Raw genomic sequence first — 72,089 nt, 5'->3', positions numbered from 1 at the left:
ATTCTCATGTGTTGCATGTTGGGAGTGTTTTGCCTTGCTTGAAAACTCTTGGTGGAATTTAATGAAGATTTTAGATGAATGTGATGCTATGTTTGGTTTATTATGATTGTTTGGATTTGAGGTTTGTGTGTTCAAACAAAGGATGGTTTGTGATCATAAAGTTTCTGTGTTACTTGAATGTGACGTTGAGTATTATTGGACACATTTTATTTATGAATTTCTCTTATGAATATCACTGTTTATGGTTAGCTTACCCTTATTTGTTTGTTTGTGTGTTTGTTGTATGTGCAATGATCGTATAACGCGTGTGTTATACGGGAGCATATGATATTGCATATAATCTTGGCATGAAGTAGATTGACAAGAGGTTCGGGTGGACTCGAGAGTTTTTATAATATATTTAGTTGTGTTTTAAATTAGATACTAGAAATTATGTAATTTTCTTTTGGTCGCAAATGTTATTCGAAGTTTTTGAGAAAGTGACGGTCTGAACTATGTAATTTAAATTAAATTAAAAATTTTTATTAGTACATTTTCTATGTTAATTCTTTTTCCGCTTAACGCAAAAATTTTCTAATATTCCGTGACGTCCCAAAAATTGGGGTGTTACAGTGGTGGTTGTCATGGTGGTGATGGCCGTGGCAGTGGTGGTGCTAGTGGCCGTGGTGGTGGTGATGGCCATGGTGGTGATGGTAGTGGTGAAGGGGGTCGTGTTGGCTAAGGTGGTGGTGGTGGTGACCTTGGTTCTGATGGTCATGGTGGCAGTGGTGGTGAAGGCTGTAATGGTTATTGTGGCCGTGGTGATGGTGGTCGTCGTAGTGGTGGTGTTGGTGTTGGTGGCGGTGGCAGTGGTGGTGGTCGTGGTGGTGGTTGCGTGGTTGTGGTGTTGGGGGTTGTGGTGGTGGTAGTGGTGGTGGTGGTGGGGGTGGTGGTGGTGGTGGTGGTTGTTATGGATGTGGGCATGGTGGTGGTAGTGGTGGCAGTGGTGGTGGTGGTGGTGGCAGTGGTGGTGGCAGTGGTGGTGGTGGTGGTGGTGCTGGTCGTGGTGGTGGTTCAGGTGATGATTAGTGTGGTATGGTATGGGTGTTGATGTTGGTTCAGGTGGGTTCAGGTTTCGGGTTCACAGTTCATGGTTTAGGGTTTAGGGTTTAGGGTTTAGGGTCTAACATTTATGGATTCTTGTTTAGGGTTTATGGTTTATGGTTAAGGTTTAATGTTTATGGTTTATGGGTTAGGGTTTAGGGTTTAGGGTTTAGGGGTTAAGATTTAGTGTTTAGGTTTTATGGTTTATGGTTTAGGCTTAGGGTTTAGGTTCTATTGTTCACTATTTAGGGTACAAGTTTAGGATTTAGGGTTTATGGTTTAGGGTTTGAGGTGTATGGTGTATGATTTATGGTTTAAGGTGGTAGTGGTGGTGGAAACGGTGCTGGTGGTAGTGATCGTGGTGGTGGTGGTGGTTGTGGTGGCGGTGGTGGTGGTGGGGGTAGTGGTGTAGGTGGTGGTGGTGATAGTGGTTATGGTGATGGGAGTGGTAGTGGTGGTGGTGGTGGTGGTGGCTATCGTGGTGGTGGTCGTGGTGGTGGTGGTGGTGGTGATAGTCGTGGCAGTGGTGGTGATAGTGGTCGTGGTGGTAGTGATGGCCACGGTGATGGTGGTAATCGTAGTGGTGGTGGTGATGGTGGTGGTGGTGTTGGTTGTGGTGGTAGTGGTGGTGGCCCTTGTTGTGATGGTCGTGGTGGTGGTGGTGGGGGTTGTAATGTTTGTGGTGGTCGTGGCGGTGGTCATGATGGTGTTGGTGGCGGTGGCCATGGTGGTGGTCTGGGTGGTGGTTGTGTGGTGGTGGTGGTGGGGGTTGTGGTGGTGGTGGTGGTGGTTGTGATAGCCATGGTGGTGCTGGTGGTGGCCGGGGTGGTGGTTGTGGTAGTGGCTGTGATGGTCGTGGTTGTGGTTGGGACGATGGTGGTGACTGTGCTGGTGGTGATGGTGATGGTGGTGATGGTGATGGTGGTGGTAGTAGTGATGGTGGTGATGGTGGTGGTGGTGGTGGTTGCAGTGGTGGTGGTTGTGGTTGCAGTGGTGGTGGTGGTGGTGCTGGCCATGGTGGTGGTTCTGGTGGTGGTGGATGGTGGTGGATGTGGTTGTGGTAGAGGTGGTGTTGGTGATGGTAGTCGTGGTGGTGGTGGGGGTAATGGTGGTGGTGGTTTTTGTGGCCATGGTGGTGGTGGAGGTGGTGGTGGTGGTGGTGGTGGTGGTCGTGGTGGTGGCGGCCGTGGTGGTGGTGCTGGTGATCGTGGTCGTGGTGGTGGTTGTGGTTGTGGCCATGGCAGTTGTGGTGGTGGTGGTGGTTATGGTGATGGTGGTGGATATTGTGATTGTGGTGGTGGTTGTGATGATAGTGGTCGTGGTGTGGTAAGGGGGTTCATGTTGGGTCAGATGGGTTCAAGGTTCAAGTTCACCGTTCATGGTTTAGGGTCTAGGGTCTAAGATTTATGGTTTCTCGTATAGGGTTTATGGTTTAGGGTTTAATGTTTATGGTTTACGGTTAGGGTTCAATTTTTATGTTTTATGGTTTAGGGTTTAGGGTTTAGGGTTTAGGGTTAAGATTTAGTGTTTAAAGTTTATGGTTTATGTTTTAGTTTTAGGGTTTAGGTTTTATGGTTATGATTTAGGGTTAGGATATAGGTTTTATGGTTTAGGGTTTAGGGTTTATGGTGTATGATTTATGGTTTACGGTAATGGTGGTGGTCGTGGTCGTGGTTGCGGTGGTTGTGGTGGTGGTGGCCGTGATGGTCGTGGCAGTGGTCGTGGTGGTCGTGGTGGTGGTTGTGGTAGTGGCCGTGGTGGTGGTGATGGCCATGGTGGTAATGGTGGTGGCCGTAGTGGTGGTGGTCGTGGTGGTCGTGGTTGTGGTGATGGTGGTTGTGGTGGTAGTGGTGGTGGTGGTGGTGGTGTTATTAGTGGTGGGGGTGGTGGTGTTTATGGTGGTGGTGGTGGTGGTGGTGGTTGTGGTGATGGTGGCGGCGTTGGTGGTGGTGATTGTGATCGTGGTGAAGGTTGTGATGATAGTGGTTGTGGTGTGGTAGGGGTTTCTTGTTGGTTCAGGTGGGTTCAGGGTTCAGATTCACGGTTCATGGTTTGAGGTTTATGGTTTACTGTTACGGTTTAGGGTTTATGGTTAAGGGTTTAAGGGTTAAGATATAGTGTTTAAGGTTTATGGTTTATTGTTTAGGTTTAGGGTTTAGGTTTTATGGTTTACTGTTTCGGGTTTAGGGTTTAGGGTTTAGGATATATGGTTTATGGTTTAGTGTTTAGGGTTTAAGGTGTGTGATTTATGGTTTATGGCGGTGGTGGTGGTGGTGGTGGTTGTGGTGGTGGTGGTGGTGGTGGTCGTGGTGGTGGTGGTGGTCGTGGTGATGTTGTTGTTGGTGGTGGTGGTGGTGGTGGTGGTGGTTGCGTGGTTGTGGTGGTGGGGGCTGTGGTGGTGGTTGTGGCAGTGGCGGTGGTGGTGATAGCTATGGTGATGCTGGTGGTGGTGGTTGTGATGGTTGTGGTTGTGGTTGTCACAATGGTGGTGACCGTGGTGATGGTGATGGTGGTGGTTGCAATGGTGGTGGTGGTGGTGGTGGTGGTGCTAGTGGTGATGGTGGTGGTTGTGATGCCGTGGTGTCGGTTTCCATGGTGGTGGTTGTGGTGGTGGTGGTAGTGGTGGTGGTGGCAGTGGTGGTGGTGGTGGTGGTCGTGGTCGTGGTAGTGGTGGCTGTAGTGGTGGTCGTTGTGGTGGTGGTGGCCATGATGTTGGTGGTGGTGGCTGTGGCGGTGGTAGTGCTAGTGGCCGTGGTGGTGGTGATAGCCATGGTGGTGATGGTTGTAGTTGTAGTGCTGGTGGTAGTGGTGATGGTGATGGTGATGGTGGAGGTGGTGGTGTTGGCTGTGGTGGTATTGGTGGTGGCCCTGGTTGTGACTGTCGTGGTGGTGGGGCTGTAATGGTTGAGGTGGTCGTGGTGAGCGTGGTAGTGGTCGTGGTGATGTTCGTGGTGGTGGTCGTTGTGGTGGTTGCGTGGTTGTGGTGGTAGGGGCTGTGGTGGTGGTCGTGGTGGTGGTTGTGGCAGTGGCAGTGGCGGTGGTGGTGGTGATAGCTGTGGTGATGTTGGTTGTGGTGGTTGTGATGGTCGTGGTTATGGTTGTCACGGTGGTGGTGACCGTGGTGATTGTGATGGTGGTGGTGGCAATGGTGGTGGTGATGGTGGTGGTGGTGGTGGTGGTGGTGCTGGTGGTAATGGTGGTGGTCCAGGTGGTGGTTGTGATGGTCGTGGTGTTGGATGCCATGGTGGTGGTGACCGTGGTGGCGGTGATGGTGATGGTGGTGGTTGTCATGGTGACCGTGGTGGTGGTGGTGGTGGTGGCAATGGTGGTGGTGGTGGCCGTGGTAGTGGTGGTATGGTGGTCGTGGTGGTGGTTGTGGAGATGCCTTGAGCCAAGGGACCTACAACAAGAGTCATCGCTAGGAGAATACAAGAGAAATGGGCCTTAAATGCGCATTCAAGGACCAAGATGAACTAGCCTAGGACTTTTTGCTTTTAAATACTAGATTAGGATTTTATTTTGGGTTTTGTATTTTGGGCCCAGTAGAATATGGTGTTCTTTGGGCCATGTATTAGGCCTTAGAGGAAATTGGGCTTTAGAAGTAATTTTGGACCAAAAAGTGGAATTGGTCCAAATGGGCCAAGAGTAGTGTGTCTACTCTAGAAGAGCCTAGAAGCTTCTCAAACTTGGTTTCCAAGGATGAGAGTTAGCTTCCCATGGCAAGACAAGAGTGATTTGCTTAGGTGGCAAGTCACATACCTCCCACATGCTTCTTTTTGGCTTCAAAATTCAACTTTCTAGACTCCTTTTTCCCTCTACTTTTTGGAGACTCCTTGGTCTCATTTTACGCTATAAATTGAAGGCTTAAGAGATGTATTTTTCAGCTTGAAATTGAGTAATGAATTGCTGCCCAAATTTGTGCACAAATCTCTTTTGAGCTCACCTTAGAGTAAACTCTTCTCTAGTTTATTCTAGTCTTCTTCCTTAGGAGTTGGCCTCACCTCTCTTAAGAATCCTTTCACCTATACCAAACCAAACACCTTAAGCTTTTTTCCTTCATGCTTTTGCATCCAACACCATCCATGGAGCCTCCATTCTTCATGCAAGCTTCAATGGAGACAAGAAGAAGCCATCATGTGGTATCATGAGCCTTGGTTGCTCTCGGTTTTAGTGAGTTAAGTGCTTCTTCTCCATTTTTCTTTCAATTTTGTGTTGTTCATCACTTCTTCTACTTGTCTTGTTGTTTTTGTTCCTTTTATTTTGAGTATTCATGTCTTTTACTTTGGTTCATCTTCATTTGCTTCATCTTGAACCATCCTTGTGTGCTTTAGGTGTTCTATTTGGTTTCTACCGTTTACTTTTCATTTTAATTGAGTATTTGTTGTTTTTTTTCAGTTCATTCTCTTGTTCTTGAGTTTATTTTGATTTTATGATCCATATGTTTTGTCTAGAGTCATGTTTAGTCCATATATGTCATTAATTCCTTGTTTAGCTTTTAATTTGGTTTGAATTTGTTGGTGATGTGCTACTGAATTCTGTTTCAGATTTGAGTGCAGTTTTTAATCCTTAAAAATTTAACATTCTCTTCTCTCTTTGAGCCTTGCAAATGAACCTTCACATCTAGATAACCTTAGTTATCTTAATGTCCAGTGGGAATTTTCCTTGTGCTTGCTTAAAATCACCATAAACCACACTAAATTTCCTTTCAATTAATTGTGCTTTGGTGCTTTTTCATTTATGTTTTTGAGTTCAGATTGCTATTTAGATCTTAGCAATGTCTTAGAGTCAATTTCCATTGTGTTTCATTGAGTTTCATGATCTTCTTTCAATTCCTTTAAGTTTCCTTCTCCTTTGTGTTTCTTGTTTCCATTAAAATGCAAATGATCAAGCATAATGTGGTGGTGATTCTGATTTGTGGTCGAAACTAGCTGTTGTAAAAGCTACAAAAAGAAAGAAAAAGAGCACAAAAAGAATACAAGCAAGTGCCAAAAAATAATCAAAAGAAAAGATCAAAAGAAAGTGGCAAAAGAAGTACACTAGAATCACTACCATCACTTGATTTTGAGAGCATTATTTTGTTGCATTTTACTGTTGTTCCAGTTTCTGTCTGACTGCATACTATTTGTATTTGATTTATCATAAAACATTGGTCAGTGCAAATCTAAATCTAATTTTTTCCTCTTTATGCAAGGAGCTGTAGGATGTTGTATCTCTACTTCCCTAAGCATTATTTCTTTTCTCTCAATCTCTCCCTCTTTTCTTTTAAACTCTATGTCTTGTCTTACTCTCTAACTCCCTCATCTCTCTTAAGATTATTGTGAGTTTTTCCTCCTTCCTTCTTTGATGAGGCTCCTCCGTGGCGGTAGTCGCCGGAAAACCTCTTCCAATCGGTGTTCTACCGATTGATCCTCGCGGAAGGCAGGGGAAACGCAGCGGAAGGCTTGAGACTAGCGATAATCACTCGGATTACGCTCGTACCTCACTGGTTTCGCAAACCCTAGGAGGTAAAACCTCTACTAGGAAGGTGAGCTCTGAAAAGGGGTAAAAACCACATTGTATTATCAAAGCTCCTTACAATGACTTGGCCTGCACCTTTTGTAGATTAAGGGGAGCCGGGAAGATTAAGCAAAAGAAAATAAGTAAACCCTAACCTAAGGTGGGATACACATGAAAACCCTGAACACGTGAATAGTTGTGGCACACAAAGATGATGTTGATCTGCCAAAGGAAACCCTAACCCCAATGGAGTCACTCCTTCGTGAGACAAGCTGGAACGAACCATAAGGAAAGGGGAACACCCGGCTGGGAAATGTAAAGGTTTGAGTTTGTATGGTGCACGCTGTTTGGCTGGTAGGTTGAAATGAGAAGGGAGGTTGCGCGACGAACCCTAGCGGCGCTCCACGCATGTGTTGGGTTCATGCTGCAGAAATGGAACCCTAACAGAAATGCTTGAAGAAAGATTGGCTGCCTCGCGTAACGAAGAGAGCGTGCTGCAGTTTGGGCTGACGCGGGCCCAACCACCTGAACTAAGGATGCTTCCAGCGTTGTGGGGGTGTGCAGAAAAATCAAGCAAGCAACACGCAACTGAAATTGGGCCCGCATATGATGAAGCATATTGATGGGAAGCGTGGGTGTGGTGAAGAATTGGGCCACAAGCCCAATATCAATTTGGACTGCTTGGAGAATAGCTACAAGTAGCAAAACAAGCGTAATTAAAACCCATTTATTTAATTAAAAATTAAAGAGAATTAAAGAAAATTAAAAGAAATTAAAAAGATTGGGCCTAGACATTGGGCCAGTGCTATAAGCCTTATTGGGGTCACATCATTCTTGCTATCTCAATTTTCTTTTTCTCTATCTCACGATCAAAATCAAAGGAAGGTGGTATGAATGTTCTTCTCATGCATGCTCTCAACTCACTCCAATTTTGAATGGGAGATTTTCTTCCTTTTTCCACTCTAGACTGCCTATAATCCCACCACTCTCTTGCATGTCCTACAAAACTAGAAATGCCCAAAGTAAGAAAGTAGTATTTACTATGTCTAAGATGGAATGAATGTACAAAGCATTCATTTCCCTCTCCCAAGATATGTATGATAATGCACTTATGTCCTCACCAAAGAAAGGGAATGTACTCTCATGTGTATGATGCATTTTATCCTCACTATGACTACCTAAATGCAAAGTACTAGAAGCATATGAATGGAAACTCATTTTGGAAAACACTTTTGAAACACTATCGCAGTACTCGCTGGAAAGCCTCCTCAATCGGCGTTGTACCGATTGAAACTCACAGAGTGCGAGGGAAACGCAGCAGAAGACTTGGATTTGGAGTTTAATACTCAAATTGCTCTCGTATCTCACTCGTTTGGTAACCCTAGGAGGAGAAATGAGACAAAAGCATCAATAACAAATAAAGGAAAGTCGAAAGATGGGATTACTCCCTTGAATTCAATGCAAAGAGTAGAATGTTCTGTCTCTTCTTCTCTAAGCATTATTTCTTTTCTCTCAATCTCTCCCTCTTTTCTTTTAAACTCTGCCTCTTGTTTTACTCTCCTTTTCTCTTCATATTCTATTCTCTTTTCTTCCTCCTTCTATTTTCTCAACTTTTCCTCTTCTTCTCTCAATTCTTGCTCAAATTTTTCTCTTTCTTTTTGCTTTCTTCTCTGAATTCTTAATCTTTCCTTTTCTTCTAACTCCCTCGTATCTCTTAAGAATATTGTGAGTTTTTCCTCCTTCCTTCTTGGTATCTCAATTTTCTTTTTCTCTATCTCACGATCAAAATCAAAGGAAGGTGGTACGAATGTTCTTCTCATACATAGTCTTTTTCTTTTCAGCTCTCAGATTTTAAACACAACTTACAACAATGTCAATGTGCTACTGCTAAATCAGTGATCAAATGCATATAACAGAGTTCAAAGTTGATTCAACTTAAAAAAAACAATGGAAACAAACATACAAGAAAGGAATCCATCGGCCAATGTATATAACTCAACAGTATGCAGCAAAATTGAGTCAACCAGAATGCAGTTAATATGAAACAAATTGCAACAAGAATCAACAAAGAAATGCACAGCTAATGCAGTGAACTAGAAGAATTATGCATCAGAGTTCACAAAAATTGTGCCAAAGACAAACTGCCATAGATGATTCAGCAGGAATAAAGTACTTTTAGCAAGCGTAGATGCCCATGGACAACATAATAGCTCTGCCTAACATATACAACCAAAGGAAACAAGATATACTTTATCTGTGCACATAGATTTCAACTAGATTAATAAAGTTGCTGCACAATCTATGCAAGTATATCAAACTACAACGTAACTGACCAGGCAGAAAAGCAACACATATACCATGGCCATCAACATATTCAGATATTAAAGAATAGGAAACAATCAATGAAGACTCCAGAGCAGAAAAATTGACTCTGACACAGAGCTAATGGTTCAAACAACAACTGGAATCAAGTATAAAGGCACCACATCATAGAATAATCACTGAAAGCAAGAAATGGTGTTGTAGCTTTCAAAGAAAATATACTCATGCAGTTTTCAATTCAACTTCAAGTATCAACATGACTTTTACTATAAACATAAGGATATGGTTCGAATTCAAAGCACAATGACACAACAATGGAATGGAATTGCAACATGTGAATTCAGCACATGGATATAAATTAATATACTCCACAACCAAAATTTAATACAGGCAACAAAAGCAATGAAACAATTATTGAAATTCAAATTCGTAGAACAACTTTGAAAGCAACTAACACTGAAAGAAGGAATGACTATCACTACCATATGCACTAATTTTAGCAATATTGAATGTCCATGTGAACAATCTAAACAAAGTTAGATGTATGATTAGTTCTGGGGAATTGCATTGCAAAAACAAAACAATAGTAGAGTCAAACAGAACACAAAAGTTTCAAGTTCCCTTGGCTAGGAAAGACTTGGTATGTAAGCAATCTAAGTGATTCACCTCCCTTTTTTGGAGGAGAACTAAAAGCTTTTGCTATCTACTTCTTCTTTGAAATTTTCTTTTAAAGACCAAAGTTTTCTAAAATCTAAAAAAAAATGTCTTAACCTCCTTCTCAATATATGGATGCTTAAAATGAAGAAGAAATAAGTTTGAAACAAATTGCCTTTGATTTGAGAGCACTACTACGTTGGAAGGAAAATGAAACAATTGCAAGGGAAAGGGAAAAACAAGAAAGAGATAGGTTCATCAACTTTTAGATGAAGAGAGGAGGGGAACAAGAAATATGGAAAGGTTGCATGAGAGGATGAGTAATAAGAGTCAACACTTGTACTCCCACACTCTAACACTAGTCACACACTATGAAGAAGAAGATAGTAGACTAGTTGACAACTTCTATAAACCTCCTTCTCCTCTAAGAAGAGAAAGAAGAGAGCCTAGGGAACCAACAAGAGCCATTAGAATAGACCTCCCTCACTTTTATGGGAAAGATGATGTTGAAGCTTATCTTGATTGGGAAATGAAGGTTGAGTAACTCTTTGTTTGCCATCAAATAAGTGAGTAGAGGAAAGTACCCTTAGCTACCCTTAGCTTCCAAGCAATGCTATGTATTGGTGGACTGCCTTCGCAAGAGATAGGAGAATCAATCAAAGTCTTGAGGTCAAATATTGGAATGACCTCAAAGGAGCCCTTAGGGGAAGACATATTCCCTCCTATAAGCTCCAAAGACTCTATCAAAATAAAATGAAAGTTGAAGAATATAGACAAAGGATGGAGTTATATATGATGAGGGCTAGGATTAGTGATGAGTTCAAATTTTTGCCCTCATTTAATATTTAAATTTGGGGATTTAATTGAATTTTCTGTGCTTAAAGATTGATTTAATTAGGATTTGTGATTATTGGATTTATTGAGTAAGTTTGGTAAAAGTGGCGTAAAAATTGATTTTAGTTGCATAAAATATTATTGGATATTCTACCGTTTGTTAATGCAGCTGGAATTTATTTTTGGTCAATTAATAGTGTGATTTTAAAATATTCAAAGTTACAAATAAGTCCAAAATCAAGAAATTCTGAAAAAGAATAAATCAGGAGCTAAATGCACCCCCAGTTTTTACTTGCACACTCCTTTTAAAGTGGACCACAAAAACCTGTTCTGCACCCCCAGTTTTCACTAAGTTGCACCCCTCCTACCACTTAAACTCCACTCAACCAGATCATGCCATGTGGCAATCCCCACCTTTTAAAATTAGACAACCATAAGCCGCCACGTGTCATAATCCTCCACTCACCAAATTGACCACTCAGATCTTGCCACGTCATCATCTCCTCCATCTCACACATGAAACCCTAACCCTAATTTCCCTTCCACCCACCATGGCAGCCGCCGCCGCCATCTCCTCGCCGGCCACCTTCACGCACCATCGCAGCACCTCTTCCGGCCACCACGAATAGCAACAACTTCCGCGAAGCTTCTCCACAGCGCGTCAGCCATGGCAGCTACCATCCGTCGTGATCACCTTCACGTCGCGCCGCGCAGATCTGCAACCATCGTTTTCTATCTTCACAGCAAATCCGCAAGACCACCACGCCTCCGCGAAGCTTGTTCCGCGCACCACCACGTCGGAATCAGCAACCACCACGAGCTTTGCCGCAACCGCTGCAGCAGCGAACACCACCACCGCGAGCCACCCTCAATCACGAACCATTCTGCGCAAGCAACTCGCCGGAAACGCGCCGCACCGTCGGACCACCATGAACCACCGCGCCGTCACGAGGGAGGGAGAAGAGTGTGAGAGTGAAACCCTAATTCTGGAGAGAGAGTACTCTACGCCACGTGTCAGCATCTGATAAGACAGTCAAACTGGTCAACTGGTCAACTGGTCAAAGTCAGCAGTCAACTCTGGTCAAAACTGCAAATATGGTTAAATGCGAGGGGCAGAATTGGAAATTGGACAGGAATTAAGTTGCTAATTAATTAAATAAAAATAAAATATTTTAGCAACTGACAGATAAAGCCCAAAGTCCAGTGGAAGCCTATATAAAGAGACTTAAGGGAGCAGAAACGGGGGACTAACAATTTACAACTTACGGCTTAGACACTTAGAACTCTCTGGTTTTGGCAGATACCGTCTCCACCACATCTCTCATTCTTTCTTTTATTTTCTTTCCTTCATATCATCATGTATTCCATCAAAGCCATGGAGGGCTAAGCTTTTAGGGTTGATTCCACTGTAATTTCTTAAATGGATTCTGAGGTTAGATGAATTTATGTGTTTGTTATTTTGATTATTGTTGTGGTTTTTGTTTATCTATGTCCTTTACTTCTTAATTGAATAGAAAATAATGATTTTAAATCTACATGCATGCTAATCATATGAGTTAAGAGGTTTTTAAATAAAATTGAGACTTTACTTTGATTTCGTTTAGAAACTTTCATTTGATTAAATAAGTTTTCGCCAATAATTGAGACTTTAATTTGATTAGAGGTAATTACTTTAACTAAAATTAGTCAAGACTTTACTTTGATTAATTAAGTTTTCTATTTGGTAAAGAAACAAAGGAATAGACATGATTAGGCATAGTAAAATTAATTGAGACTGTACTTTGATTAAATTTACTATGGACAATCTAACAATTCTCACTTTTAATTGAGACTGTACTTTGATTAAAAGTGAGGATGCCAACAAATGAATTGAGTCTTTACATTGATTTATTTGTAAATCAACAACAATAATTATTTTAACAATAATCTCTAGATAACCAATGAAGAATCTTATTTAGAAAAAGCAGTGGAATTGACCTATTTACTATTACTGTGTTTACAATCTTCCGTGTCATTTTCTTTGCATAACAAAACCCCCTATTTTTATAATTGCTAGTTTTAATTGCATTTTTAAGAATCAAATATTTGAGATCAATTCCGTATTCGTTGTGAGACGACTCAGGGTTATCTTAACCCTAACTATTTTGTTCACTACTAACTGGCAATACTGAAGTTGCTAAAGTAGTGGTAATTTGATCGCCTAACGACAGCGATATCAAATTTGGCGCCGTTGCCGGGAAGTACGGTTAGTATTTCTTTTATTTTGATTCTGTTTTTATATATTTATTTTATTTTATTTTATTTTATTTTATTTTTATTTTTTATTTTTATTTTATTTTATTTTACGCATATACGTTTGATATAGTTTGTTATTTTGTAGTATCTAGTTTTCTGTTAATATATTCCAAGCAAAGTTCTATTTTTGTTTTGATTAAGAATTTCTTTTAAGAAATTTTTGAGACTAGTTTGGAAAACTCTGTCTAGGAAAGACTTGGTATTTAAGTTGTCCATTGTGACGCACCTCTCTTTCCTGCGAGTAGACCCAATGACATCTTAACTCATTTCTTTCTTGAAATCTTTCTCCAAAACAAGAATAGGAAGAAAAAAAAACACACAGGGAAACACTATCAGGTGGACTGCATAGTGCATGACTCGGGCCAATCCGGGTCAATTTTATCAACTTGATTCAGAACTTGAAAGGAACTTGCGTAAATCACGTAGGAGACTTGAACTCAGGTGTTCTACTGAAGGAGCACCATCATCATCTGAACCTACCACTGAAAGTGTATCACTAGAATCACCTCCGGTGATTAACATATCTTCTGATCCATCACCTGAACCAGAAATTCAAGAAGATAGAATGGAAGAAAGAACAATAAGAGAGTTGGCTTCACCGGATGCAGCAATTACACAAAACATGTGCATCCAATATCCAGATGGAGAATGCGAGCTTAAGTCTGGGTTAATCCATCTTCTACCCAAATTTCATGGATTAGCAGGAGAAGACTCGTACCATCATTTGAAGGAATTTCATGTTGTTTGCTCATCCATGAGACCTACAACAGTGACAGAGGAACATATCAAGCTTAAGGCTTTTCCATTCTCATTGCAAGATGCCGCTAAGAATTGGTTATACTGCCTTCTGCCAGGATCCATCAATACTTGGGAGACTCTGAAAAGATTATTTCTGGAAAAGTTTTTTCCAGCATCTAGAGTTGCTGCTATTCGCAAAGATATTTATGGGATAAGGCAACAAGAAAGAGAAAGCCTTCACGAGTATTGGGAAAGATTCAAAAAGTTATGTGCTTCCTGTCCTCATCACCAAATAAACGAGTATCTCCTCATTCAGTACTTTTATGAGGGATTGAGTATCACGGACAGACAAATGATAGATGCTGCAAGTGGAGGGTCATTGGTGGACAAAACGCCAACAAATGCAAGACAATTGATTGAAACTATGGCGTCAAACCATCAACAATTTTCCACAAGGAGTAATTCTATAACTCTATTGAAGGGAACCCATGGAGTAGAAGCTTCATATGTTGTAGATCACAAGAAATTAGAAGGGAAGTTGGATGACTTAGCAGCCATGGTAAGGACCTTGACAGACTTATAGAAAAAGCCTATCCCTTCTACTTTATGTGGAATTTGTGCTTCTACTAATCATCTTATAGAGGCTTATTCTATGTTAAAAGAGACAGGGACGTTAGACATTGAACAACCTCAGGCATATGCTGCAAACATCTATGGCAATAATAGACCACCTCGGCAGCAATACAACCATGATCTGTCCTCCAACAAGTTCAACCAAGATTGGAAGGAATATCCCAGCTAGAAATGGGGAAATCAACAGCCTCAACACCAACAAGTCTATGTTCCACCTCAACAGAGGCAACAACCACAACCAACTGCGACCTCTGGTGATTCAAACATGGAAGCAATGATGAAAATGATGGCTGACATGATGAAGGGACAAATCAATGAGTTGAAACAGACAATGGAAGCAACCAATCAAAATTTGCAAAACCAGATTGGACAAATGGCAAATGAGTTAAATCAGATGAAGTCTCAACAAGGCTCAAGCAATTTGCCTGCACAAACTGTAATCAACCCACGAAATGTAAGTGCTATTACTTTAAGATCGGGTAAGCAAATACAAGGCCTTGGGGATGCCCAAGAAGATGAAGATAAGGACAATGAAGTTGTACCTAATGATGAAAGAGGAAGATCAGATGAAGCAACACAAGCAACATCTGAAATACCTGCACCCAGTAATAACTCCAGGTTGGTATCCCCTAATACTTCCTCTGAAAATTCTTCTCCTTATTCTCCTCCTCCTCCCTATCCAAACCGTTTGAAACCAAAAACTAAAAAGATGGAGGAGTTAGACAAAGAAATCCTGAATACTTTCAAGAAAGTGGAGATAAACATTCCTTTGTTGGATGCTGTGAGACAAATCCCTAAATACGCCAAGTTTCTTAAAGAATTATGTACACATAAAAGGCGTATTATGGACAAAGAGGTAGTGAACATGGGAAGAAACGTCTCTAGCTTAATTAAGAAGCCTGCAGTCAGAATGCCGCAAAAGTGTAAGGATCCAGGTATGTTTTCTGTTCCCTGCATTATAGGAAGTACTAAGTTTGATAATGCTATGTTAGATTTAGGAGCTTCCATTAATGTAATGCCTTTATCTGTTTTTACTTCACTTCATCTTGGACCTCTTAAGTCTACTGGTGTGGTCATTCAATTGGCCAACCGTAGCACAGTTATCCCTGCAGGTGTGCTAGAAGATGTGCTTGTCCGTGTGGACAAGTTAATTTTTCCTGCAGATTTCTACATCTTGGACATGAAGGATGATGAAGGAATGAGTTCAACCACAATCATCTTGGGAAGACCATTCATGATGACAGCACGTACCAAGATAGACGTGCATGCAGGATCCTTGACTATGGAGATAGGAGATGAGAAGGTGCAGTTCAACGTGCTAGAAGCCATGAAGCACCCAATTGAAGACCATTCTTTGTTTTGTATTGATTTATTGAGTAATGTAGTAAATAATTATGCTTTTGGACTTTTGGACGCTTTATCTGGTTTTTCTTCTTCTTTGGATTTTTCTTTTTCGAATGTTTCGGGCTCAATTTTAGACGAAAGAGAAAATTGTAAAACAGGTGATGTTGAGGACGTGGTGTCACTATTTGATACCTCTGTGGCGTCCAAGTGTGATGCTGAGGTGGCTGAAATTACATTAGGCAGTAAAATGTTGCCATCTGTGGAACAGCCACCCACTTTGGAAACCTTTACCATCTCATTTGAAATATGTTTATCTTGAGAGGGATGGGAAACTCCCTGTTATTATATCTGCCTTGCTTACTGACGAGCAGGAACAAAAGCTATTGCAGGTTATCAAAGATCACAAGCGAGCAATAGGCTGGACTTTGGCAGATATTCCTGGTATTAGTCCTTCTTTCTACATGCACAGAATACTCTTGGAGGAGGATGCTAAGCCAGTAAGGCAACCTCAGAGGAGACTGAATCCTCAACTGATGGAGGTTGTGGAGAAAGAAGTCACCAAGTTGCTACAAGCAGGTATTATATATCCCATTTCTGACAGCACTTGGGTGAGTCCTGTACATGTGGTCCCCAAGAAATCTGGGATCACCGTGGTCAAGAATGAGAAGAATGAGTTGATTCCTACTCGTATTCAGAATAGCTGGAGGGTCTGTATTGATTATAGAAGACTAAACCAGGCAACCAGGAAGGACCACTTTCCTTTACCATTCATGGACCAGATGTTAGATCGATTGGCAGGTAAGTCTCATTACTGTTTTCTTGATGGATTCTCTGGGTATTTTCAGATTTGTATTGCCCTAGAGGATCAACATAAGACTACTTTTACTTGTCCATTCGGTACATATGCTTATAGGAAAATGCCATTTGGCCTTTGCAATGCTCCTGGAACATTTCAACGATGTATGATGAGTATTTTTACAGATTTGTTGGAGCATTGTATTGAGGTTTTTATGGATGATTTTAATGTATATGGTTCATCTTTTTATCACTGCTTGTCTAATCTTGCTAGAGTCTTGGAGAGATGTGAAGAAACTAACCTTGTTCTAAATTTTGAAAAATGTCATTTTATGGTGGAACAAGGTATAGTTTTAGGTCACGTTTCCAAGAATGGTATATCTGTAGATCCTGCTAAAATTGATATTATTTCACAATTGCCTTACCCCTCTTCTGTGAAAGAGGTTCGATCTTTTCTTGGACATGCAGGATTTTACAGGAGGTTTATCAAGGACTTCAGCAAGATAGCCAACCCTCTCTCCAACTTGTTGCAAAAGGATGTAGTATTTGACTTTGGAGAGAGGTGCAAAGATGCGTTTGATACATTGAAAAAGGCGCTTACCACCACTCCTATCATCCAGCCACCTGACTGGACATTACCATTCGAGCTGATGTGTGATGCATCAAACTTTGCAGTAGGAGCGGTTCTTGCACAAAAAGATGGAAAGCTATCACATGTGATATATTATGCTTCCAGAACGTTGGACACAGCGCAGGCTAACTACACCACGACTGAGAAGGAATTATTGGCTGTTGTGTTTGCCTTGGACAAATTCATACCATATATACTTGGTTCCAAGGTAATTGTTTATATTGATCATGCAGCATTAAAATTCCTTCTGAAGAAAGCAGATTCGAAACCAAGGTTGATCAGATGGATGCTACTGCTCCAAGAGTTTGACATTGAGATTCTAGACAGAAGTGGAGCACATAACTTAGTAGCCGATCATCTTAGCAGGATTGAAAATGGAGAAGATAACATTCCTATTAAGGATGACTTTCCTGATGAAGTCATCCTAGCATTGACTGCTGTGAAAGGTATGTTTCCTGAACCTTGGTTATCTGACATTGTTAACTATTTGGTTGTTTCTGTTATTCCTCATTCCTTCTCCAAATATGAAAGAATCAAGCTAAAAAGTGAGGCAAAGTACTATATCTGGGAAGACCCAATCTTATGGCGCATTGGTAGTGACCAAGTCATAAGGAGGTGTGTTCCAGATATCGAGATACCTCATGTGCTTGAGTTTTGTCATTCGTCTCCTTTTGGTGGACATTATGGCACACAAAGAACAGGTAGAAAGGTGTTTGATTGTGGATTATATTGGCCTACTATTTTTAAAGATGCACAGAGGGTATATGAAAATTGTGAGCAGTGCCAAAGGGCAGCCAGATCCATTACAAGAAGGGATGAAATGCCTCAACAACCCATGCTATATATTGAGGTATTTGATATTTGGGGTATTGATTTTATGGGTCCTTTTCATCCTTCTTTTGGGTTTTCTTATATTTTGCTTGCTGTAGACTATGTCTCCAAATGGGTGGAAGCCATAACTACAAGGACTAATGATTCTCGAGTTGTTATGAGTTTTGTCAGGTCTAACATTTTCTGCAGATTTGGGATACCACGAGCCATCATCAGTGACCAGGGGACTCATTTCTGTAATAGGCTACTTGAGAACATGTTGAAGAAGTATGGGGTGACACATCGCATTGCTACACCATATCACCCCCAAACCAATGGACAAGCAGAGATCTCTAACAGGGAGATTAAAAAGATACTAGAGAAAGTAGTGAAGCCTAGTCGAAAGGATTGAGCCACAAGATTGGATGATGCACTTTGGGCACACAGGACAGCCTACAAAACACCTATAGGTATGTCACCTTTCAGGGTGGTTTTTGGAAAGGCTTGTCATCTACCTGTGGAGATTGAACATCGGGCCTATTGGGCCGTGAAAGCATGCAACTTGGATTTGGAAGAAGCAGGAAATGAGCGAAAACTTCAGTTGCAAGAACTAGAGGAGATTAGGCTTGCAGCCTATGAAAATTCAAAGTTCTATAAAGAGAAAACCAAGAAGTTCCATGACCAAAAGCTTGTGGCTAGAAAGGATTTCAAGGTAGGCCAGAAGGTGTTACTATACAAATCCAAGCTTGGTCACATGAGTGGTAAGTTGCGTTCTACCTGGGAAGGACCATACATTGTTACAGAAGTCTTCCCTTATGGAGCAGTGGAGATCAAGGAAGAATCTTCAGCAAGAACTTTTAAAGTTAATGGGCATCGTCTTCGGATATTCAATGAAAATCAAGATATGCTGAACAAGACGATGGATGGGATGAACTTGACTTCTCCCTCATACCTTCCACCTTGAGGAGGTAAGTACAATTCATGCTTTTTCTTTGCATTTTATACATATTGAATACATTGAGGACAATGCATGGATAAAGTGTGGGGGTGTAGGGAGATTTCCCCCTTTTCTGTTTTTGTTTTCTATTTGTTTTGTTTTTCCTTTTCTAATTTTGTTTTCTGTTTGTTTTTATTAAAAAAAAAAAGTTTCTGTTTTCAATCAAACATATTGACATTGGATTTTTGGATTTGATTTACTGATTGGAACGGTCATAATTCTGGGAAAATAAGAGTCATGCACTATGAATGGATTGTTTCTATGATTTACTTGATTGAGTTGATTTGAGAGTTTCTGGAATAAATCTTTTGTGAAAGAGTTTTTGACCTTGTGAGTTTTGAGCTTTATTGTAAGGATGAACTACCGTGTGTCATTCCTATTTTTCTTGTGTGATTTGCTCATGTCTTGTTGGTACTCAAATGTTTAGCTTGATTCTGTTGTTTGCATCTTAGGTGAACATGCATGATTTGATATGACTGAGGCATTTCTTGTTTTTAGCTACTTGGCCAAATAAGCTAACCATGACATTGATCCATTGGTAGCCCCTTGAGCTTAAACCTCTTTTTCTTGTTTTGAGCATACTGTTAAACCTTAAAAAGAAAAAGACCTTTTTTTTTTCCTTACCTTAGGGAGAAAGAAGGAGCTAGTGGATTATGTTGAGATTGGTTGAGGAATAAAGTGTGGGGGTGAGTATTTCCCCCACAAAGTTATAAAAATGGCAAAAAGGAAAATAATTGTTGATGACAGAGTGTTGAAATGAAAAATGATTGTTGTCTGAAAAAAAAAAGAGCAAGAAAGGATAAAAGAAAAAAAAAGGGATTGTTTTTGAAACTATGCTCCATAACTCTTTCTTCCTTACTATTTCAAAAACACACAAATCCTAAAGTTTTTCCTACCTTTGCCTTGGCCTCATTATAACCTGTGAAAAGTCCTCATGATTTTTGAATGCATGCTTTCTGAAAGATGTGAATATTAGAGTCTTGCTAAGCATTGAGAGTGTTTACTTGCATGGGTATTTTGAGTGAAAACACAAGCCAAAACACTTGAGCGAATCTTGATGAGAAAATATATATTTAACTTGAGTGTTTCTCTTTCATATTTGATTATCTTGTAAACTCAAAAGATTAACTCATGTGTGAAAAACAGAATTTTATCCATTTGTTTGTGCGTGACAACATGATTTCTAGAAGATTGATCTGTTTCCATTGGTATTCATTTCTTTAATCCACTGAAAATATGGAATAAAAGACCTCAGAATAAAGTTTTGAAATTGTTCAATTTTGCCCAGGAGTGCAAAAGGACAAGTGTGGGTGTGTGATGAGTTTAAATTTTTGCCCTCATTTAATATTTAAATTTGGGGATTTAATTGAATTTTCTGTGCTTAAAGATTGATTTAATTAGGATTTGTGATTATTGGATTTATTGAGTAAGTTTGGTAAAAGTGGCGTAAAAATTGATTTTAGTTGCATAAAATATTATTGGATATTCTAACGTTTGTTAATGCAGCTGGAATTTATTTTTGGTCAATTAATAGTGTGATTTTAAAATATTCAAAGTTACAAAATAAGTCCAAAATCAAGAAATTCTGAAAAAGAATAAATCAGGAGCTAAATGCACCCCCTAGTTTTTACTTGCACACTCCTTTTAAAGTGGACCACAAAAACCTGTTCTGCACCCCCAATTTTCACTAAGTTGCACCCCTCCTACCACTTAAACTCCACTCAACCAGATCATGCCATGTGGCAATCCCCACCTTTTAAAATTAGCCAACCATAAGCCGCCACGTGTCATAATACTCCACTCACCAAATTGACCACTCAGATCTTGCCACGTCATCATCTCCTCCATCTCACACATGAAACCCTAACCCTAATTTCCCTTCCACCCACCATGGCAGCCGCCGCCGCCATCTCCTCGCCGGCCACCTTCACGCACCATCGCAGCACCTCTTCCGGCCACCACGAACAGCAACAACCTCCGCGAAGCTTCTCCATAGCGCGTCAGCCATGGCAGCTACCATCCGTCGCGATCACCTTCACGTCGCGCCGTGCAGACCTGCAACCACCGCGAGCACACCGCCACTGCGACCTGCGCAGCTCCGTCACGCATCCAACCTCCACCATCTCTGCACCTCGCGCACTCTATGGCAGCGCCACCATGGTTTTCTATCTTCACAGCAGATCCGCAAGACCACCACGCCTCCGCGAAGCTTGTTCCGCGCACCACCACGTCGGAATCAGCAACCACCGCGAGCTTTGCCGCAACCGCTGCAGCAGCGAACACCACCACCGCGAGCCACCCTCAATCACGAACCATTCTATGCAAGCAACTCGCCGGAAACACGCCGCACCGTCGGACCACCATGAACCACCGCGTCGTCACGAGGGAGGGAGAAGAGTGTGAGAGTGAAACCCTAATTCTGGAGAGAGAGTACTCTGCGCCACATGTCAGCATCTGATAGGACAGTCAAATTGGTCAACTGGTCAACTGGTCAAAGTCAGCAGTCAACTCTGGTCAAAACTGCAAATATGGTTAAATGCGAGGGGCAGAATTGGAAATTGGACAGGAATTAAGTTGCTAATTAATTAAATAAAAATAAAAGATTTTAGCAACGGACAAATAAAGCCCAAAGTCCAGTGGAAGCCTATATAAAGAGACTTAAGGGAGCAGAAACGGGGGACTGACAATTTACAACTTACGGCTTAGACACTTAGAACTCTCTGGTTTTGGCAGATACTGTCTCCACCACATCTCTCATTCTTTCTTTTATTTTCTTTCCTTCATATCATCATGTATTCCATCAAAGCCATGGAGGGCTAAGCTTTTAGGGTTGATTCCACTGTAATTTCTTAAATGGATTCTGAGGTTAGATGAATTTATGTGTTTGTTATTTTGATTATTGTTGTGGTTTTTGTTTATCTATGTCCTTTACTTCTTAATTGAATAGAAAATAATGATTTTAAATCTACATGCATGCTAATCATATGAGTTAAGAGGTTTTTAAATAAAATTGAGACTTTACTTTGATTTCGTTTAGAAACTTTCATTTGATTAAATAAGTTTTCGCCAATAATTGAGACTTTAATTTGATTAGAGGTAATTACTTTAACTAAAATTAGTCAAGACTTTACTTTGATTAATTAAGTTTTCTATTTGGTAAAGAAACAAAGGAATAGACATGATTAGGCATAGTAAAATTAATTGAGACTGTACTTTGATTAAATTTACTATGGACAATCTAACAATTCTCACTTTTAATTGAGACTGTACTTTGATTAAAAGTGAGGATGCCAACAAATGAATTGAGTCTTTACATTGATTTATTTGTAAATCAACAACAATAATTAATTTAACAATAATCTCTAGATAACCAATGAAGAATCTTATTTAGAAAAAGCAGTGGAATTGACCTATTTACTATTACTGTGTTTACAATCTTCCATGTCATTTTCTTTGCATAACAAAACCCCCTATTTTTATAATTTCTAGTTTTAATTGCATTTTTAAGAATCAAATATTTGAGATCAATTTCGTATTCGTTGTGAGATGACTCAGGATTATCTTCACCTTAACTATTTTGTTCATTACTAACTGGCAATACTGAAGTTGCTAAAGTAGTGGTAATTTGATCGCCTAACGACAGCGATATCAATTAGGGAGTCTGAGGATACCATCATTGCAAGGTTTCTTAGTGGCTTAAGTCTTGAGATAAGAGATAGAGTAGAATTGTTGCCCTACCAAGACTTAAATGACTTAGTTCAACTTTGTATAAAGGTAGAGCAACAAATTCTAAGGAAAAATTTTCGAAATGATTACTCTAACTCTTATACCAAGAAAGAATTCAAGAGGGAGGGTAAGCAAGCCAAAGAGGAACCCTCTAAAAGTTTCAAGGAAAAGGAGAAACCAAGGGAAGGCACATTTTCACACACTCGCACTGGTGAAATTAAATGTTTCAAGTGTCTTGGTAGAGGTCATGTTCCATCTCAATGCCCCACCAAAAAGACCATGATCTTAAGGGGTGTTGACCACTATAGTAGCCAAGATGAGCAAGAAAGTTAGAGTGAGACTTCTAATGAGGAGTCTAATGATGAGTCTAAGGAAATTGCATATCCTTGTGAAAGAGACCTTCTAATGATTAGAAGACTTCTTAGCAACCAACCCATTCCAAAAGAGCCAACACAAAGAGATAACATCTTTCACACAAGACGTAAAATTTTAGAAAACACTTGTTCTCTCATTGTTGATAGCGGTTCATGTTGCAACTGTTGTAGTACAAGGTTGGTTGATAAGTTGGCTTTGACTATCATTCCCCATCCAAAACCATACAAATTGCATTGGCTTAATGAAAGTGGGGATTTGACAGTCCAACATCAAGTGAAGGCCAAGTTATCAATAGGGAAATATGAAGATAGTGTGCTATGTGATGTAATACCTATGGAAGCTTGCCATGTTTTATTGGGAAGACCTTGGCAATTTGACAAGAAAACCATGCATAATGGTCTTACTAATGAAACCACGTTCACTCACAAGGATAGAAAATTTGTCTTGCATCCTTTATCACCATCCCAAGTGGTAGAGGATCAAATCCAAATGCGAAAGAAGTTGGAAAAGGAGAGAAAAGAGGATAAAAAAAAAGTCCTCCCTCTCTCCCAAAAAAGTAACTAAAGATGAATCTGAAGTGGGAGAGATTGGTGTTCCTTCTCCCAAGGTCATTCAACATGAGAACATTTTGACTGTAAAATCTTTGAACCAAGTTCTCAATGATGAACAACCTTCATGCCTCTTGTTGTGTAAAGGAACACTCACATGCACGGCCACATTTCTTGAACTTAAGATTCTACCTCCTAAAATTGAAAATCTTTTGAAAGAGTTTGAGGATATATTCCCTAAGGAAGGGCTAATTGGGCTTCCTCCTTTTAGAGGAATTGAGCATCAAATAGATTTAGTGCCTGGGCCAAGTCTTCCAAATAGACCTGCCTATAGGACAAATCCTCAAGAAACAAAGGAGATAGAGTCTCAAGTGCAAGAATTGTTAGAGAAGGGTTGGGTTCAAAAGAGCCTTAGTCCTTATATTGTGCCTGTTTTGTTAGTGCCTAAAAAGGATGGAAAGTGGAGAATGTGTTGTGATTGTAGGGCTATATAAATAACATCACCATCAAATATAGGCATCCAATCCCTAGGCTTGATGACATGCTTGATGAGTTGCATGGGTCCCTCATATTTTCTAAAATTGATCTAAAGAGTGGTTATCACCAAATAAGAATCAAAGAAGGTGATGAGTGGAAAACTGCTTTTAAGACCAAATTTGGACTATATGAGTGGTTGGTGATGCCCTTTGGGCCTACTAATGACCTAGCACAATCATGAGGCTAATAAATCATGTCCTTAGAGAGTGCATAGGAAAGTTTGTGGTTGTCTATTTTGATGATATCTTGATTTATAGCAAGAGCTTGCATGAGCACATAGACCATCTTAGGTTTCTACTTACCATCCTTAGGGTAAATAGTTTGTTTGCTAATAAAGATAAATGTACTTTCTGTGTAGATAGTGTAGTTTTCCTAGGTTTTTTTGTGAACAAAAAGGGGTCCATGTTGACCCTACAAAAATAAAGGCCATCCAAGAATGGCCTACTCCTACAGGTGTTGGAGAAGTTAGGAGCTTCCATGGTTTGGCAAGCTTTTACAGAAGATTCGTTCCTAACTTCTCTACTTTGGCTTCACCCCTCAATGAACTTGTCAAGAAAGATATGTCTTTTAATTGGGGTGAAAGAGAAGAGTCTGCTTTTCAACAACTCAAAGCAAAACTCACCAATGCGCCCATTCTAGCTTTACCAAACTTTTCAAAAACTTTTGAACTAGAATGTGATGCATCTGGTGTAGGAATAGGTGTTGTGTTGTTGCAAGGAGGACACCCCATTGCTTATTTCAGTGAAAAACTTAATGGTGCCTCCCTCAACTATCCCACCTATGACAAGGAATTGTATGCCTTAGTTAGGGCCCTTCAAACATGGGAACACTACCTTGTGTCCAAAGAGTTTGTCATTCATAGTGACCATGAGTCGCTAAAATACTTGAAAAGCCAAAAAAAGTTGAATAAAAGGCATGCTAAGTGAATGGAATTCTTAGAACAATTTCCTTATGTGATAAAGTACAAGAACGACAAAAGTAATGTGGTGGTTGATGTCTTGTCTAGAAGCACACCTTGTTTTCAAAATTGGGAGCCCAAATTCTTGGATTTGATCACATTCCAAAAATGTATGTTCAAGATTCTGAGTTTTCCTTTACTTATGCTGAGTGTATGGAAAGACCTCAAGGGAATTTCTATGTGAATGAGGGGTATTTGTTTAAAGAAGGAAAAATTTGTATTCCCCAATGTTCACAAAGAAAACTCCTTGTCCAAGAAACACATGAAGGGGGATTAATGGATCACTTTGGGGTAGAAAAAACCCTAGGTCTTTTGAAAGAAAAATTCTTTTGGCCTCATATAAGGAAGAATGTCCAAAGGCATTGTAATAGATGTATTTCATGTTTCCAATCAAAGTCTAAGACAATGCCCCATTGATAACGTTGTCGTTGACGTGATCAAATTAATACTACTTATCTATAATAACTTCAGTATTGTTAAGAATGTAGTCAACAAAATAGTAAGGGTAAAGTAACCCAAAGTCGTCTCCCAACGAACAAGAAATTGATTTTTAACAAGTTAGTTCTTATAAAACTATAAAAATATGAGGGATAAAGATTAAAAGATAAAATAAGATATCAATAATAGTAAAGTAAATAGATTAATTCCATTGCTTTTTCAAAATAGATTCATCATCGGTTATCTAAAGATTATTGCTAAATTAATTATTGTTGTAGATTTACAAATTAATCAATGTAAAATCTCAATTAATTTGTTGGCGTTCTCACTTTTAACCAAAGTACAGTCTCAATTAAAAGTGAGAACTTTTAGATTATCCATAGTAAATTCAACCAAAGTATAGTCTCAATCAAATTTTACTATGCCTAATCATGTCTATTCTTTTATCTTCTCACCAAATAAAAAGCTTAATTAATCAAAGTAAAGTCTTAATTATTGGTAAAAACTCATTCAATCACATGAAAGTTTCTAAATAAAATCAAAGTAAAGTCTCAATTAAATTTATAAACCCTTGAACTCATATGATCAACATGCATATAGATTTAAAATCATTACTTTTTACGTAATTCAAAGATGAAAGACATAGATGAATTAAAACCTCAACAATAATAAAAAGAACAAACAAATTAATTGATCTATCCTCAGAATCCAATTAAGACATTACAATGGAATCAACCCAAGAAGTTCAGCACTCCATGAATGCAAAATAAAGAGAGAAGAATAGAGAGAAGAAAAGAGAGAGAAAGGAAACGAAATTAGGCACCCCTAAGGGTTCCAAAACTCCGAAGTCCTGAGCTTGTTCCCCTCTGCTTCTCCCTTGATCTCTTTATATAGGATTTGGATTGGGCTTTTCTGTTGCTAAAATCTCTCAAATATCTTTTAAAATAAAGATAAAGATAAATATTCAAAGATATGTAGAGAGATATAGACTATTTGACAAATATAATTGGTTAATAATTTATGATATAATTAAATAAATTAATTATTTAAAGATATCTGATAAATTATCACCAAATAATATTTGTATTAATTTTCTAAATAGCCCATTTTCAATCCTATAGTCCAATTTTGCAAAGACATCAAAAAATATCAATATTTGCATTTACACCCCTCTCCTTTGACTAGTCTTTGACTGTTTGACCAACTTTGACCAGATTTGACAAACTCTGACCATTTAGTGTTCATTGAGAGGATAACACGTGTCAGAGTTCTCTCTGTTCCAAATCGGATTTCTCTCTCCTTCCTTAGGGTTTCTGCCGCACAATGAAGCTGCTTTGAGCTGTTGTCTCGTGTGCGTTCATGGTGGCTGCGGGACGGTGCTGCTCCGACGTGAACTGATGCAGGGGATGTTGGCTGAGGAACGCTAGTGGCGAGATCCATGGTGGCTCCAAGGTGCAATTGCAGGTGTAGGCGCTGCACAGTTTTCCGGCAAGGATGAAGTTGCGCGTTGTGACTGGTGCATTCACTGGTTGAGCTGCTACAATGGAGAAGAAGGCGGAACTGCTTCCATGGTGGTTCAAGTGTGAACTGATGGAAAGTGTTGCTGCCATTTTCTGGTTCGCGGTGGTCGGAGTCATGTACGGTGAAGATGCAGAAACGCTGCAATGGTCAACTACAGGCGCGATTGCTGCATGAAAATGGAGGTTCAACTGTTGTGATGGTGATGCTATTCTAGTGTAGGCGGTGCGTTGTTCACGGTGGCGCGATGATGGTGGAACGCAGCTCCGATTTGGCTCGCGGTTTTTTTCTGCAGGGACTCATGGTGGTGGTCCGTGACATGGCTAACGATGACCGAACGATGGAGTTCTCAGTGGTCCTGCAAACGGTGATGGTTCGCGAGGAAGAAGAACTCATGGTTGTCAGCGATGTGACTAACGGTGGAAGGGCGGCGGATGCTGCTGCCGGCATGGTGATGGTGGGAGAAGAGAAAAATTAGGGTTAGGGTTTCATTTGTGAGATGGAGGAAGATGATGACATAGTAGTGTCTAATTGGTGCATATGTGTTTGCAAGGATTAATGCCACGTGGCTTGTTCTGGTTGGGCAATATCTAGTTGCATCTAGTTTAAGTGGTAGGAGTGGGTGTAAATAGACATATTAGGGGGTGCAAAATAAAGCATAACTTCAAAAACAACTCCTTTTCGTTTATTGCTTGTTGCTCTCTCTTTTTTTAGAAAGCAATTATTTCAACACTTTTTCGTCAAAAATTTTTCCTTTTGCCATTTTTATTAATTTGTGGGTGAGGTACTCACCCACACACTTTATTCCTCAACCATTCCTGAACACAATCCATTGGCTCCTTCTTTCTTCCTAAGGTAGAATATGGTCTTTTCTTTTCACGGTTATGCAATAGGCTTAAAACAAGAAAAAGAGGTTTAAAAGCTCAAAGGGGTTACCAATGGATTAATATCAAGGTGGGCTTATTTGGCCAAGTAGCTAAAAACAAGAAATTCCTCAGTCATATCAAATCATGCATATTTACCTAAGATGCAAAACAAAAAAGTCAAGCTAAACATTTGAGTATAAACAAAAATGAGCAAGTCACTCAAGAAAAAATAGGAATGACACATGGCAGTTCATATCCCAGGGCCCTCAATAACCACATTGTGGGACCTAGGCTTGGCCCAGGCCCAGTTACGGCCCAATCAAAAGCCCAGCCCATGACGTGGCCAGACATAATTAATAATCTATAAATACGCATGGACCCCATGAATTAAAGGTATGCATTCATTAATCCCTTAATCACGAGATTTGACTTTCCGAGAATTCTTAGCTGACTTGAGCGTCAGAGTCCTCTTTGCAGGTAACCCCTCCCAGGTCCAAATTAGTCCAAATCGAGGCACCAGCAGATAGCACAGACATGCCGAAAGAAACTTACTAGAGAGATTGAGGTAAGGTGATACTTGTGTCTAACATCTCTTATTTGTTCTCCGTAGGAATCATAGGATTATGCCTCATGAAGCTATTCAAACTGACCTGATTCCCATGTGCATTGTTGGCAGTTTGTTGCTGAATCACATTGACCATTCATTGGATGGCCTGTGCAATCTCATCAACAAGCTGGACAGGGTTCAAAGTACTTGGTCCACGGTGTGCCATCTGAACCACATACATCAAGTTTAAATAAATTGACCTAAACAAAATATAAGTACTTCAATTTTCAAACACTTCCCCACAACACAAAAATTTTCAAAAAAAAATTGAAAACTTTAAAACCGTAAAACCATGCTTTGATACCACAAATGTAACACCCCTTTCGAGATGTCACGTGTAAGATATATTTTTTTTACATGAAGCACAATCTTCGATAGCATCGGATAAGATAGGAATTTTCACCATTATTTTCATCTAAGAAAAACACCTAGTAAAAGATTCATCCAACCTCTTTATTCATCAAGGAGAAAACATAACTCATATAATCAAATAACTTAAATCGTTCGATGAGGTTAAATATCAAATCCTTCAAGTGAAAACTCGTAAACCACTACACTATTACATTTTATTTCAAAGAAACCATTTCAAAGGTTAAAATAAAACTTCCCAATGCTTCGCCACGAACTCCTCACAGCTATGCTTCTCCAGCAGTATCTGCATCAACCTTTACTCCCTTATAACGCAAGTCATACGATCATCGAATGTGGAAACCACATCCACAAACATGCAAGGGTGAGCTAAGCATGTATCATATCATATAATAGGCATATTAACATGTAACTCATGTAGCAAATTATGATGTAACAAAACTCATTCATAAAGATAAACACCACCAACACATTTTCTCAACACCACAACATAAATTCATCAGAATATTACCACCAAGTAATATTATCGGTATTACATTCTCTCATAGCTAACCAATATACCTTTCCTGCGCACCAACGACTCTAGGAAAAGATAATTCTAGTACTTTCCATAGACTTACTAGCAACAACTCCAACCGCTCGACAAAGCCTTGGGTGGAGCACTCTTGCTAAGCTCATGCCAAAGACTTACAAGGGAACGAAACCCTTTTATCCTGACTCGACAAAGTCCTCTGGGTAAAAAACCATCATGGCTTTACAACTATCAAAGAGTTCATACTGTCTCATCACATATGTACACCCATACATATCATACCTAACACATCATCAAACATACCTCGACTCATCATGCAATTACATCATATCGTGTCGCATCATCATCAGATTAATCGTAAATCATTATCTTAGCATAACCCCAACCATACACTTAAGGATAATAACATACAATTCACCCAACAATTCTGCACTAAATAATACATAAACAACACATTTTTAAACTAGCAACAACATCATGTTAAAACAAACCACGACAACAAAACAGTAACTTCCACGGGTGACCAGTGGAGTTTTCCACAACCTATGGATTTAACTCTAGAAAACAAAAATACGAACCAGTGACCAGTGGAGTTTTCCACAACCTATGGATTTAACTTCGAATATGCAAGAGTCAAAATAACGAGTTCCACAAGTGACCAGTGGATTCTCCCATCTTAACGCCATCCTAACGTAATTAGATTAAACATCTTAACGCCATCCTCAAAAACGAATTTTTCCATCTATCTCATCTCATATTCACCACACAAAAAATTGACAACAACTGTAAACACAAAAAAATATCTTTTCTAATCAATAAACTTAATCTCAAACAACATTACCACCATGAATTCAACCATTAAAGAAACACGTTATCATTTCCATCCATAAGAACGAAATTACCTCTTTATAATTCCATATTTTCAAATGCAACTAATTCTCCATACATAATCACAAAAATAATGAGAAGACGACTTAACACCTCCTTACACCAAAACATAACCCAAAGATGCATTTCACAATTCCTTCATTCCATAAATCAATTTATAATCATTTCTCAACATACAATCATGTAATATCAAGAAAATGATTTAGCATCCCTCACACCAAAAACCCAACATTATTTTACCTCAAGGATAAACACTTTTTATCTCATATACAAGACATTCATCATATAAACAAATAAGCATAGATACAAGGTGTAGTTCCCCTTACTAAGAATTCTTGAAATGCGATCACCTTAACTTGATATACCCTTTTTCGCTCTCAGCCCAACGTTGCCTCCACTAATTTCTCCAGTTCCTCTTTCCTTTACTCCCAACTTACGTTTCTCTCCCTCTCTCCCAAGCCTCAAATTCCAATTTTTAACTTAGCTAAAAATGACTCTTTGCTTTCCCTTACCAGGCTATGAAAAAAATAAAAAACTTCTCCTGAACGTTGCAATCTTTTTTTTCAGCCTACTTTCTCTCCTTCATTTCACTTAATTTCTTGTGCTTGTGTCCAAATTCAATGTATCTGTCTCAAAATCCCATGGAAAAGTTCTAACCAACTATGCTAATCATCACCTTTGTTATGAACTTGTATATCAATTCAATTAATATTCCTTGCATTCAATTATCCTTTCGATGTATAATTATTTTCCTAGGTCTTATAGTAGTCGTGGTCGTGGATGTCGTGGTGGTGGTGGTGGTGGTGATGGTGGTGGTGGTATTGGTAGGGGTGGTGGTGGTGGTGGCCGTTATGGTGGTGGTGGTTGTCGTGCTGGTTGTGGTGGTGGTAGTGGTGGTGGTGGTGGCCATGGTGGTGGTGGAGATGGTGGTTGTGGCCGTGGTGGTGGTGGTGATGACAATGGTGGTGGTGGTAGTGATGGTCGTGGTGGTGGTAGTGATGGACGTCATTGTGATTGTTGCGGTGGTGGTGGTAGTGGTGGTGGAGGTCGTAGTGGTAGTGGTTGTGGGGGTGGCGTTGGGCATGGTGATGATGGTGGTGATAGTTGTGGTGGTGGTGGTCGTGGTCATGGTGTTGGTGGTGGTGGTGGTGCTGGTGGTGGTTTTCGTGGTCTTAGTGGTGGTGATGGCGGTGGTGCTGGTTGTGGTGTTGTCCGTGGTGGTGGTGGTTGTGATGGTCGTGGTGGTCGCGACGGTGGTGGTGGTGGTGGTGGTTGTAATGGTCATGGTGGTGGTAGTGGTGGTTGTGGCGGTGATGATGGTGGTGGTGGTCATGGTGGCGGTTGTCGTGGTGGTGATGGGGGTGATGGCGATGGTGGTTGTAGTGGTGTCTGTGGTGGTGGATGGGGTTGTGGTCGTGGTCGTGGTTGTGATGGCTGTGGTGATGGTCGCGGTGGTGGTGGTGGTGATGATGGTGATTGTGATCGTGGTGGTGGTGGTGGGGTTTGTGGTGGCAATGGTGATGGTGTTGGCCATGGTAGTGATGGTGGTTGTGGTGGTCGTGGTGGTGGTCGTGGCCGTGGTGGTGATAGTGGTCGTGGTTGTGGTGATGGTGTTGGTGTCAGTGGTGGGGGTGGTTTAGGGTAGTCGTGCTTGTGCTGGTGGATGTGGAATGGTGATAGTTGTGGTGGGGGTCGTGGCGGTCGTGGTGGTGATGGCTATGGTGGAGGTGGTGGCGGTGTCCGTGGTGGTGGTGGTGGTGGCCGTGGTTGTGCTGGTGGATGTGGGCATGGTGGTGGTTGTGGTGGGGGTCGTGGTGGTGGTGGTGGTGGAGGTCGTGGTGGTGGTGGTGTTGGTAGAGGCGTAGTGGTGGTGCTGGTGGTTATGGTGGTCATGGTGTTGGTGGTGGTGATGGCGGTGGTGGTGGTGGTTGTGGTGGTGTCTGTGGTGGTGTCTGTGTTGGTGGTGGTCGTGGAGGCTGTGGTGGTGGAGTTGGTGGGGAGGTGGTGGGGGTGGTGGTGGTGGTGTTAGTAGTGGGAGTGGTGGTGGTGGTGATGGTTGTGGTGGTGATGGTGGTAGGAGTGGTGGGGGTGGTGGTGTTGTTATTGGTGTTACTAGTGAGGGTGGTGGTGGTGATAGCGGTGGTGGTTATGGTGGTGATGTTTGTGGTGGTGGTGAGGGGGTGGTTGTGATTGTGATTGTGGTTATGGTGGTGGTGGTGATGGTGGTGGTGGTGGTGGTTGTGGTGGTGGTGGTTGTGGTCGTGGTGGTGGTTGTCATGGTGGTGGTGGGGGTGATGGCGATGGTGGTAGTAGTGGTGTTAGTGGGGAGGGTGGTGGTGATGGTTGTGGTGGTGGTGGTGGGGGTGGTGGTGGTGTTAGTGGTAGGGCTTATGGTGTTATTGGTAGGGTCGGTGGTGATGGTCATGGTGGTTATGGTGGTGGTGGTGGTGATGGTGATGGTGGTTGTGATGGTAGTAATGGTGGTCGTGGTGGTGGTGGTTGTGGTCGTGGTGGTGGTTATCATAGTGGTGGTGGGGGTGATGGCGATGGTGTTTGTAGGGGTGTCTGTGGTTGTGGTAGTTATGGTCGTGGTCGTGGTTGTGATGGCTCTGGTGGTGGTGGTGGTGTTAGTGGGGGTGATAGTGGTAGTGCTGGTGGTGATTGTGATCGTGGTGTTGGTTTTGATGATAGTGGTCGTGGTGTTCAGGGTTCAGGTTCACGGTTCATGGTTTAGGGTTTTGGGTTTAGGTTTTAAGATTTATGGTTTCTCGTTTAGGGTTTATGGCTTATGGTTAGGGTTTAGTGTTTATGGTTTATGGTTTAGGGTTTAGGAGTTTGGGTTTAGGGGTTAAGATTTAGTGTTTAGGGTTTATGGTTTAGGCTTTATGGCTTACGGTTTAGGGTTTGGGGTTTAGGATTTAGGTATTATGGTTTTGTGTTCAGGGTTTAGGGTGTATGATTTATGGTTTAAGGTGGTGGTGGTGGTTGTGGTCATGGTTGTGGTGGCTGTAGTGGTGGTGGTGGTGGTGGTCGTGGTGGTTGTGGCTGTGGTGGTGGTCGTGGTTGTGATTTTCGTGGTGGCAGTTGTTGTGGTTGTAATGGTCGAGGCCGTGGTGTTGGAGGTGGTTATCGTGGTGGTGGTTGTGGTAGTGGTGATGGTGGTGGTGGTGGTAGTGGTGGCCGTGGCAGTGGTTGTGGTGGTAGTGGTGGTGGTGCTGGTGGTGGTGGTGGTGGCCATGGTGGTGGTGGTGTTGCTGGAGGCCGTGCTGGTGGTGGTGGAGATGGTCGTGGTGGTGGTGGTCGTGGTGGTGATCGTGGTAGTGGTGGTGGTCGTGGTAGTGGTGATGGCCACGGAGGTGGTGGTGGTGGTGGCCGTATTGGTGGTGGTGGTCATGGTCGTGGTGGTAGTGGTGGTGGTGTAGGTGTTGGTGGTTTTTGTGGTGGTGATGGAGTTGGTGGTGGTGGTGGTCGTCGTCATCGTGGTTGTGATGGCCGTGGTGGTGGTGGTGGTGGTGATGCTGGTGATGGTGATGGTGGTGGCTGTTGTGGTGGTGATGGTGGTGGTGGTGGCATTGGTGGTGGTGGTGGTGCTGGCTGTGGTGGTGGTGGTGGGGGTGGTGGTGGTGTTAGTGGTGGGGGTGGTGGTGTTTGTGGTGGTGGTGGTGGTTATGATTATGGTGGTGGTGGTGGTGGTGGTGGTGATTTTTATCCTGGTGGTGGTTGTGATAATAGTGGTCGTGGTGTGGTAGGGGTGTTCGTGTTGGTTCAAGTGGGTTCATCGTTCAGGTTCACGGTTCATGGTTTAGGGTTTAGGGTTTAGTGTTTAGGGTTTATGGTTTAAGGTTTAAGGTTTAGGGATTAAGATTTAGTGTTTAGGGTTTATGGTTTATGGTTTAGGTTTATAGTTCAGGTTTTATGGTTTACGGTTTAGGGTTTAGGATTTAGAATTTAGAGTTTATGGTTAAGTGTTAAGGGTTTAGGGTGTATGATTTATGGTTTAAGGTGATGGTGGTGGTAGTCGTGGTTGTGGTGGTTGTGGTGGTGGTGGTTATGGTGGTGGTGGCCGTGATGGTGGTGGTGGTTATAAGACCCGAGAAAAATTAGAATAAAGAGAAGCACATGAAAATAGAATTGATGGCTTATTTGAGATTATGGATTTATTTAAATTAAGTATTTTATTTAATTTTGATATATGATGAAATAATTAATTGATTGATTTAAGTTAAGTGTTGTTTATTTATTCTAATTATTTATTTAATTATGAAATATGAAATAATTATTATTTGAGTGATTTAAGTTATTGTTGTATTTATAATAATTATTTATATGATGTAATTTATTGTTTTATTTATTTTAAATTTTAATATTATATTTAATGTTGCGGATATGCATATATAGTTAAGTGATGTGTATCATACTATGTGAAAGTAATTGGTCTGGTTGTTGGAGTGTGTAATTGAGGTTTGGAGGTGCGTGGGTTCGAACATGTTCGTTCTTCTATAGTGTGTTTTAATTATTTTCTTTAACTTATTAATTATGGTGGATGGACAATATACACTTATATTTTATATGTACATAATATATGTAGAGAAAACTCATGGTGTGGTGTCTGGAAGTGTACCGGTTTGAATCCTTCTGAGCCCGAATACGATGCAGTAATATTTAAATATTTCTCCTTCTCTTTTGGTGGGGCCCACGAAAAGAAAACCTTTATTTTTTTTCTCCTTTTACAATTGCTGTAGTGCATGCAATCTCATGTTTAAATTTTTAGATCAGTTGCAGCCACGCATAAAAATAAAATGGCAAAATATGTGATTTTGAGTAACGGTCAAACAACCAAGACTTTGGGTTGTTTTTATTTTTATTTATTTTTAAATATTAATTGAAAGATTTATTTTTAAATATTAATTGAAAGATTTAATTTTAAATATTAATAAAAAGATTAAAGATGTTAATTAAAGACAAAAAGATAGGATTTTAGGAGAAGAGGTATAACAGTTTTAGGGTTTCTAAAATGTGAGAAAAAGATGAGAGGGAGAGGAGAGTTGGAGAATCATGGAAAATGATAGAGGAGGCTGTTGGAGAAATGCTTAGTGAAGAACCAAGTCCAGGTAGGAGAAGCCAACCTTACTTTCTTCTCTTGTTTTTCTTATTGCTTGGTTGATAGATGAAATGGGAAAAACATCCATGCGTAGTGTAGGAGAAGCTTGAATTGTTTGTTCTTTTTCTTTCTTCTTTCTTTATATTTTGATTGTTTGATGAATGAATCCTTGGAGTAGTATGCTGTTGTTGTCAAATTTGTATGATGAATATGTTTGGGTTACTTGAAGTTAACGTGAAAAGGCAGGGGTGCAAGATTGTTTACATGGTGTGAGGTTACGCGTTAGTGGGTTGTTGTGAGTCAGCTTTAGTGAGTGCTACCAAATGTCGTGGAGAACATTTATGGTCCTAATCTGAATGAGTTGCAGCAACATACATTTAAGGGTTTACTTTTTTCAAGGTTTTGTAGAATTTGTAGTTGGAGGTTTCCATAGTGCATGGGTTTACGTTTTTATTTTTCATTTAGGATGCAGGTTTCGTGCTGGAGTGCAATCCTTTACATGTTTTAGTGCATGAGTGTAGGGGTATTCTGTCCATGAGTATGGGTACGTTGGGTTTTCTAAAATCTTGTTTATTCTCCAAAGGCATGCGTTGCTGTTTTTCGTATGGTGCTACATATGCTTTGTTAACATTCTTTAATGCCTTGGATTATTTCATTCGTATGATTATTTTTAAGTGCTTGGACCCACACATAGAATTAATTGCTTTCTTTAATATTTTGGAATGGTGCAGACCACACTTAAAAAGGCTTAGACAATTATGGTTAGAGGTTATGATATTTTTTATTTGGTGGGACCCGTAACATATATTTTGAATGATAGTTTTTGAAAGGATTGCACTTGTATCAAATGAGTTTTTTTTTAAGAAAAGACAAACTACTAATTGCCTTGTGGGGCCGTGGAAAAGAAGTTAATGCATAAATAAGTTGCATGACTTTATGCTTTTATTGTGTTATATTCTTTCACAATTTTGCAATACACTTTTGTTTTGTTGCTTCAGATATGCAGTGCAGTTATATATTTCTCTTTCTTCCTTTATAAGCCTTTAAGTTGCATGGGATGATGGTTGTTTTCCATTCATGGTGCAGACCTTTTTTTTTTTCTTATTCTTGTTTTGAAACCACCATAAATTTTTTGGTTCACTTTTTTATCATTTTCCTACACTGCACACTTTTTGTAAAATAAAGTTCCCACTTCGTTAACCGTTGGATTGATCTGAAATTGTAGCAGTTGATCCTTAACACATAGTTCTTGACTTTGACCAGTCCGATCTTGAATCGGAGCTCTGTAGTGAGAGCCGCTTTTATCGCAAGTTTCTTATAGTTTTGTTGTGGCATCATTGACCTTTGTTGCTTGTTTAGTGCATAACTTTTTCTATAGTTAATCAATTAAGTTGGTTATTATGGCATTTGATTCTTGATTCAATCATCTTTAATTTGAATATAAATACATAATTTTTGGAGTTTTACACAAGCTGTAGTTATATTTCTAAAATTCCAAATTGTTTGCATGATGTGTTGTTAAATTAGATTAGTTAAAAAATATAAGAATTAGTTATTTTCCAAGAGAGAGAGATGTAAGTGAGGATGTTGAGGCATGAAGGTGTGCAAGGTTGTGATTCACAGTGGGTGAGTGACGTGAATAAATGGGTTATGTGATTGGTGGTTTTTCTTGGTTTGTATGGGTTGCATGGTTATATAGTTTAAGTGGTGGTTTGAGGATAATTACTTGTGTGTGATATTATGTTTGTGTTGGAATGAATGTTACTCGTTGGGTTTGTTGTATGAATGTATTATTTTATAAGTTAATGGATTAATGTTGTGAAACTTTAATTCCCATGCATGATGTAGTGGTGTGTATTTTGTTGGCAATATATAAATTCTCATGTGTTGCATGTTGGGAGTGTTTTGCCTTGCTTGAAAACTCTTGGTGGAATTTAATGAAGATTTTAGATGAATGTGATGCTATGTTTGGTTTATTATGATTGTTTGGATTTGAGGTTTGTGTGTTCAAACAAAGGATGGTTTGTGATCATAAAGTTTCCGTGTTACTTGAATGTGACGTTGAGTATTATTGGACACATTTTATTTATGAATTTCTCTTGTGAATATCACTGTTTATGGTTAGCTTACCCTTATTTGTTTGTTTGTGTGTTTGTTGTATGTGCAATGATCGTATAACGTGTGTGTTATACGGGAGCATATGATATTGCATATAATCTTGGCATGAAGTAGATTGACGAGAGGTTGGGGTGGACTCGAGAGTTTTTATAATATATTTAGTTGTGTTTTAAATTAGATACTAGAAATTATGTAATTTTCTTTTGGTCGCAAATGTTATTGGAAGTTTTTGAGAAAGTGACGGTGTGAACTATGTAATTTAAATTAAATTAAAAAATTTTATTCATACATTTTCAATGTTAATTCTTTTTCCGCTCAACGGAAGAATTTTCTACCATTCCGTGACGTCCCAAAAATTGGGGTGTTACAGTGGTGGTTGCAACCAGTGCACTAAGGGCTTTCTGCCCCGGTTATTTTTCGCATTTTGCCTCGGGTCTGGAACCGAGGCATATCGGGGCGAGGCCTAAAGGTACACCTTTTGGCCTCAGTTATCACCCGAAGCCATAGACCCAGTTTTATGCCTCGGTTATTTTAAAACCGGTGCCATATACACAGCTTTCTGCCTCGGGTCTGTTAGGACCGAGGCCATATGTGATAAATATATTTTTTTTAATTCAAACTTTCGCAAGCCACCAATTTTCACCCGTAAAACGCCGCCCGCACGCCCTGTCTCATCGTCGCCGGTGCGTGCAGGCACGACTCCGCAAGCAAAACCACCTTCGCGTACCTCGCCGCAAGCCCCGCTCCGCCCACCGTCGAAGTGTGTTTCAGCAGTGAGAACGTGTTGGCCACGCGATTAGGGGCGTTGGTGCCTACCATTGAGCTTGTTTTGCAGAACCAGAAGACGATTTGGAGGATTTTCGGAGCGAACTCGATGGTGAGTGTGAGCGATAAGGTGCTTTGTCTCGGGTTTGTGAATGGTGGTGAGACGCCGAGGACTTCGATTGTGATTGGTGGTTATCAACTTGAGAATAATCTCTTGCAGTTCGATCTGGCCGCTTCAAGATTGGGTTTCAGTTCCTTCTCTTTTCCAGAAATCCCAATACTAAACCAATTCTTTTCTTCCCTCTCTACATTCACTTTCTCACTCTAAAATGGCAGCAGCCATTTTTAGGGTTTCCAGAAATCCCAATACTAAACCAATTCTTTTCTTCCCTCTCTACATTCACTTTCTCACTCTAAAATGGCGGCAGCTTCTAGAAAATCAAGCGGTCCAGTGCCGCCACACGCTTCCACTGCCGCCACCATGACCCCCGTTTCTGTGATGCGGACGGTGAAGGAGGAAGAAAGGGAAAGTGAAGAAGGGCTTCGCAGAGAGAGAGAGAGAGTGGAATTGCAGAGGCGCTGGCGGGGAGGAAGAAGGGTTCGCGAATTTTGAACCCTAAATAAACCCTATGGCTTCGGTTGTTAGAGGAACTGAAGCCATTGACCCCCTTTTGGCACCGGGTCTCCTTGGACCGAGGCCCATACCCCTGACTTCCAGCCACTTTTTGGCTTCGGGTCCTACTGGACCGAGGCCTATACCCCTCTTTGGCACCGGTTTTGAGCGAACCGGGGCCTATACCGCTCTTTGGCTTCAGGTATTTGGAGAACCGAGGCCTAAAACTTGGCTCTAATTGCAAAAATGCAACCGCGCCATTATATGCTTCGGTTTCCGGCCAACCGAGGCATATAAGGCGAGGTAAAATGGGAATTCTGCACTAGTGTTGTCATGGTGGTGATGGCCGTGGCGGTGGTGGTAGTAGTGGCCGTGGTAGTGGTGATGGCCATGGTGGTGATGGTGGTGGTGAAGGGGGTCATGTTGGTTGTGGTGGTGGTGGTGGTGCCCTTGGTTCTGATGGTCGTAGTGGTAGTGGTGGTGAGGGCTGTAATGGTTATGGTGGCCGTGGTGATGGTGGTCAAGGTAGTGGTGGTGTTGGTGTTGGTGGCGGTGGCCGTGGTGGTGGTCGTGGTGGTGGTTGCGTGGTTGTGGCGTTGGGGGTTGTGGTGGTGGTGGTGGTGGTGGTGGTAGTAATGGTGGTGGTTCTGGTGGTGGTGGTCGTGGTGGTCGTGGTAGTGGTTGTGGTGGTGGTGGTGGTGGTGGTGGTGGTAGTCATAGTGGTAGTGAGGGTGGTGGTGGTGATGATGGTGGTGGAGGTGGTGGTGCTGGCTGTGGTTGTGGTGGTGGTTGCCCTTGTTGTGATGGTGGTGGAGGTGGAGGTGGTGGTGCTGGCTGTGGTTGTGGTGGTGGTTGCCCTTGTTGTGATGGTCGTGGTAGTGGTGGTGGTGGTGGGGGCTGTAGTGGTTGTGGTGGCCGTCGTGGTGGTGGTGGTGGGTGGTAGTGGGCATGGTGGTGGTGGTGGTGGTGGTGGTGGCAGTGGTGGTGGTGGTGGTGGTGTTGGCTGCGGTTTAGGGTTTAGGGTCTAAGATTTATGTATTCTCGTTTAGGGTTTATGGTTTAGGGTTTAGGGTTTAGGGTTTATGGTTAAGGTTTAATGTTTATGGTTTATGGTTTAGGGTTTAACGTTTAGGGGTTAAGATTTAGTGTTTAGGTTTTATGGTTTATGGTTTAGGCTTAGGGTTTAGGTTCTATTGTTCACTGTTTAAGTTTCAGGTTTAGGATTTAGGGTTTATGGTTAGGGTTTGAGGTGTATGGTGTATGATTTATGGTTTAAGGTGGTGGTGGTGGTGGAAACCGTGCTGGTGGTGGTGATCGTGGTGGTGGTGGTGGTTGTGGTGGTGGTGGTGGCGGTGGTGGTGGTGGGGGTAGTGGTGGCGGTGGTGGTGGTGGTAGTGGTTATGGTGATGGCAGTGGTAGTGGTTGTCGTGGTCGTGGTGGCTATCGTGGTGGTTGCCGTGGTGGTGGTGGTGGTGGTGGTGATAGTCGTGGCAGTGGTGGTGATAGTGGTCGTGGTGGTGGTGATGGCCATGGTGATGGTGGTGGTGGTGGTGGTGATGGTGGTGGTGGTGGTGGTGGAGGTGGTGGTGTTGGTTGTGGTCGTAGTGGTGGTGGCCTTTGTTGTGATGGTCGTCGTGGTGGTGGTGGTGGGGGTTGTAATGTTTATGGTGGTCGTGGCGGTGGTCATGGTGGTGTTGGTAGTGGTGGCCATGGTGGTGGTCTGGGTGGTTGTTGCGTGGTTGTGGTGGTGGGGGTTGTGGTGGTGGTGGTGGTTGTGATAGCCATGGTGGTGCTGGTGGTGGCCGGGGTGGTGGTGGTGGTAGTGGCTGTAATTTCCGTGGTTGTGGTTGGGACGATGGTGGTGACCGTGCTGGTGGTGATGGTGATAGTGGTGGTGGCAGTGATGGTGGTGTTGGTGGTGGTTGTAACGGTGGCGGTGGTGGTTGCAGTGGTGGTGGTGGTGGTGCTGGCCATGGTGGTGGTGGTTCTGGTGGTGGTGGATGGTGGTGGTGGTTGTGGTAGTGGTGGTGGTCGTGGTGGTGGTGGGGGCAATGGTGGTGGTGGTTGTTGTGGCTATGGTGGTGGTGGAGGTGGTGGTGGTGGTGGTAGTGGTGGTGGTGGTGGCAGCCGTGGTGGTGGTGCTGGTGATCGTGGTGGTGGTGGTGGTTGTGGTTGTGGCCATGGTAGTTATAGTGGTGGTGGTGGTTGTGGTGATGGTGATGGTGATGGTGGTGGATATTGTGATTGTGGTGGAGGTTGTGATGATAGTGGTCGTGGTGTGGTAGGGGGGTACATGTTGGGTCAGATGGATTCAAGGTTCAAGTTCACTGTTCATGGTTTAGGGTCTAGGTTTTAAGATTTATGTTTTCTCGTTTAGGGTTTATGGTTTAAGGTTTATGGTTTATGGTTTGAATTAAGTGATTAGGTGTATGGTTTAGGGTTTAAGACTTAGTATTTAGGGTTTATGGTTTAATGTTTATGGTTTATGGTTTAGGTTTAGGGTTTAGGTTTTATGCTTTACGATTTATGGTTTATGGTTTAAGGTGGTGGTGGTGGTGGTGGTTGTGGTGGCCGTGGTAGTGGTTGTCGTGGTAGTGATGGTCGTGGTGGTGGTGGTGGTGGTAGTGGTCGTGGTGGTGGTGAGGGCCATGGTTGTGATAGTGGTGGCCATAGTAGTGGTAGTGGTGGTGGAAATGGTGGTACTGGTTGTGGTTGTGGTGGTGGTGGCCCTTCTTTTGATGGTCGTGGTGGTGGTGGTGGTGGGGGCTGTAAGGGTTGTGGTGGCTGTGGTGGGCATGGTGGTGATGGTCGTGGTTGTGGCCGTGGTGGTGGTGAGGGCCACGGTTGTCATAGTGGTGGCCATAGTGGTGGTGGTGGTGGTGGTGGTGGTGGTGATGTGGTGGTGCTGGCTGTGGTTGTGGTGGTGGTGGCCATTGTTGTGATGGTCATGGTGGTGGTAGTGGTGGGGGCTGTAAGGGTTGTGGTGGTCGTGGTGGTGATGGTTGTGGTTGTGGCCGTGGTGGTGGTGAGGGCCACGGTTGTGATGGTGGCGACCATAATGGTGGTGGTGGTGGTGGTGATTGTGGTGGTGGAGGTGGTGGTGCTGGCTGTGGTTGTGGTGGTGGTGGCCCTTGTTGTGATGGTCGTGGTGGTGGTGGTGGTGGTGGGGGCTGTAAGGGTTGTGGTGGCTGTGGTGGTCATGGTGGTGATGGTGGTCGTTGTGGGGGTGGTGATGGGCATGTTGGTGATGGTGGAGGCCATGGTGGTGGTGGTTGTGGTGGCCTTGGTGTCGATGGTGGTGGTGGTGGTGGTGGTCGTGGTGTCGGTGGTGTTGCTGGTGGTAGTGGTTGTCGTGGTGGTGGGAGTGGCTGTGGTGGTGGTGGTGGCGGTCGTGATGCTGGTGGTGGTGGTGATCGTGGTGATGGTGGTGGTTGTGGTGGTGGGCATGGTAGTGGTGGTGGTGGTGGTGGAAGTGGTGGTGGTGGTGGTGTTACTGGCCGTGGTGGTGGTTCAAGTGATGATGGTCGTGATGTGGTAGGGGTGTTCATGTGGGTTCCGATGGGTTCGGATTTCAGGTTCACGGTTCATGGTTTAGGGTCTAAGATTTATGGTTTCTCGTATAGGGTTTATGGTTTAGGGTTTAAGGTTTATGGTTTACGGTTAGGGTTCAATTTTTATGGTTTATGGTTTAGGGTTAAGATTTAGTGTTTAAAGTTTATGGTTTATGTTTTAGTTTTAGGGTTTAGGTTTTATGGTTTATGATTTAGGGTTAGGATATAGGTTTTATGGTTTAGGGTTTATGGTATATGAATTATGGTTTACGGTAGTGCTGGTGGTCGTGGTCGTGGTTGTGGTTGTTGTGGTGGTGTTGGCCGTGGTGGTCGTGGCAGTGGTCGTAGTGGTCGTGGTGGTGGTTGTGGTAGTGGTCGTGGTGATGGTGATGGCCATGGTGGTAATGGTGGTGGCTGTAGTGGTGGTGGTCGTGGTGGTCGTTGTTGTGGTGATGGTGGTTGTGGTGGAAGTGGTGGTGGTAGTGGTGGTGTTGTTAGTGGTGGGGGTGGTGGTGTTTATGGTGGTGGTGGTGGTGGTGGTGGTGGTGGTTGTGGTGATGGTAGTGGCGTTGGTGGTGGTGATTGTGATCGTGGTGAAGGTGTGGTAGGGGTTTCTTGTTGGTTCAGGTGGGTTCAGGGTTCAGATTTATGGTTTCTCGTTTAGGGTTTATAGTTTAGGGTTTGGGGTTTATGGTTTACTGTTACGGTTTAGGGTTTATGGTTTAGGGTTTAAGGGTTAAGATATAATGTTTAAGGTTTATGGTTTATTATTTAGGTTTAGGGTTTAGGTTTTATGGTTTAGGGTTTAGGGTTTAGGGTTTAGGATTTATGGTTTATGGTTTAGTGTTTAGGGTTTAAAGTGTGTGATTTATGGTTTACGGCGGTGGTGGTTGTGGTGGTGGTGGTCGTCGTGGTGGTGATGGCAGTGGTGGTGGTGGTGGTGGTGATGGTAGTGGTTGTGGTAGTGGTGGTTGTGGTGGTCGCTGTGGTGGTGGTGGCCATGGTGTTGGTGGTGGTGGTCGTGGCGGTGGTAGTGGTTGTGGTGATGGTGGTGGTGGTTGTTGTGGTGGTTCAAGTGATGATGGTCGTGGCGTGGTAGGGGTGTTCATGTTGGTTCAGGTGGGTTCGGGTTTGAGGTTCACGGTTCATGGTTTAGGGTCTAAGATTTATGGTTTCTCGTATAGGGTTTATGGTTTAGGGTTTAATGTTTATGATTTATGGTTAGGGTTCAATTTTTATGGTTTATGGTTTAGGGTTTAGGGTTTAGGGTTTAGGGTTAAGATTTAGTGTTTAAAGTTTATGGTTTATGTTTTAGTTTTAGGATTTAGGTTTTATGGTTTATGATTTAGGGTTAGGATATAGGTTTTATGGTTTAGGGTTTAGGGTTTATGGTGTATGATTTATGGTTTACGGTAGTGGTGGTGGTCGTGGTCGTGGTCGTGGTTGCGGTGGTGGTGGCCGTGGTGGTCGTGGCAGTGGTCGTGGTGGTCGTGGTGGTGGTTGTGGTAGTGGTCGTTGTTGTGGTGATGACCATGGTGGTAATGGTGGTGGCCGTAGTGGTGGTAGTCGTGGTGGTCGTGGTTGTGGTGATGGTGGTTGTGGTGGTGGTGGTGGTGGTGTTGTTAGTGGTGGGGCGGTGGTGTTTATGGTGGTGGTTGTCATGGTGGTGGTGGTTGTGGTGATGGTGGTGGCGTTGGTGGTGTTGATTGTGATCGTGGTGAAGGTGGTGGTCATGGTGTGGTAGGGGTTTCTTGTTGGTTCAGGTGGGTTCAGGGTTCAGATTCACGGTTCATGGTTTGCGGTTTAGGGTTTAGGAATATAAGATTTATGGTTTCTCGTTTAGGGTTTGGGGTTTATGGTTTATTGTTAAGGTTTAGGGTTTATGGTTTAGGGTTTAAGGGTTAAGATATAGTGTTTAAGGTTTATGGTTTAATGTTTAGGTTTAGGGTTTAGGTTTTATGGTTTACGGTTTACTGTTTAGGGTTTAAGGTTTAAGGTTTAGGATTTATGGTTTATGGTTTAGTGTTTAGGGTTTAAGGTGTGTGATTTATGGTTTACGGCGGTGGTGGTGGTGGTGGTGGTGGTGGTGGCAGTGGTGGTGGTGGTGGTGATGGTGGTGGTCGTGGTGGTGGTCGTGGTGGTGGTTGCGTGGTTGTGGTGGTGGGGGCTGTGATGGTGGTTATGGCAGTGGTGGTGGTGGTTATGATGGTCGTGGTTGTGGTTGTCACAGTGATGGTGACTGTGGTGATGGTGATGGTGGTGGTTGCAATGGTGGTGGTGGTGGTGGTGGTAGTGGTGGTGGTGCTAGTGGTGATGGTGGTGGTTGTGATGGCCGTGGTGTTGGTTGCCATGGTGGTGGTTGTGGTGGTGGTGGAGGTGGTGGTGGTGGTAGTGGTGGTGTTGGTGGTGGTGGTGGTGGTCGTGGTAGTGGTGGTTGTGGTGGTCGCTGTGGTAGTGGTGGCCATGGTGTTGGTGGTGGTGACTGTGGCGGTGGTAGTGCTAGTGGCCGTGGTGGTGGTGATAGCCATGGTGGTGATGGTTGTAGTTGTAATGTTGGTTGTAGTGGTGATGGTGGAGGTGGTCGTGTTGGCTGTGGTGGTATTGGTGGTGACCCTGGTTGTGACTGTCGTGGTGGTGCTAGTGGGGCTGCAATGGTTGAGGTGGCCGTGGTGGTGGTTGTGGTGATGTTGGTGGTGGTGGTCGTGGTGGTGGTTGCGTGGTGGTCGTGGGGGGGCTGTGGTGGTGGTCGTGGTGGTGGTTGTGGCAGTGGCGGTGGTGGTGGTTGTGATGGTCGTGGTTATGGTTGTCATGGTGGTGGTGACCGTGGTGATGGTGATGGTGGTGGTGGCAATGGTGGTGGTGATGGTGGTGGTGGTGCTGCTGGTGGTGCTGGTGGTGCTGGTGGTGATGGTGGTGGTGGAGGTTGTGGTTGTGATGGTCGTGGTGTTGGTTGCCATAGTGGTGGTGACCGTGGTGGCGGTGACGGTGATGGTGGTGGTGGCAGTGGTGGTGAATGGTGGTGGTTGTGGTGGTGACCGTGGTGGTGGTGGTGGCAGTGGTGGTAGTGGTGGTGGTGGCCGTGGTGGTGGTTGTTGAGATGCCTTGAGCCAAGGGACCTACAACAAGAGTCATCGCTAGGAGAATACAAGAGAAATGGGCCTTAAATGCGCATTCAAGGACCAAGATGAACTAGCCTAGGACTCTTTGCTTGTAAATACTAGATTGGGATTTTATTTTGGGTTTTGTATTTTGGGCCCAGTAGAATATGGTGTTCTTTGGGCCATGTATTAGGCCTTAGAGGAAATTGGGCTTTAGAAGTAATTTTGGACCAAAAAGTGGAATTGGTCCAAATGGGCCAAGAGTAGTGTGTCTACTCTAGAAAAGCCTAGAAGCTTCTCAAACTTGGTTTCCAAGGATGAGAGTTAGCTTCCCATGGCAAGACAAGAGTGACTTGCTTAGGTGGCAAGTCACACCTCCCACATTCTCCTTTTTGGCTCCAAAATTTAACTTTCTAGACTCCTTTTTCCCTCCACTTTTTGGAGACTCCTTGGTCTCATTTTAGCCTATAAATAGAAGGCTTAAGAGATGTATTTTTCAGCTTGAAATTGAGTAATGAATTGCTGCCCAAATTTGTGCACAAATCTCTTTTGAGCTCACCTTAGAGTAAACTCTTCTCTAGTTTACTCTAGTCTTCTTCCTTAGGAGTTGGCCTCACCTCTCTTAAGAATCCTTTCACCTATACCAAACCAAACACCTTAAGCCTTTTTCCTTCATGCTTTTGCATCCATGGAGCCTCCATTCTTCATGCAAGCTTCAATGGAGACAAGAAGAAGCCATCATGTGGTATCATGAGCCATGGTTGCTCTCGGTTTTAGTGAGTTAAGTGCTTCTTCTCCATTTTTCTTTCAATTCTGTGTTGTTCATCACTTCTTCTACTTGTCTTGTTGTTTTTGTTCCTTTTATTTTGAGTATTCATGTCTTTTACTTTGGTTCATCTTCATTTGCTTCACCATCCTTGTGTGCTTTAGGTGTTCTATTTGGTTTCTACCGTTTACTTTTCATTTTAATTGAGTATTTCTTGTTTTTGTTCAGTTCATTCTCTTGTTCTTGAGTTTATTTTGATTTTATGATCCATATGTTTTGTCTAGAGTCATGTTTAGTCCATATATGTCATTAATTCCTTGTTTAGCTTTTAATTTGGTTTGAATTTGTTGGTGATGTGCTACTAAATTCTGTTTCAGATTTGAGTGCAGTTTTTAATCCTTAAAAATTTAACATTCTCTTCTCTCTTTGAGCCTTGCAAATGAACCTTCACATCTAGATAACCTTAGTTATCTTAATGTCCAGTGGGAATTTTCCTTGTGCTTGCTTAAAATCACCATAAATCACACTAAATTTCCTTTCAATTAATTGTGCTTTGGTGCTTTTTCATTTATGTTTTTGAGTTCAGATTGCTATTTAGATCTTAGCAATGTCTTAGAGTCAATTTCCATTGTGTTTCATTGAGTTTCATGATCTTCTTTCGATTCCTTTAAGTTTCCTTCTCCTTTGTGTTTTTTTATTTCCATTAAAATGCAAATGATCAAGCATAGTGTGGTGGTGATTCTGATTTGTGGTCGAAACTAGCTGTTGTAAGAGCTATAAAAAGAAAGAAAAAGAGCACAAAAAGAATACAAGCAAGTGCCAAAAAATAATCAAAAGAAAAGATCAAAAGAAAGTGGCAAAAGAAGTACACTAGAATCACTACCATCACTTGATTTTGACAGCATTATTTTGTTGCATTTTACTGCTGTTCCAGTTTCTGTCTGACTGCACACTATTTGTATTTGATTTATCATAAAACATTGGTCGGTGCAAATCTAAATCTAATTTTTTCCTCTTTTAGCTAAGACATAGACAAAAAAGTGAAAAAAATCATTGAAAAATGTTGAGAAATGAAAAAGATGAAAATAGCTGAAGTAGAGGCTTGAATTCACGTTTTTGGACTGGCAGTGAGTGAAAAATCAAATTTCAGTGCAGTTTTCTAGCTTATTTTGGTTGTTTTTCATCCATTATAGTGTCATTAATTAGGTAATTCATTTGTGTGCTTATCTTGTTTCTTTACCTTATTTCTTGTTTGTCATTTCTTTGGTAATGCTCTGAGTTTGTCATGGCATTATTCACTTTTGGTAAAGCAATTATAATTTTGTGCTTTTCTTACTTTATTTCTTGACCTCTTTTGGTTTGGTTTCTATATTTGGTGCATACTTCTTTTTTTAGGTGATCTAATTTTCCGAAGGTAGCATCCTAGGAGGTGGAGTACCTAGTCCCGAAAGAGAATCCTCTTTGGTGAGATCAAAAGGAAACACTTGTGAGGACCAAGGCAAGAAGACAAAGCCAAGAAGACCTTTTACATTTTGTGCACTTTGAGTGTATTCAAATTGAGTTGTAAAATTGTAATGCTTTCCTTCTTGTGTTCATGGCCTAGTTAGGTGTCTTGGGGGAGTCTTAGGTACATGATGACATGCTCCGTCGTGGTATTCATCGAAAAACCCATCCAATCGGAGTTCTATCGATTGAATCACACGGAACACCTTTTGGAACATAGCAGAAGACTAAAACTAACCAAACTCCGATTATGGTGTTCGGAATCTCACCGGCGAGGCCACTTTAGGGTTTACTTTCAGTGAAGGTGAGCTAAGACAAAAGGGGATTAAAATCTCTCTCTCATTCATCAAAGCTGACTCTACAGTGGTGGCTATGCCCCTTTTATATATAGATAGAGGCAAACACGAAAATCATGAACAAAATAATACATGGCTGTCTTGATGACTCTAACTAAGGAAAGGGTGGCACACATGATGGGAAAAACCCTAACACAGGATGGAATACGTAATGGGGGAAGAAAGGGAACCCTAGTTGTCCTAAGCGTTTGGGTGTGGATGAACCCTAGTCTGGACTGTGTGAAGGGAAGGGCAACGCTCGTATTTCTGAAAGAGAAAAAATGACCCTAGCTGCTTTAACCTTGTTTGAAAGAAAGGCTACACTACAAATGGTCTAAGTTGTGTGCACATATCAAATTAGACATTCGTTGTTAACTGGATCATGTGGTGCCCCATCTGCTGAAATTGGGCTGCCGGATGAAATTGGCTTTGGTTCCCAATTATATTGAGGCGGAAGAAATGTTAGTTGATCCGCATAAGGCTTCACGTGAAAGCAATTGGCTGCTGATAGAGGCTGAAACAAATGCATCTCCACGTGTAGAGCTATTGGGCTGTTTGAAGAGATGGAAATCTCGGCCCATCAAGAAGATAAAGCTCGCAGGAATCTAGCTAAAGAAAGAAGGAAAATGGACGCTTGAAGGAATTGGCTGGTCGCACTTCAGGCACGTGAATTTTAGTGTAGAGAAGAATTGGGCCGCAATTAGCACAACAAACCCAATTAGAACAATTTTTATTTAATTAATAATAAAAGAAATTAAAAGAAATGGGCTAGGCCATTGGCCCGTGCTGAAAAGCCCTTAAAGGTGATATTCATCATCCCCTCCTTCTTGAAGAGGATCTGTCCTCAGATCAAGATGGTTCTTTAAGGCCCACAGCATTGAAAGCTTGATTCCTCCAGGATCAAAAACACATCTGCAAAAATCATCAAATAAATTTTCATTAAAATTCTGGATATCATGCAGACTATGTTTTCTAAAGACACATGACGATGAGTTTTTATATTTGGAAACATTTTGAATGAGGCCCATTTCACAAAAATATTGATTTTCCCTTTAACTTAATTGTAACCTAAAAGGTAACTCTAAGTCAAAGGTTGATTTTTGCAAATATTTTGAGTATGGATTGATTGGTGAAGGTGAAAAAACAATTTTACGAAGAGTTAAGCCAGAAGCATTAATGACAAATAAGGAAGAGTTAAGAGATGAAATTACTCCCTTTAAGCAAGGAGCTCTAGGATGTTGTATCTCTACTTCCCTAAGCATTATTTCTTTTCTCTCAATCTCTCCCTCTTTTCTTTTAAACTCTACGTCTTGTCTTACTCTTTTTTTCTCTTCATATTTATTCTATTTTCTTCCTCCTTCTGTTTTCTCAACTTTTCCTCTTCTTCTCTCAATTCTTGCTCAAATTTTTCTCTTTCTTTTTGCTCTCTTCTCTGAATTCTTAATCCTTCCTTTTCTTCTAACTCCCTCATCTCTCTTAAGATTATTGTGAGTTTTTCCTCCTTCCTTCTTTGATGAGGCTCCTCCGTCGCAGTAGTCGCCGGAAAACCTCTTCCAATCGGTGTTCTACCGATTGGTCCTCGCGGAAGGCAAGGGAAACACAGCGGAAGGCTTGAGACTAGCGATAATCACTCGGATTACGCTCGTACCTCACTGGTTTCGCAAACCCTAGGAGGTAAAACCTCTACTCAGAAGGTGAGCTCTGAAAAGGGGTAAAAACCACACTGTATTATCAAAGCTCCTTACAATGACTTGGCCTGCACCTTTTGTAGATCAAGGGCAGCCGAGAAGATTAAGCAAAAGAAAAGAAGTAAACCCTAACCTAAGGTGGGATACACGTGAAAACCCTGAACACGTGAATAGTTGTGGCGCGCATAGATGATGTTGATCTGCCGAAGGAAACCCTAACCCTAATGGAGTCACTCCTTCATGAGACAAGCTGGAACGAACCATAAGGAAAGGGGCGCACCCGATTGGGAAATGTAAAGGTTTGAGTTTGTATAGTGCACGTTGTTTGGCTGGTAGGTTGAAATGAGAAGGGAGGTTGTGCGACGAACCCTAGCGGCGCTCCACGCATGTGTTGGGTTCATGCTGTAGAAATGGAACCCTAACGGAAATGCTTGAAGAAAGATTGGCTGCCTCGCGTAATGAAGAGAGCGTGCTGCAGTTTGGGCTGACGCGGGCCCAACCACCTGAACTAAGGATGCTTCCAGCGTTGTGGGGGTGTGCGGAAAAATCAAGCAAGCAACGCGCAACTGAAATTGGGCCGCAAATGCATACGTGAACTGGGCTGCATATGATGAAGCATATTGATAGGAAGCATGGGTGTGGTGCAGAATTGGGCCGCAGGCCCAATATCAATTTGGACTACTTGGAGAATAGCTACAAGTAGCAAAACAAGCCTAATTAGAACCCATTTATTTAATTAAAAATTAAAGAAAATTAAAGAAAATTAAAAGAAATTAAAAAGATTGGGCCTAGACATTGGCCCAATGCTATAAGCCTTATTGGGGTCACATCATTCTTGCTATCTCAATTTTCTTTTTCTCTATCTCACGATCAAAATCAAAGGAAGGTGGTATGAATGTCTTCTCATGCATGCTCTCAACTCATTCCAATTTTGAATGTGAGATTTTCTTCCTTTTTCCACTCTAGACTGCCTATAATCCCACCACTCTCTTGCATGTCCTACAAAACTAGAAATGCCCAAAGTAAGAAAGTAGTATTTACTATGTCTAAGATGGAATGAATGTATCAAAGCATTTATTTCCCTCTCCCAAGATATGTATGATAATGCACTTATGTCCTCACCAAAGAAAGGGAATGTACTCTCATGTGTATGATGCATTTTATCCTCACTATGACTACCTAAATGCAAAGTACTAGAAGCATATGAATGGAAACTCATTTTGGAAAACACTTTTGAAACACTTTCGCAGTACTCGCCGGAAAGCCTCCTCAATCGGCGTTGTACCCATTAAAACTCACAAAGCGCAAAAGAAACACAGCAGAAGACTTGGATTTGGAGTTTAATACTCAGATTGCTCTCGTATCTCACTGGTTTGGTAACCCTAGGAGGAGAAATGAGACAAAAGCATCAATGACAAATAAAGGAAAGTCGAAAGATGGGATTACTCCCTTGAATTCAATGCAAAGAGTAGAATGTTTTGTCTCTTCTTCTCTAAGCATTATTTCTTTTCTCTCAATCTCTCCCTCTTTTCTTTTAAACTCTGCCTCTTGTTTTACTCTCCTTTTCTCTTCATATTCTATTCTCTTTCTTCCTCCTTCTATTTTCTCAACTTTTCCTCTTCTTCTCTCAATTCTTGCTCAATTTTTTCTCTTTCTTTTTGCTTTCTTCTCTGAATTCTTAATCTTTCCTTTTCTTCTAACTCCCTCGTCTCTCTTAAGAATATTGTGAGTTTTTCCTCCTTCCTTCTTGGTATCTCAATTTTCTTTTTCTCTATCTCACGATCAAAATCAAAGGAAGGTGGTATGAATGTTCTTCTCATACATAGTCTTTTTCTTTTCAGCTCTCAGATTTTAAACACAACTTACAACAATGTCAATGTGTTACTGCTAAATCAATGATCAAATGCATATAACAGAGTTCAAAGTTGATTCAACTTAAAAAAACAATGGAAACAAACATACAAGAAAGGAATCCATCGGCCAATGGATATAACTCAACAGTATGCAGCAAAATTGAGTAAACCAGAATGCAGTTAATATGAAACAAATTGCAACAAGAATCAACAAAGAGATGCACAGCTAATGCAGTGAACTAGAAGAATTATGCATCATAGTTCACAAAAATTGTGCCAAAGACAAACTGCCATAGATGATTCAGCAGGAATAAAGTGCTTTTAGCAAGCATAGATACACATGGACAACATAATAGCTCTGCCTAACATATACAACCAAAGGAAACAAGATATACTTTATCTGTGCACATAGATTTCAACTAGATCAATAAAGTTGCTGCACAATCTACGCAAGTATATCAAACTACAACGTAACTGACTAGGCAGAAAAGCAACACATATACCATGGCCATCAACATATTCAGATATTAAAGAATAGGAAACAATCAACGAAGACTTCAGAGCAAAAAAATTGACTCTGACACAGAGCTAATGATTCAAACAACAACTGGAATCAAGTATAAAGGCACCATATCATAGAATAATCACTGAAAACAAGAAATGGTGTTGTAGCTTTCAAAGAAAATATACTCATGCAGTTTTCAATTCAGCTTCAAGTATCAACATGAATTTTACTACAAACATAAAGATATGGTTCGAATTCAAAGCACAATGACACAACAATGGAATGGAATTGCAACATGTGAATTCAACACATGGATATAAATTGATATACTCCACAACCAAAATTTAATACAGGCAACAAAAGCAATGAAACAATTATTGAAATTCAAATTCGTAGAACAACTTTGAAAGCAACTAACACTGAAAGAAGGAATGACTATCATTACCATATGCACTAATTTTAGCAATACTGAATGTCCATGTGAACAATCTAAACAAAGTCAGATATATGATTAGTTCTGGGGAATTGCATTGCAGAAACAAAACAATAGTAGAGTCAAAGTGATTCACCTCCCTTTTTTGGAGGAGAACTAAAAGCTTTTGCTATCTACTTCTTCTTTGAAATTTTCTTTTAAAGACCAAAGTTTTCTAAAATCTAAAAAAAAATGTCTTAACCTCCTTCTCAATATATGGATGCTTAAAATGAAGAAGAAATAAGTTTGAAACAAATTGCCTTTGATTTGAGAGCACTATTATGTTGGAAGGAAGATGAAACAATTGCAAGGGAAAGGGAAAAACAAGAAAGAGATAGGTTCATCAACTTTTAGATGAAGAGAGGAGGGGAACAAGAAATATGGAAAGGTTGCATGAGAGGATGAGTAATAGGAGTCAACACTTGTACTCCCACACTCCAACACTAGTCACACACTATGAAGAAGAAGATAGTAGACTAGTTGACAACTTCTATAAACCTCCTCCTCCTCTAAGAAGAGAAAGAAGAGAGCCTAGGGAACTAACAAGAGCCATTAGAATAGACCTCCCTCACTTTTATGGGAAAGATGATGTTGAAGCTTATCTTGATTGGGAAATGAAGGTTGAGTAACTCTTTGCTTGCCATCACATAAGTGAGGAGAGGAAAGTACCCTTGGCTACCCTTAGCTTCCAAGCAATGCTATGTATTGGTGGACTGCCTTCGAAAGAGATAGGACAATCAATCAAAGTCTTGAGGTCAAATATTGGAATGACCTCAAAGGATCCCTTAGGGGAAGACATATTCCCTCCTACTATCATAGAGAGCTAATGGATAAGCTCCAAAGACTCCATCAAAATAAAATGAAATTAAAGTCTTGACTAATTTTAATTATGCCTAATCATGTCTATTCCTTTGTTTCTTCACCAAATAGAAATCTTAATTAATCAAAGTAAAGTCTTGACTAATTTTAGTTAAAGTAATTACCTCTAATCAAAGTAAAGTCTGAATTATTGGCAAAAACTTATTTAATCAAATGAAAGTTTCTAAATAAAATCAAAGTAAAGTCTCAATTTAATTTAAAAACCTTTTAACTCATATGATTAGCATGCATGTAGATTTAAAATCATTATTTTCTATTCGATTAAGAAGCAAAGGACATAGATAAACAAAAACCACAACAATAATCAAAATAACAAACACATAAATTCATCTAACCTCAGAATCCAATTAAGAAATTACAGTGGAATCAACCCTTAAAGCTTAGCCCTCCATGGCTTTGATGGAATACATGATAATATATGTTGAAGGAAAGAAAATAAAAGAAAAGAGAGAATGAGAGATGTGATGGATGACGGTGTCTGGCAAAACCAGAGATTTCTAAGTGTCTGATGTCAATTGTAAGTTCTCCCTTCTACTCCCTTAAGTCTTTTTATATAGGCTTCAACTGGACTTTGGGCTTTATCTGTCAGTTGCTAAAATCTTTTATTTTTATTTAATTAATTAGCAACTTAATCTCTGTCCAATTTCAAATTCTGCCCTTCTTATGTAACCATTTTTGTAGTTTTGACCAGAGTTGACTGCTGGTTTTGACCAGTTGACCAGTTTGACTGTCCAATAACAGCCTGACACGTGGCAGAGTGTGCTTTCTCTCTACAGATTAGGGTTTGCTGTGTTTAGGGTTTCATGGACATCCTTTGGCTGCGCGAATAGGTGCTTCTCTGGCGAGCGCGGTAATGGTGGTGCGTGAAGAAAGCAAATCTGGTTGCTGCTGCGGTAGCTCATGTGGAAAGAAGATGGTGTTGGGAACAGGTGCAGGTGCTGCACAAAAATGGAATAGTGATGAACACGCTGCAGGTGCGTGATTGATGAGTACGTATTTTTGCCCTCATTTAATGTTTAATTCTGGGTATTTAATTGAATTTATGTGCCTAAAGAGTGATTTAATTGATAATTTTGATAATTAGGTTGTTTGAGCTTGTGTGATAAAAATGTCTTAAAAAGTGATTTTTAGCTGCATAAATTATTTTTGGATATTTTAACGTTTGTTGATGCAGCTGAAGTTAAGTTTTAAGCTCATTTAGAGGTGTGGAAATAAATTGATTAAAGCTTCATGACACCTTAAAGATAAATCAAAGAATAAGAAATTATCAAAAGCACAAAAATTCAGGCCAAGCATTACATGAAGACGGCAAGAAAAGCTTGAAAAAGTGAAGAAGTTTGGCTAAACCAAGAAGAGGGAAAGAAAAATTGGACCTTGCGGTTTTCTTTATCTTTATGATAGAAGATAATTTGGGAAAATATATCTTTAGATATTTTATTTGATATTTTTAAATAATTATCTTATTTAATTATATCATAAAATATTAAAAGATAATAACTACCAAATCTTTTTAAATATGACAAGATCTTCTTGAATCTTTTTAGTTCCACAACAAACAAATATATCTTGAAGATATTGGATTATTTAGAAGATAATTTAAGGAGATTGCAAAGGGTTGATTTGGAAAATTAATACAAATATTAATTGGTGATAATTTATCATATATCTTTAAGTAATTAATTAATTTAATTATATTAGATATTGATATTATCAACCAATTATATTTGTCAAATAGTCTATATCTCTCCAAGTATTTTTAAATATTTATATTTATCTTTATTTCAAAAGATATTTGAGAGATTTTAGCAACAGAAAAGCCCAGTCCAATTCCTATATAAAGAGACCAAGGGAGAAGTAGAGAATAAGCTCGGGACTTCGGAATTTAGGAACCCTTAGGGGGACCTAATTTCTTTCTCTCTTTTCTTCTCTCTATTCTTCTTTTTATTTTGTATTCCATGGATTGCTAAACTTTGTGGGTTGATTCCATTGTAATTTCATTATGGATTCTGAGGTTAGAATGAATTAATTTCTTTGTTCTTTTTATTATTGTTGAAGTTTTAATTCATCTATGTCTTTTATCTTTGAATCACGTAAAAAGTAATGATTTTAAATCTATATGCATGTTGATCATATGAGTTCAAGGGTTTTTAAATTTAATTGAGACTTTACTTTGATTTTATTTAGAAACTTTCATATGATTAAATGAGTTTTTACCAATAATTGAGACTTTACTTTGGTTAAAGGTATTTACTCTAACTACAATTAATTGAGACTTTACTTTGATTAATTAAGCTTTTTATTTGGTGAGGAGATAAAAGACTAGACATGATTAGGCATAGTAAATTTGATTAAGACTGTACTTTGGTTGAATTTACTATGGATAATCTAAAAGTTCTCACTTTTAATTGAGACTGTACATTGGTTAAAAGTGAGAACGCCAACAAATTAATTGAGACTTTACATTGATTAATTTGTAAAACTATAACAATAATTAATTGAGCAATAATCTTTAGATAACCGATGATGAATCTATTTTGAAAAAGCAATGGAATCAATCTATTTTCTTTTCTATTGTTTTTATTTCATTTTATCTTTTAAATTTTATTTCTATCTTTGTTTATCTGAATCCCCTATATTTTTTATTTTGTTTGACTAACCGCTTTGTATAGTTTTATAAGAACTAATTTGTTAAAAATCAATTCTGTGTTCGTTGGGAGACGACTTTGGGTTACTTTACCCTTACTATTTTGTTGACTACTTTCTTAACAATACTGAAGTTGTTATAGATAAGTAGTATTAATTTGAACGCGTCAACGACAGCGTTATCAGTGATGAACTCGTGATGGTGGCTGCAGCGTTTCGTGGTGCTTCCATGGTGGATTGTTCTAGTTCATTTTAGTTGTAGATCTGGAGTTGTTTCGCTGGCAGAGATGAAGAAATGGTTTATCTGCTTGCGTGGAGGATGCGCTGTGGAGAAGATGGAAAACGATGGTGGCGCTACCATAGAGTGCGCGAGGTGCAGAGATAATGGAGACTGGATGCAAAGTTGCTGCCATGGTTTCCAGGTGAGATCCGTGAATGGCACAAGTGCGGTGGTGACGCAGGTGTTACGGTGGATCTGTTGCAGGTTGGCTGCTGTGTGGTCTTCGGCATGGTGCAAAGGGCGTGGAGTTATGGTGGCCGGCAATGGTGTAGGTGTAGGCGGTGGCAGGTTAGATGTGCGAAGCTGTTCTACTGTAGATCTGTGGTGGAATCGTGGTGGCCGGCGGCGAGATTGGCGGCTAGGGTGGCGCTGCCATGGTGATGGAAGGAGATGATGAAAATTAGGGTTAGGGTTTCATTTTGGGAGATGGTGACGTGGCAAGATTTTATTGGTCAATTTGGTGAGTGGAGGATTATGACACGTGTCAGCATATGGTTGGCTTGATTTGAAAGGTGGGGATTGCCACATGGCATAATCTGGTTGAGTGGAGTTTAAGTGGTAGGAGGGGTGCAACTTAGTAAAGAATGGGGGTGCAGAACAGGTTTTTGTGGTCCACTTGCAGGAGGAGTGTGCAAATAAAATCTAGGGGTGTATTTAGCTCTTGATTTATTCTTTTCCAGAATTTCCTGATTTTGGACTTATTTTGTAACTTTGAATATTTTAAATCCATACTATTAATGACCAAAAATAAATTCCAGCTGCATTAACAAATGTTAGAATATCCAATAATATTTTATGCAACTAAAATCAATTTTTATTCCACTTTTACCAAACTTACTCAATAAATCCAATAATCACAAATCCTAATTAAATCAATCTTTAAGCACAGAAAATTCAATGAAATCCCAAATTTAAATATTAAATGAGGGCAAAAATTTGAACTCATCACTTGTGCTGCTTGGCGATTTTTGGAAAATTCCAAAAACCCGTATGGAACTCAGATAAAATCGACAAAAATGTAATCCCAAACCTTTGACAATTCATGATTTCATACAATTGAAATTAAAACAATCAAAAGGAACTCCCATAATGATGAAGGATTAACTTGTTTCCTTTATGATTATTGAATATGGTGTGAGTTGATTAAGAAAGCTAAGTGAAATCCCCACTGGACATTAAGATAGCAAGCTATCTAGATGTGAAGGTTCCTTTCACAAAGCTCAAGAGAAAAAGATGATGGATTGATTCAAAATGAAATGGAAATGGAAAGCACATAAATCATAGAAAACCAAGAACAATTAAAGGAAGAAGAAAACATAAAATGGAAAGGAAAGAAATGGTAAAAATGTGAGAAGCATGCCACTACAAGGCTAGGCTAGAAGCCATGGCAACCTCGTAGATGAGTGGATGTGTGCCGCCACTTGCTATGCAAGATAAGGCTTAAAAGTATTCACTCCCTAGGGAGGAAACTCTCACAAATGGTTGAGACACAAGAGTGTTTTTACTTCAAAATGTTCAACCCTTTTACATGTTTAGGAGCACCCCTTATATAGAAGAGTTTAGGGGCCTCTAAGCAACTAAAAGATACCTAAGGATGTCTCTACAAAAACCTAACTCTAGCTTCTAGAACTAGGTCAAATAAGTACAAAAGTGAGAGACAAAAGCGCCAACTATGGTGTGTGCAAGGCTAATTTCGTTCTAGCACAGAAGGAGACAAAGAATGTGTCTCATATGTTTCCAAAAAGTGGCCAAAGTGTGCTAAAAACAAAGGAGACCAAAGGTACATAGGTACACTTGTTTTATGCCTTTTACTTTATGCTTTATGCATTTTATTTACTCTCTCATCCACATCATTTATGCTCCCCAGTCACCATGCGCCACCTAGCATTTATTTCTTACTCCTAATTAACCTACAAAGAAAATAAACATAGATTAGCATGTTGGCTTAAGTCAAGTCAACTATAGTCAACAAGTCAAACCTAGTCAAAGGTCAACAAGTCAACTAAAGTTGATTCAACTAAGTCAACTTAAGGAATCAAAAATAACAAACACAAATGAAAGGGAAGTCAACTATAGTCAACAAGTCAAACCTAGTCAAAGGTCAACAAGTCAACTAAAGTTGATTCAACTAAGTCAACTTAAGGAATCAAAAATAACAAACACAAATGAAAGGGATGAAGGATAAGTGAACTTCCTTTCTAAACATGCAAGCTTTTCCCTTGATCACCAATGGCCTCGTTTATCTTTCTATATGGTTTAATTGCACCAAAACAAAAATAGCATTAATCAAAAATTAATTATCACTTAATGGCCTAATGCATTCTGTTTTTCAGCCACCCTTGCTGCCATGTGCTCTAGGTTTTACGTGCCTCTTCACCTCCATGCCACGGTAAATTTAAACAAGAAGAAAGTTATTTTGTTCAAGCCAAGGCTTGAACCCAGCACCACATAATTGCAATTCAAGTGCACAACCAACTCAACCAAGTCACCTTTGATGCCAATATTTATGCATATAAAACTATCTACTTACTCATCACGCTTTAGACATGTTATCAGAAAATAATAAAATTTAAATAACACATAATTGGCACACAAAGGACTCGAACCCAAGTCCTCTCACACAATAAAGTACTCTCAACCATTTAAGCTAGTACTTTTCCATGTCATAAAGGTTAACATTTAATGCCATAAAGGCTTCTCCTACCCGTATTTATTAAATAATTATTTATTTAATTATTTAAATTTAGTGGGTCTTACAATGGTGGGCGTGGTGGGCGTGGTGGGGGTGCTGGTGGTGTTAGTGGTGGGGATGGTGGTGTTTGTGGTGGTGGTGGTGGTGGTGGTGGTGGTGATGGTAATGGTGGTGGTGGTGGTGATTGTGATCGTGGTGATGGTTGTGATAATAGTGGTCGTGGTGTGGTAGAGGTGGTCATGATGGTTTAGGTGGGTTCAGCGTTCAGGTTCAAGGTTCATGGTTCAGGGTTTAGGGTTTAAGATTTATGGTTTCTCATTTAGGGTTTATAGTTTCAAGTTTAGGATTTATGGTTTCTGGTAAGGGTTTAGTCTTTAGGGTTTAGGGTTTAGGGGGTTTAGGTTTTATGGGTTAAGATTTAGTGTTTAATGTTTATGGTTTATGATTTAGGTTTAGGGTTTATGTTTTATGGTTTATGGTTTAGGGTTTAGGGTTTAGTGTTTGTGATTTAATGTTTAGGGTTTATGGTGTATGGTTTATGGTTTAAGGTGGTGGTGGTGGTCACGGTTGTGGTGGTCGTGGTGGTGGTGGCCGTGGTGGTGGTGGCCGTGGTGGTGGTGATGGCCATGGTGGTGATGGTGGTCGCCGTAATGGTGGTGGTGGTGGTGATGGTGGTGGTGGAGGTGGTGGTGCTGGTTGTGGTGGTAGTGGAAGTTGTGGTGCCAATGGTGGTGCTGGTTTTGTTGGTCGTGGTTGTGGTGGTGGTGGTGGTAATAGTCGTGGTAGTGGTGGTGGTGATGATGGTAGTGGTGGTGGTGGTGGTAGTGGTGGTGGTGGTGGTGGTGGTGGTGGAGGACATGGGGGTGTTTGCTATGGTGGTTGTGGTGGTGGTGGTGGCGGTGTGATGAGGCTCTTCCGTCGTGGTATTCGCTAGAAAAGATCTCCAATTGGCGTTCCACTGATTGAATCTCACGGAAGGTGAGGGAAGACATAGTGGAAGACTCGATTATAGTGTTTACGCTCAGTTCTCTCTGGCTTCTCACTGGCTTAGGCAACCTGAAGAGGTTAAAACCTAATTTAGGGTTAGGGTTTGAGCAGAGACAAAAGGGGAGTGTTCTCAACCAAATTTTAACATTCGTCTCAACTACTATTAGATGAGATTGGCTTGCCTTTATATAGGTGAAAAGGCAACCAGAAAATCTAACAAAATAGATGTCGTCTAACATTGACCTAACGACGAGAGAAAAGGAAAAAAGGTTTGAGGGAAAGGTTCCTAGCATCTAAAGAATGAGCCGTTGTGAAGATGGAAGGAAAACCTAAGCTGGTATGCGTGCCAAGCAGAAGAAATGGACAAAACGTGCAAAGAAGGTGAAACCCTATCAGAGGGTTGGCACACAGGATGAAGGAACTAGCGGTTGGAACATGTAACATCCTCACCAGGGGCATCAATCTAGGTTTGGGGATTGATGGCAATGGCTTCAATCTCCGCTTGATACCATTGGGCTGGTTGAATAAAATGAATGTATTTTGTGAAGTGATGCACATGCGGAAAGGAACAAATTGGGCTGGAGTTAGTTTTGGAATGGCCCAACAGAGACGTGTGCAGGGCGTTGAAGCGTTATGTGCAAGTGCAATGTTGGTGGATTCGTGTAAGTCTTCACGTGGATGAAAATTTGGGCTGATATACTTCAGGCCCACATTTCAAGCTGGTGGAGCAGATGACATTTTAGGCCCATTTTCTTGGGTAGAAAGCATCCGTATACGGCCTCAACCATTTGAAGCATGTGGCTGGTTATAAAGAAATCCACTCCAAAAAAGATATTAGTGGGCTACGGGCAGAACGCAGATATCAAGTCCATGCTGGAATCAAGTGGAGAGAATATATCACGCGTGGAAGAACTTCTGGTTGTAGCACTAGTGCAAAATAAGCTTTTTATACCTACATTATTATACCTGTTCAAATCCACCAGGTATAAAACAAGAGACAAATGACAATTTTGTAAATAATGTGAGATCTTTTATGCCAATTATACTTTCAACCGGTATAAAAATTAATGTGGTGGCATTTTTGCAGTATTGAAAAAAACTTTTTATACCAGTTATAGCTAGAATTGGTATAAATTTCGTATATATATATATATATATATATATATATATATATATATATATATATATATATATTATTCTTTTGAATTTTTAAAAAAGATATTATACTCATTGAACTTTAACCAGCAGAGAATGTTTCTCGTATCCCATTTTTCTTTCGTTCATTCCTTTTCCTTAACACGTTCCTCGTTTCGAACATAGTTCATTTTGTCGTTCCCACTTCCCAACCTTCACCGTCACTGTGCAAAGTCGTCTATGAAGTCGTCGTCACCGTGCGAAGTCGCCGTCACCGTGCGAAGTCGCCATCACCGTGCGAAGTCGCCTACGAGGTCGCCGTCACCGTGCGAAGTTGTCTCATCACCGTCGCGTGTTGTTTCTGCGCTCTTTGTCTGCTAGCATCATCGTGCGAAGTCGCCTACGAAGTCACTCCTAGTCTGTGTCGCCCTCACTGTCCATCTCTTATATGCTTTCTCCATTTGAAGGTCAACATTTGAACCCTAACCACACATTACTGTTGTTTTGTTGAATGAGTGAAATTGGTAGTTGTTCTTTTGCAGGAGTTAAGTGTGATTGATGTTGGAGTGAAAACGGCCAAGGTTAGTTTTTGGTTCTCGTTAATCCCTTCACGAATTTTGTCTCTATACTTTCTTGCTCCTATTTATACTTGAGTATTCATTTATTCATTTGTTATTTGTGCTTACAAAGTATTCAAGTCATTAAACTTGGTCAATTTACATTACTTGGTAGTAATCTTTTCATACAATGCTTCCATTAAAGCTATTCAATTTTCTTTTGGCGTATCTATTTGCAATGAACACCTTAAAATTCACTCTGTGCTTCAGATTGTAATTATCACTGTATTTTAGCCTAATCCACTTTCAGTTGGCAACAAACTTACACTAAAACAGTACATGCCTCACATTCCTTTGATGTGATGACCAACTAGTTTTAGAAATTAGACATTCCTAGGGTCAATTTTAATTTATCTGAAAGCATGAAGGGTCTATAATCTGGTTAAGTGATGACATTAATTATAAAAGGCACTTATGGAAGGTGTTTTCTATACGCAATGATAAACTTAAAATCAATAATTTTGATTTTTGAGTTTTTGGTTGTTCTAAAGCACCGAAAATTGTTCTTATGATGTTGGGATAGCAATAACAGGAACTTTGTGGCCTTGTTTTTGGGGCTTTGCTTATGAAATTTTGTTGTGAGGTTAGAGGTGATGCGATGCTGGTAAGTATTGGAGAGAGAAACAAAAGGGAAAGAGTGAATGATCCAACACATGTTTGTTGAACTTAATAATGAATAATGATGGAAGCAAACTACACCTACGATGGAGTTCTCTTGAAATAGAGAATGAAAAAACTTATTTAAACTCAATCTAGTATGCATGATGTTTGTTGCTATAGCCATGGTAACTCCATGGAAACAAAGATTGTGAACCCTATTAGTACCAGTGTTACGTCTTGGTTACCCTCACCAACGATTCAAATGAGGCCACCTCCTGCTATTTCTTTGTCTCACTTGCCAGTTTTTGCTGCTTGGACTGATACTTAAGAAAGATAGATCCTTTTTCACTTTTCACATTATGCGCTATTGCTGCCAAAATTCCACTCTTTCTTTTATCTCATTTTCGCTTTCTTTTAATTGAGAGTCTTTTTTTCTTTTTGCATCTTAATACCAAACTGGTTTTTTGTCTATTTTCTTACACTCCCATGTGTGGTTAATAACAAATGAGTGGAAATATCAATTATAATTTAGCACCAACATTAAAGCAGTAAAATTGAATAACCTAAGGAAAAAAAACATAGTTTAGCCATGTTATGTTATATCATGCATGCAATGGCAAAGAAATGGGTGATGAAAGGAAAAGTGGGTTTTGAGGTGAGTGAAGGAATTTGGGGGAATTAATGGAAGCCATGTTAGGGCACCTATCTGTCATTTTTATGTAACAAGTTTAGCATGGGCTTTACATACATAGCCTTTTGGCTATATGCAGGAATAGAAATATTCATATTTGAGAGAAAGGATTAATTGAATTAGGAACTAATGATTAAATTTCGTGAAATGATGTTTGGCAAAATGGAAGTGGCATTGCATTATTGAACTTTCTTTTTGGAGTTGCATCTTTTCTTTTCTAGGTCCTCCTAAGTATAGAATGAGCTCAATGTTACCCAATAATGCAATGAGACCACTACTTTGACCACATTATCTCGTTTTGTTCCTAATGTGTTCCTCATTCTGGATAATAGAGTCATTACACAAACCCTTCTTATCTCACCTTTCTTCAATATTTCTCCATTTCGCAATTCAAAAAGAAAAAGTGCATGAAAAGTTCTTGTTGCTTACATTCTCATAATTATATGGGCACACCACTAATTTATTTATTTATTTATTATAAAGAAAAGTTTATAGCTTTTTTTGTCATTCAAATTGCCGAAATCCAGAGAAGGATATTGTAACTAAAAGCGATTTCATGTCTTGATGTGATGCTTTGGAGCCTTAATACAAGTTGAGTCCATCTTGTTATGAGTGTTTTCCCACGTGTGTGATTGTGTTTTAGTCTCCCTCGTGTGTAATAATTATTTGCGCTTGATTGCAATACTGTTCTTGATTCTTGACCATATATAACATGGAACGACAACGGGGAATCAGTGTCGGGAAACCTGGAAGTTGGGAATAGTTATTCCTTTGCATGCTCTTTGGTAATCAGTTTATAATCCCAATTATTTTGTAATCAGTCTTTAACAACACAAAATGACACCTTTTTATGATTAATCTAAGATATTAGTTACCAAGTTAAGGAATATAGTAGTGATTTGTTGTGATACTCTGTAGATAAAAAATTAATTTCAGACATGACATGAGTGCTTAAACAAATTCACTAAAGTCTATACCATATGGTTAAAAAAATTCACAAAATTTTACAAAATTTTATCAAATCTATTTTTACAAATCTTTTTCTTAAACATAAATAATCATAAGTTAGGAATTGGTTTTAGTAATATCAATTCATTAGTTGGTTTTACTATTCACTAAATGATTTGTTTGAGAAATGGTGGAGCATGCCAAATAGAGGATTAGGTAAACAAAGTAATCTGTACTCATACCTTTGGACAGAGTAAATAGTTAATTAAAACACAAAATAATAAACATGGCATGTTCCAAACAATAATTCTTTGGGACTGGTCAGAGGTTATTTGTTTGTGCCCTCTTCTTTCTGTACAGTTTTCCCAAAGCCTTGGTAATTTAAAATCACTTTTTGAGAATATCAAATTCATTAGGGGGTCTTTGCTAGCCACTGTAGAGATTGTCTTCTTTGCTTAAATGACCTGATTTTGCATTTGATGTTGTTGGTGTGTTGGACTTAGGTGTTCTTGTTCTCTCTTTTTATTCATACTCTCATGTTCTCCCTAGACATCAGTTGGTTGCCTGGCTGAAGGAAATTTTGTGTTGTTTAAATGGATGTACAAGACCTTTGGCTGCCATTTTCTAATTGGGTCATATTTCTCATTTTAGAAGTAGTTTAGGATTAAAAATTTCTGAAGACAATATAGGCTAGATGAAAAGCATTCTACAGTGCTTTCATCGTTATTATTAAAATTAGTCATCTGATTGTGAAACAACCTATATCTCTGTATATGGATGGATGGTGCATACCTTCGTGATTTTAAAATTTGCTTCAGTTAGAAGTGAAATGTTTGCATCTGATATCTTGACTTTCTTTTTGAATGGGTTGCATTCTTCCTCTGTTGGTTGGTGCATTTCTTAATTGATATTTCCAATCTTGTTAAATTTAACATGCAAGCAGATTCCACATATTTTATGATTGCATTATTAATTATAGGAAGCTTGTTATGAGAAATTTTGAAGCTTTACTTCATTAAATTTTTAATATGGTAGGGTTGTTGTTGGCTTTAAAAGCGTATCTAACAAGGATCTGAGAGCTCTTGTAGAAGCATTTTTGTTTTGAAGAGGTTTTAGGTTTTGTTTTGTAGAGGTTTTCATTCTTGGGAAGACTTTTGGATAGGTAATATCGATCTTCTATGCATCCTTCCAAGGTCAGTTCAGTGGTTACTATTCCTGTAATGAATAATTTATGTTTGTTTACTGTTGAATTCAACATGTTGTTTCCTTGTTCATCTCATCACATCAACCAGTGGCCTTTAATTGGATTATTGAACTAGTTAACCTAGTTGGCATATCTGTTTGAGTATTAGTTTACGTATTTTTGTGTAGATGGTAAGTGCAAGTGAGGTTATTTCAATTCTACATTCTCTCTTTCTTTAAAGAAACTTAACTTTTTTAACTTCTAATTTAGTTTTCTGGTCTAGATCTGATTATTTCTATTTCTTCTTTAGTAGTGGTTTATTCATATACTGTTGTACTCAAACTAAATCATACATGTTTTTTATTTTCTACACATCATTCATGTTTTAGACTTTGGTTTATTGTTTAATTTCATTTCACAAAACTCACTTTTAAGGTAATAATTTTCTCTCACCCATCTATTTTGAATCTACATGGTTCGTTTATTTTTTTCTTTCAGTTGATTCATAAGGATTCCAATTTATTTTAAGAAATTGACGGGTAGAAGAATTTAGCTTTTCTCATTGTTTAGTAATTTTGTTCTTCTGAATGTATATACATAAAAAAACATTGGTTAAGGGTTTTAAATGGTGTAGTGATAGTACTGGGGTTACTCTGATATTCATTCTAGCATTAGATGTAACATATATAAAGAATTAGATATACACCTGTATTGTATCATCTAGCAGTAATTTTAAAACTCTGGATCCGAATCTAAAGATATCATCTACCTTACATTTTTAGTATATTTGAAACTCAAATATTTTTCCATTCTATTTATTTACTTGATTTCATTTTAACTTAATTTTTTCACCTTATATTAACTTAATTTCCCTTATTTAATCATTTGGTTGCAAGAAAAGTGTTTTATCTTGTGAATTTTGTCCTTCCTTATCTCATATGTCGCTTCTATTTCGCCACTTTCTTTTCTTCTGTTCCATATAACCCTCTTTAGCATCTTTATTTTTGAGATTGAGGTTAATTTTTATCTACTATAAAATTAAAACATTGTCCATAAATTAATTTCAGTTGCATAAATTAGTATCTCCAAATTCTTGCATCTTAACTAAATTTTAGTTGTGGAATTATGATGTCTACTATCAATAAAAATTGTTGTTGAACTATTTGAGAGATTCTTTTGTTCTATCTTCATTAGTGAGTTATATAGCTTGTGCTCATAGAATTTTTCTTACTTAGAATTCCTTTGTGTGAACTGTTCCAAAGTCAAATGAGTTGTTATGTTATATTAAATGGTGGTAGTGTTGAGTTCACAGATTGGACTACGTGTTTGGCTGTTTCTGAGCTCTAACCAAAAGCAGTGGTTATAATTTATACACACAACAATGGATCAGAGTTGGATAAATTTTTTATGCACAATAAATGAATATGAGAATGGAGTAGAAGAATTTCTTGAATTTCCAAATATGAATGTTCCGGATAATAATGGAAAATTCTACTGCCTGTGTGTTAATTGTTTGAATGAGAGAAAACTACCAACTGACGTTATTCGGGACCATGTTCTTTGTGATGGTTTCTTAAAGAGCTACACAAAGTGGATATGGCATGGTGAATTAATAGACATGCCAAGTGTAGATATATCAGAAGCAGAAGAAGTTGATTTAGAGATGGATGATCGAATGGAGGAAATGATTTGTGATATTTGACATGATTCCTTTCAACGTGCGAATGTGTATGACAATTTGTGCAATGACGCAGAAAAACCTCTGTACGCAGAATGCACAAAGTATACTCGATTGTCAACGGTATTAAAATTGTTTAATGTGAAGGCAAGAAATAGGTGGAGTGATAAAAGCTTCACGAAATTACTTGAGTTGTTGAGTAACATGCTTCCTAAAGGTAACACATTGCTAACATGCAATTATGATGCGAAGAAGATATTGTGTCTGATGGGTATGGAGTATCAAAAAATTCATGCATGCCCAAACGATTGTGTCTTGTACAGGAAGGAGTTAGCCATGTTACATCAATGTCCACAATGTGGGGTGTCACGATACAAACAAAAACATAGTGAGTTTGAATCTAAGGTAAGGGTCCTCCAGTGAAAGTTTTGTGGTATCTTCCTGTAGTTCCACGATTGAAACATTTATTTAGCAATGCAAATGATGCAAAACTCATGAGATGGCATGCAGATGGACGTACAACATATGGCCATTTGAGATATTCGGTAGATGGTTTGCAATGGAAGAAAATTGATTCCATGTTCCCAAATTTCTCCAAAGATTCAAGGAACATTAGATTTGGACTTCCTACAGATGGAATGAATCCATATGGTAACTTGAGCAATAAACATAGTTCATGGCCTGTTCTATTAGTGATTTACAATTTACCTCCTTGGTTGTGCATGAAACGCAAATATGTTATGTTATCCTTGATGATCTCAGGTCCAAGACAACCAGGAAACGACATTGATATTTATTTAACCCCATTAGTTGAAGATTTGAAGATGTTATGGGAGGAGGGTGTTGATATGTTTGATGGGTACAGTAGTGATTCATTCAAGTTGCATGCCATGTTATTTTGTACAATCAATGATTTTTCAGCATATGGTAATTGAAGTGGATATAGCACTAAGGGTCACAAAGCATGCCCTATATGTGAAGAAGGCACATGTCACCATGAACTACAACATGGAAGGAAAATAATATACCTTGGACATCAGAGATTTCTTACTACAAACCATCCATATCGTAAATTGAAGAAAGCATTTAATGGGTGTCAAGAAAATGAATTAGCTCCAATGGTTTTAAGTGGGTCATTGGGGATGTGTTTGGAAAGATGAAAAATAAAGGCACTTCAAGCAACATATGGAAGAAAAGGTCAATTTTCTTTGATCTCCCATATTGGAGGGTTCTTGATGTGAGACATTGTATAGATGTCATGCATGTAGAGAAAAATGTGTGTGATAGTATTATCGGAACACTCCTCAATATTCAAGGCAAGACGAAAGATGGTTTAAATTCTCGTTTGGACTTAGTTGAAATGGGTATAAGAGAACAATTAGCTCCACAATCACATGGTAAGCGAACATACTTGCCTCCAGCATGTCACACATTGTCTAAACAAGAGAAGAGAAGTTTTTGTGAGATTTTACAAGGTGTGAAAGTTCCACTAGGTTACTCTTCCAATTTTAAAAGACTTGTATCCATGAAAGATCTAAAATTGCTTGGGTTAAAATCTCATGATTGTCATGTATTGATGCAACAACTTCTACCAGTGGCTATTCGAGGCATATTGCCTAAGAATGTTAGATATACCTTAACAAGATTGTGCTTCCTTTTTAATGCAATATGTAGTAAGGTTATCGATATTGAGAAGTTGGATCAGTTAGAAAATGAGGTTGTACTCATATTGTGTCAGTTGGAGATGTACTTTTGATGAGTCCATCTTCAAGAATAAGGAAGCCAAGGAGAAGCCATGCGGAATTGATGAAGCTTCCATGGAGAAGGATGAAGGTGCAGAAGTTAGAAGATGAAAGGAGAAGTGGTGCGGCAATGGTGTTTGGAGAAGCTCTCAAGTGAGGTTGGGCCAACACTCAAGGAAGGGGGCTAGAGGAAACCAAGAAGGAGAACTCTAGCCTAAGTTGATTCACAAAAAGAGAGGAGTCTGGAGTCATCTCAACAGAGTTTCTCTACTATATTCATGAATGAAAATACAAGGGTCCTAAGCTCTCTATTTATAGGCTAAAATGAGACCAAGGAGTCTCCAAAAAGTGGAGGGAAAAAGGAGTCTAGAAAGTTAAATTTTGGAGCCAAAAAGGAGCATGTGGGAGGTGTGACTTGCCACCTAAGCAAGTCACACTTGCCTTGCCATGGGAAGCTAACTCTCATCCTTGGAGAGCAAGTTTGAGAAGCTTCTAGGCTTTTCTAGAGTAGACACACTACTCTTGGCCCATTTGGCCCAATTCCCCTTTTTGGTCCAAAATTACTTCTAATACCCAATTTCCTCTAAGGCCTAATACATGGCCCAAAGAAAACCCTATTCTACTGGGCCCAAAATACAAAGCCCAAAATAAAATCCTAATCTAGTATTTACAAGCAAAGTGTCCTAGGCTAGGTCTTCACATCTTCCTGATGAGTGCGTATTTTTGCCCTCATTTAATGTTTAATTCTGGGTATTTAATTGAATTTGTGTGCTTAAAGAGTGATTTAATTGATAATTCTAATAATTAGGTTGTTTGAGCTTGTGTGATAAAAATGTCTTAAAAAGTGATTTTTAGCTGCATAAATTATTTTTGGATATTTTAACGTTTGTTGATGCAGCTGAAGTTAAGTTTTAAGCTCATTTAGAGGTGTGAAAATAAATTGATTAAAGCTTCATGATACCTTAAAGATAAATCAAAGAATAAGAAATTATCAAAAGCACAAAAATTCAGGCCAAGCATTACATGAAGACGGCAAGAAAAGCTTGAAAAAGTGAAGAAGTTTGGCTAAACCAAGAAGAGAGGAAAGAAAAATTGGACCTTGCGGTTTTCTTTATCTTTATGATAGAAGATAATTTGGTAAAATATATCTTTAGATATTTTATTTGATATTTTTAAATAATTATTTTATTTAATTATATCATAAAATATTAAAAGATAATAACTACCAAATCTTTTTAAATATGACAAGATCTTCTTGAATCTTTTTAGTTCCACAAAAAACAAATATATCTTGAAGATATTGGATTATTTAGAAGATAATTTAAGGAGATTGCAAAGGGTTGATTTGGAAAATTAATACAAATATTAATTGGTGATAATTTATCATATATCTTTAAGTAATTAATTAATTTAATTATATTAGATATTGATATTATCAACCAATTATATTTGTCAAATAGTCTATATCTCTCCAAGTATTTTTAAATATTTATATTTATCTTTATTTCAAAAGATATTTGAGAGATTTTAGCAATAGAAAAGCCTAGTCCAATTCCTATATAAAGAGACCAAGGGAGAAGTAGAAAACAAGCTCGGGACTTCGGAGTTTTGGAACCCTTAGGGGTGCCTAATTTCGTTTCCTTTCTCTCTCTTTTCTTCTCTCTATTCTTCTTTTTATTTTGTATTCCATGAATTGCTAAACTTCTTGGGGTGATTCCATTGTAATTTCATTATGGATTCTGAGGTTAGAATGAATTAATTTCTTTGTTCTTTTTATTATTGTTGAGGTTTTAATTTATCTATGTTTTTTATCTTTGAATCACATAAAAAGTAATGATTTTAGATCTATATGCATATTGATCATATGAGTCAAGGGTTTTTAAATTTAATTGAGACTTTACTTTGATTTTATTTAGAAACTTTCATATGATTAAATGAGTTTTTACCAATAATTGAGACTTTACTTTGATTAAAGGTATTTACTCTAACGAAAATTAATTGAGACTTTACTTTGATTAATTAAGCTTTTTATTTGGTGAGGAGATAAAAGAATAGACATGATTAGGCATAGTAAAATTTGATTGAGACTGTACTTTGATTGAATTTACTATGGATAATCTAAAAGTTCTCACTTTTAATTGAGACTGTACTTTGGTTAAAAGTGAGAACGCCAACAAATTAATTGAGACTTTACATTGATTAATTTGTAAATCTATAACAATAATTAATTGAGCAATAGTCTTTAGATAGCCGATGATGAATCTATTTTGAAAAAGCAATGGAATCAATCTATTTTCTTTACTATTGTTTTTATTTCTTTTTATCTTTTAAATTTTATTTCTATCTGCGTTTATCTTAATCCCCATATTTTTATTATTTTATTTGACTAACTCTTTTGTATAGAATTTATAAGAACTAATTTGTTAAAAATCAATTCCGTGTTCGTTGGGAGACGACTTTGGGTTACTTTACCCGTACTATTTTGTTGACTATTTTCTTAACAATACTGAAGTTGTTATAGATAAGTAGTATTAATTTGATCGCGTCAACGACAGCGTTATCACTTCCTTGGCCCATGTGAAGTTCATCTTGGGCCTTGCATGCGCATTTAAGGCCCATTCCTCTTGTATTCTCCTAGCCATAAAAAGAATCAAGACAATTAAAGATAGCACAAAAGAATGGCCCAATAAAATTATAAGGCCCAAAATTATTATTTATTTAATGACAAAGAAAAAACTAAATTGGCCAGGCCATTGGCCCAAGCTGAAAAGCCCTGTAGGGTGATCTTCATCATCCCCTTTCTCTTGAAGAGGATTTGTCCTCAGATCTAGATGATTCTTTAAGGCCCACAGCTTTGAAAGCTTGATTCCTCCAGGATCAAAAACACATCTACAAAAATCATCAAATAAATTTTCATTAAAATTCTGGACATCATGTAGACTATGTTTTCCGAAGACACATGACAATGGGATTTTATGTTTGGAAATATTTTCAATGAAACCCACTTCACTAAAACATTGATTTTCACTTTGACCTAATTGAGTCCAAAAAGGTAATTCTAAGTCAGAGATTGACTTTTGCAAATCTTTTGAGGAATATGGAATGATTGGTGAAGATGGAAAAACAATTTTAGGGAGAGTTAAGACAAAAGTATTAATGACTAATAAAGAAGAGTTGAAAGATGGAATTACTCCCTTGAAGTCTATACAATGAGCCGTAGGATGTTGTATCTCTACTTCCCTAAGGATTATTTCTTTCCTCTCAATCTCTTCCTCTTTTCTTTTAAACTCTGCCTCTTGTCTTACTCTCTTTTCCTCTTCATATTCTATTCTCTTTCCTTCCTCCTTTTGTTTTCTCAACTTTTCCTCTTCTTCTCTCAATTCTTGCTCAAATTTCTCTCTTTCTTTTTGCTCTCCTTTCTGAATTCTTATTTTTTCTTTTTCTTCCAACCCCCTCATCTCTCTTAAGAGTATTGTGAGTTTTTCCTCCTTCCTTCTTGCTATCTCAATTTTCTTTTTCTTTATCTAACGATCAAAATCAAAGGAAGGTGGTATGAATGTTCTTCTTATGCATGCTCTCAATTAACTCCAATTTTGAATGGGAGATTTTCTTCCTTTTTCCACTCTAAACTGCCTATAATCCCACCACTCTCT

At 39.8% G+C, this 72,089-nt stretch overlaps 2 protein-coding genes across 2 annotated transcripts; both read left to right on the top strand.

Moving 5' to 3' along the window:
• The first annotated feature begins 38,396 nt into the window (after positions 1-38,396).
• On the top strand, positions 38,397-44,088 carry LOC114184580 (glycine-rich cell wall structural protein-like). The gene is made up of 10 exons (XM_028071887.1): positions 38,397-38,576; positions 38,918-39,116; positions 39,869-39,928; positions 41,135-41,592; positions 41,769-42,009; positions 42,130-42,250; positions 42,419-42,558; positions 42,641-42,741; positions 43,769-43,936; positions 44,083-44,088. The coding sequence occupies exons 1-10, from the start codon at positions 38,397-38,399 to the stop codon at positions 44,086-44,088; spliced, it is 1,674 nt and encodes a 557-aa protein (XP_027927688.1).
• A 103-nt stretch (positions 44,089-44,191) lies between these two features.
• Positions 44,192-56,558, top strand: LOC114184579 (glycine-rich protein DOT1-like). The gene is given in 3 exon segments (XM_028071886.1): positions 44,192-44,287; positions 44,290-44,823; positions 56,097-56,558. Coding segments are annotated over 3 exon segments (1,092 nt in total).
• Positions 56,559-72,089: the final 15,531 nt, after the last annotated feature.

This window comes from Vigna unguiculata, chromosome 5 (assembly GCF_004118075.2).
Source record: "Vigna unguiculata cultivar IT97K-499-35 chromosome 5, ASM411807v1, whole genome shotgun sequence".
Taxonomy (NCBI): Eukaryota; Viridiplantae; Streptophyta; class Magnoliopsida; order Fabales; family Fabaceae; genus Vigna; species Vigna unguiculata.
This window is presented reverse-complemented; position numbering and strand designations above follow the sequence as displayed.

Coding starts and splice junctions, on each gene's coding strand:
- LOC114184580 (XM_028071887.1), top strand. CDS start 38,397: ATGGCGGCAGCTTCTAGAAAATCAAGCGGTCCAGTGCCGCCACACGCT. Junction 39,117..39,868: donor CCGTGGTGATGGTGGTCAAG/GTAGTGGTGGTG, acceptor TTATGGTTTAAG/GTGGTGGTGGTGGTGGAAAC. Junction 42,559..42,640: donor TGGTGGTAATGGTGGTGGCT/GTAGTGGTGGTG, acceptor TGGTGTTGTTAG/TGGTGGGGGTGGTGGTGTTT.